General features: G+C 37.6%; 2 protein-coding genes and 1 non-coding gene across 3 annotated transcripts; 1 reads left to right on the plus strand and 2 right to left on the minus strand.

Annotated features, from left to right (window-relative positions):
* Positions 1 to 273: 273 nt before the first annotated feature.
* On the minus strand, positions 274 to 6775 carry LOC132282359 (transmembrane 9 superfamily member 7). Its single transcript, XM_059784011.1, has 7 exons — positions 6563 to 6775; positions 3637 to 3801; positions 3373 to 3482; positions 3038 to 3146; positions 2840 to 2952; positions 1853 to 2003; positions 274 to 1764 (listed from the first exon to the last, which is right to left on the minus strand). The coding sequence occupies exons 1-7, from the start codon at positions 6671 to 6673 to the stop codon at positions 607 to 609; spliced, it is 1917 nt and encodes a 638-aa protein (XP_059639994.1). The 5' UTR covers positions 6674 to 6775; the 3' UTR covers positions 274 to 606.
* On the plus strand, positions 4048 to 4159 carry LOC132287250 (U5 spliceosomal RNA). The gene has a single exon (XR_009472966.1). It is a non-coding gene; the product is annotated as a U5 spliceosomal RNA (small nuclear RNA).
* A 3230-nt stretch (positions 6776 to 10005) lies between the features above and the next one.
* On the minus strand, positions 10006 to 49147 carry LOC132283629 (WD-40 repeat-containing protein MSI4-like). The gene is made up of 15 exons (XM_059785617.1): positions 48864 to 49147; positions 48021 to 48084; positions 47018 to 47104; positions 46830 to 46892; positions 46133 to 46198; positions 45902 to 45976; positions 45504 to 45579; positions 36487 to 36712; positions 25655 to 25736; positions 13228 to 13301; positions 12841 to 12952; positions 12643 to 12717; positions 11434 to 11513; positions 11104 to 11203; positions 10006 to 10488 (listed from the first exon to the last, which is right to left on the minus strand). Exons 1-15 carry the CDS (start codon positions 48992 to 48994, stop codon positions 10393 to 10395), a joined length of 1407 nt encoding a protein of 468 aa, XP_059641600.1. The 5' UTR covers positions 48995 to 49147; the 3' UTR covers positions 10006 to 10392.
* Positions 49148 to 72089: the final 22942 nt, after the last annotated feature.

The following is a 72089-nucleotide window of genomic DNA, read 5'->3' on the forward strand; positions in this document are numbered from 1 at the left end:
ACTTGTGTTGCATTTACAAGCATCGAATTAGCAACTTGACCTAAATGTCTTCTAATTGTAATGTGCCAATTCGATAAACATAATTTAAATAATTTCAAGAAAATCTTTCTACTAGGCTTCCCTAGTCCACTCTCTCCAATCTTTTCTTCTATAATCCCCGCCAAACTATCAACAAAACCAAAAAGTAAACAAATAAGAGGTTAGACAGAGAGAGTGAACAAGTAGATAAAAGATCAACTGATAAGAAAATCAAGCAACTATAAAAAGAACAAATTTTACCAACTAATAATTGCATTGGCAGTGGTGAAGAGTTTATCATAAAGTTCTACAAGAATTACTACCTCTCTAAGACTCCTTGGGCAGAAATTACCAAAGGTACATTTCATAAGTCATAACAACTAAAGCTGGTATAAAGGATGGGAACATACATGCCAAGCCCTACAATACTATCAGCAAAATAACAAAAGTTTAGGTTTTAGGTTAGGAAAACTTTTCGGAGTGTAGCTCTTATCCTGCGCAAAGAGGAAACCTCTTCTTTGGTCCAGGCCTTCATCTACTCACACAAGTCAATTTGTAATCACCCAGCACTCTCTCAAGAACTGCACATCAATCAATCTTCACTGATGAATAGATCTTCCTAACAAACCAGAAGCAAGCATAGAAGCCAATGGTCCCCGTCAATACAAAGAAGGCATACGACATGATTAACATATATCCAAAGTAAAGGATGCCCGAAACCAGCTTTGTAATTTCCAGCTTGGTGAAGAAGTAGAAAATTGAGTAGAGGAAAAGGTACAAAGCAGAGGAGCCAGCAGTCAGGTAAGCCCTCCACCACCAATGGTAGTCTTCACTGCATAACTGGAAATAGCAGAGCACGATGGTTATCTCCGCGCAAGTGATAATAAGGATAATGAAAACTATGAAAAGGAACCCAAAGATATAATAGAACTGGTTCAGCCATATGGATGTGAGGATGAAGAATAGCTCAATGAAAACAGCCCCAAATGGAAGAATGCCACCGATAAGTACAGAGAAGACCGGTGTCATGTACCATGCCTGCTCCGGTATCTGCCTAGGGATTTTGTTCGTCTTTACTGGATCTTCAATGGCAGGTTTTTTGAAACCCAAGTAACTCCCCACAAACACTAAGGGCACTGAGATTCCAAACCATAAGCACACAAGAGCAAACATAGTCCCAAAGGGTATTGCTCCAGAAGATTTCTCCCCCCAGATTAGTGCATTCAGCACAAAAAAGATGGCAAACAAAATACCAGGAAACATAAAAGCTGTTTTCAAGGTATTCCTCTTCCATTCTGTCCCCTTACACATTTTGTATAATCGTGCTGAGGAGTAACCACCAAATAAGCCCATGAAAACCCATAAGAGAACCATGGCAGTCATAAGTCCGCCTCGGTTGGAAGGTGATAAGAAACCCAGCAATGCAAATATCATTGTCACGAGTGTCATTCCAAAGATCTGAACACCAGTCCCAACATAAACACACAGTAATCCGGAATTGACAGGTGCCCTAAAAGCATCTCCATGAACAAGTTTCCATCCTGTTTCTTCCTGAGCTTCATCTTGGGTTTCCAATTGATTATAGTTTGCAATATCTTTGTACAGAGTTCTCATCATGATCATGGCCACCATGCCAGAAAGGAAGAGGACAATCATCAGAGAGTTTATAATGGAGAACCAATGGATCTGATCATCATTCATGAGGAGGTAGGTGTCCCAACGTGATGCCCATTTGATATCACTTTCCTGAAAAGGGGAAAAAAAATAGCAAGTAAATAAAAGGACAGACTAATCAAGATTTGTGTGAGAAAGGTCAAATATATTGAGTGTGTACCTTGAAAGAAACATCATATGTAAACACAACCTCCTTATTTTTCTCAACTTCCTGTGGAACAGTGCTGCCTTGAAGTATATTTTTGGTGTTCTGGTTGCACGTTGTCAACTGAGGGTTCTTCTCATCCCACTCCTTATACTCATGATTAATACTGTTCATGATAGTCAGGCAATAAGACAATAATAAAATAAAGCAGCAACCTTTTGACAAAGCCCAGAAAGGAAGCTGTTTGACATTTTGCTACTTTCTTAGATATATCATGAACACAAACACAATACACAGAGACCAAAAGCATTTTTCTTCCACATTCAAGCAAGTCATCAAGAATAAATGAATACTAATTTAAAGAAATATGCATAATTTTCTATAAAAATAGTTATACAGAATGCTTTGAGCTTGGAAATTTACATCAAATGAAAACATAAAACAAAACAGAGAACACTCAAGACCATGCTGCAAGCAGGAATATGAAGTTTATAAAATTAATTTAAAAGCTGATGACAAGGAAAGATCAACTCATACAACTACAAAGGACTTTCGAAGATAAGGATATTTTACTGTGACCAATTCAAATCATCTCTTACTGGGAAGCCTCTGAAGTTTTTAGGATTCTCCTTTTCTCCCGGGAAAAAAAATAAATAAAATAAAATAAATTTTCCATTGAAATGTTACTTCATTGGCATATGAAATTTTGATTTCTTCACAAAAAATGCTGACACAAGAAATTTAGTCCATATGGAACCATTAGGAGACTCCCTCTCCGTACGCAAAAGACCCACAAGTGTTCGTATACCGAGAATTCCATTCTCTGTAGGTGTTCATAATTTTTCCACATTTAGGGTTGCTACTTACTCACATGCTTCATCATCAGATGATAACCAAATAAACTATATGCTCAATGTCACCCAGGCTCACACTAAAAAAAAAAAAAAATGTAAAACACAAAAAATTTAAAAATAAAAAGATTGCAAGTAGAAAGCACAGAACCTGTTTGGAGTAACCTCGAACCCAACAATTCTAGCAGAATCAGTCTCAGGGTCCTTGTGATACATGACTCTAAAGCTCAAGTGATTATTGATAAAATATTTCTCTTCTTTGCTCTGCAAAAGCAAATAAGTGCGTAAATTGAACATAAATACATGAGCATTCCACAATAGTTACTGCCAGTCTGCCACCACAACTCACCCCTGCATAATTTCCTTTGAAACCAACACGAAAACCATGTTCATAAGTGGTTGACTGGCTTCCATCCCTCCTTTGTCTAAGAACAGCAACTGGAAGGTTATCCAGAATCCTGTATGCCAATTTCAGAGATTTCATTCCAAACACAAAATTATGCAAAGTCATTATGCTTGCACATCCAAATTAGTTTTGCCAACAAAATGATGATATAGAAAATTTTCAGACATTAATAATATATGGGAATAAGAACTTCAGCAAATGAGCCCAACTACATAATATATGTCAAACAAGTCCTGAATAGACAAGGAGTAAGAAAGAGGCATCCATTCAGCACTTACATATTTACTCTATATTCATCATCAATTTTTTCCTTGAAATTATTAGCAGATTCAGCATCAAGCGTTTCTCGACAGACCACTTTGCATGGCTGCTCCTCCCTCATATGAAACTAAATAAGATCCAAAAAAACATGGTGACTCGCCAGGAAAGGATAAAAGGCAAAAAAAAAAAAAGGAAAAAGAAAAGAGTTAAACATTTATATTTAGTTTTTCTCTGGGTACCAACTACCAACTTGATAGTAAATGATAGTAATAGATGCTCACGGTATAAACAGAATTCTCTATACGGTCACCTCGAAGAACCTCCCCCAAATTTTCTGCATTGTTCAGAATTTTGGTAGGCTTGCAGTACTTCAAATAATAATAGTCATATGGAAGTTGAGTCTTTGTTGATGAGAGCTTGTTCACTTTAATTTGAAGTAGATCACCCTGTTAAGAGGGAGAACAACCATAAAACAACAGTTTATTCAAGATAAACAATAAATTGGAAAGGTGTAAAATTAAAAAACCTCTGGCAAATTCCAAAACATACAAAAGGATAATAACCATAAGATAAATTATGTGAGCCAAATTGGCAAACTCACATCTTGCAAACCAATTTTTTCACCTTTACCTAGAGCAATTTCCAAGTAAAGTAAGCATTTTATTTCAAATCAAACCACAACTTGAAGAAATACTTGCGCATTTACACACAGAGCAAACTATTATTTTGCCTTTTACTAAAGAATACTGTGTGCCCACCGCATATAGCAGCACACACAAGTTTTTGGAAGAGCTTCTATTCTCTGACAAGGCCTCAAAATAATAATAATAATAATTTTATTATTATTATTTTTTTTCATAGTTGGTACTCACACACACATGGTACCCCTGGTACCGCTAGGCCACTGGCCTGTTGGTAATAATGTTGTATTTCCAAACCAATAATGGCGAGTACACCAACAAATTACATCCTCACAATATTAATGCAGAAAACACAGGAAACTTGACAGTAGATCCAGGATCTACAGATCAAATGCAGACTTCCACGAAAGGAGATATAGTATTGTGTCAAGGTTCTATTTGGTTCATTATTTAGTGGGAAAGCAAGTAAAAATTCTTTTCATATTTGAACAACGTTGAACGGGTCCTGCTGTAGTGGGATTATTTGTATTGAGTTAATCGGCAACTGATCTAACTCCTGAAATATGTACCACCAGTGAGTTAACAGTTGACCGACCGTTATTCCCAAGGGCCGAGCCAGAAATTCTAAAACACATAACGAAAAGTAAACGATAAATAATATGTAATAAGAGAAGTGGTAAAGAAAGACCATTAGTAAAAAAATATATATTTCTCAAGCAATTGTTTCAATTGTCTAAAAATTCATTTTATGAAAGAAAAAAGAAAGAAAGAAAGAAAGAGTAATTTGTTTCCACTTTAAGAAAAATATATTAATCATTACCTTGATGAAAGATTAACAACAATAAAAATACCATTTTAACTAAAAAAATCCCACAAGCTTTAATAAAACACAATTATTAAAATAAAATAGAGAAATGCATTAATAACTTATACAAGGAGTATGAAAAAAAAAAAAAAAAAATCATTTAACAAGTGACAACTAAAAAAAAATAGCATATATGATATCATTGTTGTTACCGACATTTTTGCTATCTTGGTATCATACCACTTCAATTTTCGCTTCTTCCCGATGCACCAAAGACTCCCAGATGGAAATTAGTATATAATTTAAGATTTTTTCCCTTGGGAACACTATCTAACAAAAATGTATGAGAAAGAAGGTTCATGTATCTTTCTTAAACATGAGGGGACACTAGTGTCTCTTTTTTCTCTCTTTAATTCCTATAATCGATATCATACATGTGCGTATATTATTGAAAATATAAATGAAGTAATGATGTGTTACGGTAAGGCCCACCATAACAATAAACTTACATTTTTGTTTCACAAGATTAGACTTCAAAAGTAAGGCAAAAAAGTTGAAGTAAAATTTTCTATCAATTTCGAAAAATTGAATTGGTCACTCTTTTTAACATATACAGGGACATAATGTTAAGATATCAAGCCCCTCCCCGGCTAGAGATCCACCATGACAAGGAGGCGACGGTTAACCATCCACTCTCAAGATTCATATTGATCAATCAATCAATCACTGCATCCACCCAATTTGCTAAGTACAACATAGGCTGGAAGTATTCCTACCAATCCTAGGAGTTAGCAGGTATGATAGAGTCCCCTCTCTATCTGTCTCTCCAGCTTCATGCTTGCACATGATTAAAAGTTCAAATTTTCAAGGAAAATGAAATGCAAATTACAGATTTCTTCCTTACTAAACCCTCTTATTTCCTCCTCCCCCACCAATGCTTTTCGCTCAAAGGAGATATTTTCCAAGCTCTCTCCTAAAGCATTACTCTATAACACACAATTTTGAAAACATGCCTTCACATTGTCAAATATGAACTATCTTGCTAAATCCTAAGCTACAAATTAAGCAATTATATACTTGTCTAGCTAGTACCAAATGCCAGCATCCCTGTATTACATTCCTCAAATCTCACATAACCATAAAACAAAATTAGCCAACATTTATGCACTGAATAAAAAAAATAAAAAATAAAAAATCAGATACCAACAGAAACAGACGCACAAACAGGCATTGCATGTGCCCCAAACACACATGCCTATTGCTACCTACTCATTGAAAATTAGATTTAGAAATAGGCAATCTCATCAAACTACAAATGTAAACAATATAGATCTGTGGTAACTCATCTCATCAAGAACCAAAAAACGATCATCAGATAGATATATAAACAAGGCCTAAATGGAACACATAATTACATAAATCAAAATCTCATGCCCAATAGAAAGCTTAGAAAAGCTGAAGAAACTGGATCATGGGTTCAATCTCCATCGAAAATAAAAACTTTAGATCCAAACCCATTTCAGTCAGAAAAAAAAAGAGATCTAAAAGGAAGGAAACAAACGGATCGAAACAAAACCTAGAAATTGTATCAAAAAGAAAACTAACGTCACAAATCAATGATATATATTTATATAGATTACATACAATGTGAGCAAGTAGCATTTTTTAATACAAAGATCAAGCAAATAGAAAGATAATGAACGAAAGAGAGATCGATTTAATTGAAGAACGAAAGGGAGAGTGTATAGTATAAGGACGTACCCTTTGAAAATCGCGAGGAGCGACACCTGGGAGATAGAACGAATATCCTGATGAGATTAGGAGGAGCAGAGAGATGAAGATAGTGGCCATCCGTGTTGAGTTACACTCCATTTTCGATTTAGAGAGAGAAAGAGAAAGAGAAAGAAAGAGAGAACTGAAGAAGGAAGAATAGCTGCCCAGTTGGTCAGCCAAGAGGAGAGACGATAGAAATAAAAGAATAAAAAATAAATAAGAGACAGTAAACACTAAAACAGTGCTAATTCCAGTTGCACTTTTTGCTGCTTCCAATATAAATATATATATATATATATATATTTATATATATCTTCTAATTCGTGGACCCCACCCATACCATTTCATGACACGGGTTAGGGAGATTTGAACAAACTCTCAATATTCAGTATCTACCGAAGACCTTTTGGTCCATCTTACATCCAACTTTATTTACTTTATATATTAGATGTGAATTCAAATAAATGTATGTTCAGTATAATTGGAGGGATAAAAAAATGGATGGAAGAAAAGGGATGGATGTGGTATTTTTATATTTATAGGATAGAAGGTGTTTCCTTCACTTTTGTTTAGTTGGATGAAACAAATAATATAAATGATGAATGAGATGGCACATTTTTTTTGTTTGATTGAAAGGAAGATAAATATGTTTTTTACATTATTTTTACTAATATACTTTTAATATTTAAAATTCTAAAAAATATATATCTTTTCAAACTTTTAGAAAGATTAGAAATGAAAAATACATATTTATATTAGTTATTACTTTTTTCTCTTCCTTCTTCCTCTCAATTTTGAGCGTATAGAAAAATACAAAGGAAAGAGGGATGTTTCATTCCTTATTGTGTCCTCCCTCTTTTTCCTTCCCTCCAATCAAACACGGAAAAAAAATCAAATACTAAAAACTTATTTTATCCAAGTTTTCACTCCAACCAAACATAGCATAGTAGGCTTTGTGTACTAAATGCATTTAAATTGACAACTCAACAAATTTAAATTCTTAACATAATAACTTTAAATTTACAACTCAATAAATTTCAATTCTTAATGTACAATTTTAAATTGACAACTCGTCAATTTAGCAGAACAAATTTAAATAAACAAAAAACAGATAATTTTGCCAAATTCTTTATTTGATGGATGTAATATGTTATATAAGTATTTTATATTTAATAAAAATGTATTGCATAAGTATTGTATGTAATTACACCGATGTTATATAGTTACTCCGTATGTGGTACAGTGAGATACAGCGTCTGCTATATTTGATTTAATAGCAGGGATAAAATGGGCACAAAATGACAGGAGATGGTCGTGACCAGATTTGCATTTAAAAACTTATTACACTGATATTCTAAGTAGCTTTATTTATATTTATTTATAGTTAATGATGATAAGTAATTAATTATCATTTGATAAGTGGTTAATGATGACACTGATCTCCTCCTTCCTGTGCGTTATTTTTCTATTTTACATTTAATATTAAATATATTTTATAGGTGACAAGCCAAAGTGCTTGGACAAAATTACCATTTAAAATTTTTTATTTTGTTTTTTTTCTTTAAGAATTAATGCAAATACTCCTTTTTTGTTTTTACAAGATCTTAAAAAATTTCGGTAGGAAAGAAAAAAAATTGGATAGAAATGGAGAAGAAGGAATTGATAAGACATCCTAGGAAAAGATTGTATTTTTCTCTCGTTTTGTTCGATTGAATAGAATAGCATAGAACAGAGGGAAAGAGAAAGTTTTAATTTTTTTTACCATTATATCAAATAATATTTATAATATTGAGGATAGTACAGTAATTTAAATTTTGTATAATTTAGAATAGTATTTAATTTAAAACTTATATAATAGTCCAATTGTCTTCCTTCCTTTTTTTCGCACATTTTTGGACGGATGAAAATTTGTAAAGAATATTCTCTTTTTTTTTCCTCCTATCATTTATACCGAATAAAGGAAGTTCGTTACTTCTTTCTTATTATTTTTTTTTTTCACACCTCTTTTTTCTTTCCTACAAAACACCCCAAAAGCTTTCTATTTTAATAAATAAATAACATTAAAAAAAATAATTTGTAAGTTCATTAATTAAAGTGATTTACTTGACTGTCAAGTCTTAATGGATCATATATGCAATATCGGAGAAATAGAACTTGGACCTTTTTATATTTAATAAAATAATCAATTAAAAATTTATGGTTAAACAATTCACTTTGAGATTGCTGGCCACGTATCACTACTCATAAAATATACAATTTCTTATATTTTGAAATTTTCATATAATGTCTTTGGAGGGGACATGAAACATATGCAAATTTTCTAGCCAAAGTTCCAAACATAGGTTGAATAAGAGTCCAAAATGAAGATGTCAAGCCCCACAAGCAGAACAGAAAACATCTACTGTAAAATTCTACCATAATTGGGTGAGCTATTTAAGGGCATGCTTAGTAATTTTGTATTTTGTGTCACAGGTGGTGTAAAAGTGAAAAAACGCAATGTGTTTGGTAAAATAATACTGTGTTTATTGTTGAAAAGAGGTCTAAATAGGAAACAAAGTATACCTTGATTTTTCACATGGTAAGGTGGGACTGTACCTAAAAAATAATAATAATAATAAAAACACTAAATCATTTTATTTTTCAACATTTTCATGTTTTTCTTCAAAAAATCTTGCAACAAATTTTACATTACCAAACATACTTCCAATCACTATTGAACACACTTTACAACAAAAACGAAAATTTTGTTTCAGCAAGATGAAAACAGTTGCCAACGTGCCCTAAATATACAACACCAAAAACTTAAGGCTGACTTGTATTTTCAGAAATTAAAAAACAAATATTTGAGGGGTTTTAGAGTGACATAATTCCGTTTATTTATTTATTATATTATTATTATTATTTTTGAGTAGATTCCCTCCCATTATTTTTCAGTGTAACTTATCAACAGTTCAATACTCAAGTTTCTTAATAGGACTGGGAAAAGGTTAATTGGAATCATTTGGTCAGAAAGATAGTACCAACCTAGCTTCGCATCGGTTGCACATACCGATCATCCCAGTTACTCACTTTTTTACGTTTGCTAGCTCAAATTCACACCAAGAAATTTACGCATTATTTCGAGAGCCATAATCCCAATAAAGAATGACCTGAAGATATCATTCTTGTCATCACTAAATTGTTTTACCTGCCAAACACAGCACCCTCGATTTTTCATTTTTTTTTTTTTTTTTTCCAATCAAATCTTGAAACTCAACCAAGGAAGCTATCAGTTTTGCCATTATTTTACTTGTCACAACATTTTCACATTTACCACGTTTAAACTTTAAAGTCTATCAACGACCATGGAAAGAAATATGAAGAGAAATATCAACACCCTAGACTCTGAACATTCGCAATTCAACAAGCAATTATAATCAGACCCAACCAAGTTATGTAAAATTGAGACAGATTCATTAGGATCGCATACCTAAGATCCACATATAAGTCATGAGGAGAACATAACTAGTCAGAATACTATCTTCCCATATCAAGCCGCAAAAGCACATTCCAAATGGTGCAGACACTCGAGGACACAGCCTCGAAGACAGCAAAATGAAGTTTGTGACAACCTAAATCTTCAATTCTGGAGGGGCCAATATGTCCGACAATAGCGCCCCAAAATGAAACACTGTTACCAACTCTAAAAGGACCAAACACAAACTAGACCTCTATGAACTAATTTGACGACTATCCTAGTCTTTGCAATACCAAGTACATCAGGATTAAAAGCTGGAGGGTTTTCCTACTTCCATTATCTAGGTTTGCTTTCGTATGCATCAAGAGGTACATGTAAGAATGTGAGATTTAAGCTTATCCAGCTCCGTTAGGACCTCCTCTTCTGGCCTGTAAATCAAGTCAATCATCCGCCATATCTGCAACCAAATAAATACTGCTTTAACCAAGGAAAGATAGAAACTGTACATCGTATGGGCAGGAAAATCAATTATTACATTTACCAAGAGAAAAAGAAAAAGAAGGAAAAAAAAAAAAAGCCAGGTATCAAGTGAGGAAGACTTTCCTTTGTTTCATGAGGCAACATCATAATTGGTTGCCATACAAAACATGAGAAGATCTACCATAATTTCCAACACTGCAAACAAGGCAATGCAACTACTCGTTCCTATTGGGGTTTCGATACTAATCCGTTGAACAAATCAAGAATCTAATTCCATAAGATGATGTTTTCCTCTTCTAGGGACCATTGCTTGTTGCACTTGTAAATGATCATGCTATCAAATGTGAAAACACAGGTCAAATCTTGAGGAGTGATTTTCTACAATAATGTCAAAATGTTCAATCTCTATCTAGTCTACCCCATCCAGCACCCTATGTTAATGGGGACCACACTCAATAATAACCTTTTGATGTGTCTCTCAGTATTGGTATCACAGTTGATAATCTCGGTAAATAAGGGCAGTCTTAAACCTGTAAATACACTGAAAGCCATTCATCAATGTGAAAGAAAAGTGAGAGAATGTCACACCAACCTGCAGTGTACCACCCCCGCCGGTACTTTCACCATCATCAGACACGCTAACAATCGTCCATGGATCACACGCATTCCAATGGAAGTCAATAATCTTATCCCTATCAAAATGAATAAAACTGTGACTTCATACATGAAAAACAGAAACAGCCATTGATTCAAAAAAATTCAATAGTAAATAAATCATTTAATGATCATTAACAACCAGGATCAACTTACATAAGATAAAGCACTAGATCTACAAATTCCAATTACTTAATATTTACTATACAAGGAGGTGCTTTGTCACATATGGCACAGGACACAAATTTGAAGATAGGGAGATTCATACCGGTGCCCAGAATGTCGGAAAAATAAGCCTGGTGGAGAACTCGGCACTCCTGCCCCAATATTGTCTTGCTTGTTACCAATCTGGAACACAATAAACTATGTTAAAATATATTTGAGGAGAATAGTGAAGCAATGTTAAAAAATGTTAGCAAGGCTCGGACTCTTGATAAGAATATACATGAACCAACTGAATTAAATATGGAAATAGGTTGTTCTACTTCATACATGATTCACAAAATCAGATAGTACATTCAAATAAAAGGTAGGAATTTTTTTTTTCTAAGAAACATTTTATAGCTTAAAACAGGTGGGGGGAAAAAAAATCAACGCCGTAAAGAGCAGTAATTCAACAGACAAGGAATAGCTCAAATTGGAGAGATAAATTGAAGAGTAATTGGTGCATATGAACTCTCATTTGATCCAGCATGCCTCCAATACCAACAATGCTTTGATAAACCTTTTGAAGTTCAAGCCTAAAACTAAAAAAACTAATTTATCAAGAAAGCCCAGAAAATTCCATATTCTAATTTATTGATAACTAAATGAAGAATGAAGTGGATGCTCCAGCCTAATTGACATAGAGCAGGAGTGGGAGTGGGAGTGAGAGTATAAGGGCATCCAATTTATTTTTATTTTTTTTATTTAATTTTATTTACCTATTTTTTTTAAAGGCAGGCAACATTGCGGTGGGGAGGGTAAGATATATGCAGCCTTACCTCTCACGTGGGAGAGACTGTTTTCCTTTTCAAACTCGTGACGTCCAGATCACGATGCGGCAACCTTACCTTTGTGCCAAAGCCTACCCTCATCTCATGCAACCCACATGAACTCAAATTGGAATACAAGGAATAACAAATCCTATTAATAAATCTTCAATCATATATTACCATTTCCAACCATTTTGCTCGTGAAAGAACCAATAACAAGCAACTTTACATGATATAAACCTTTTGGTTTCCCTATGATGTCTCCTGAAGGCCTTCAATGTGTTCAACATATTTCTTTAATTCTTTGTCTTTAAAACATCACCATCGTCTCACACTCACATATTCAAAGTAATAGCATACACATTTTATGTTCTTTGTCAATGGGCTGTCCTTGTAGTGTTTTAGGGTTGCAATTTTCTATCTGCAATCTGTATCTTTTACATGGCAGGATGAGAGTAATGATAAGAATGAAGGCCCAGTCAACAATAATTTAAGCCTCACACCTTCTCATGATCCCATATGTTCAGGATGCCATCCTCTGCTGAACTTCCGAAGACAGATGACTTGTCTGGAGACCACTGGTAACAAATGAACAATTTTTGTTACAAAATATCTGAGAAACCAAACAAGCTTTATTTTCTGCAGAAGCATTACTTTAAAAAAGTAACAAGGATAAGCCAACGAATTATTCTTTTTAACACCTGTACGCAGAGGACAGCAGCATTGTGACCCTCGAATATATGGATAGGTGACCCTAATCCTCCAGAAGTGAGGTTTCGGCGGTCAAACATCTTAACAGAATTATCAGCTGACCTGAAGCAACAGCACAAGAGATTCTATCAAAAAACTGGGAAAAAAAAATAGAAAAGAAAACAATGGAATTGACAATTAAAAGTTCCAAGAGCAGAGACTTATCAAAAATAAAATAAAATTTCCAAGTGCAGAGACAAAAATGACAAAAATGGTTGGTGCTAAAATTGTTAAACAAATTGCTCATAGTGTTTAAAATTCTTTAATTGATCTGACCAAAAACAAAGAAGTATTTTATTTGATGGATTGACAAAAGAAGACATCAGAATGTCTATTACCCCGTCAAAATGAAATTTACATCATTAGGATTCCAATCAACACAGTGAAGGTCGGCATCATGAGCTTTCTCAACCTGCAAGAGAGACCAACACCAAAAGCCCTAAAGGTATATCAACACTAAACAAAAGGCAATGAACAAAAAGCAATGAGCGTTTCATATTTGTCAACATGCAAAAGGAAAGAAACTAGAGATAAGAAAAGGAAGTTGATCCAAAACCAGGTTTAAAAAAAAAAAGAATAGAAAACTCGAGAGAGAAATTTATTATAACTTTTTTTTGCATGAGTAATACAACAGTGACTCTCATAAAATCATAATCATTTTTATCTTTTTCCCATTCGTTGGCGCCACATGAATTATTTTTTTCACTTTTTTTTTGTTACTATATAAAATCATCATTTTCTCTATATATATGGTTTTAACTCTAGTTTTCGTATCTCTATGCATATCTTGGATAATTTTAATAACAGTAATATGAATTCATTTTCTTTGTGACGCCCACCAAATTACATCCCTTGTACCGATCATATGCCTTTTCAATATCAATTAAAATCATGTGAACTTTTTTTCTTTTTACTTCTACAATCTTTCATTAATCTTCTTAATGAGTAAATTGCCTTAGTGGTTACTCTCATAAAATAGTGTTGTCAAATGCATGCACCATAACTTGGAGACCAACACCAAGTCAACTATACTAATGGTCAAAACCAATGACGCATATTAGTAAACAAGTGGCAGTCAGAGAAACTTAGCCTAACTTTTTAACATGCACAAGCATAGAGACATTTTTGTAAAAAAAAAAAGACTCCAGCCCCAAAAAAGCTTATTAATCCCACTCCTTGCTTATTGTCAAAGAAATCCCATTCAAATTTTAAATGCTTTTAGTTACCAATTCCAAAAAAAAAAATCCCCCATGTAGAATCTGAAAATCAAAACTCTAATCTGGGCATCTCTCAAATAAGTAATAACAATTTACTATTGACATCAAATGATCAATCTCAAAATGTAACTAACAACAAGCCCTGAGAAGCAAACCTATTGAACTGAATTATCTTTCTTGATTAAGTACAGTGACAAAAACCTTAAATCATTTTGCATTACATAAAAAGGATTTGTATGGGCATATTTCCAACACCACACTATTCCAAGCTCTTCTTCTAAAATAATGGGAAAAAGCAAATCAAAATACCATGGACTTTCTTTTTCTTTTCTTTTCTTCCGTTAACAAAAGGGTGGCATAAGATAAACAAAGTGTCGAGGGGATGCAACCAGTGCACAAAAGAAGTACAAATCACCCCAAAAAAATAGCAAAAGAATGCAAAGTAATTTCTAGGAATCTCACAAAAAACCAAAAATGAAAACGCTAACTTCTAAATCATATGAACAAGCATTTCTATATACTCAGGAACGCCTATTTGCCACCGCGACGGCGCGCGCAATGTATATCATTCATAAAGGTGCAGCTTATCAAACTTTGTGGGATCCTTGACTAACAACCTCCCAAGTAGCGGCCAAAAGTATATCAAGTAGAACGATACATACACCAATATAAATCCAAACAATGAAAATACTAAGCACCACAACTCTCACACACCTCATTGTGAAAAGGTGGTTGATAGCCTTCTTCACAATAAATTGCCTACCAACTTCTCACTCTATGGTCATCACCAACAACATATCCAACGTATTTAGAAAACTCACTCCACCCTTTCTTAATGCCCTTTCAAAGCCTAAGCACATGACCTCCTTAGAAAAAGACACTTGGAACCAAAGAAGGGAGAGCAGATGAACCAACTTGAAAACCGACCTCTCGAGAACACTCAATGAAGTCCTACACCTATTAGTAATGTATATCAGCATGTAAACAATACATTTCAAGTTTCTCATTTCTTAATATTCTATATTTCTATTCCAATTGGAATTGCTAATACATGTAAAATACTTTGGTTACATAACTAATTCGGGTGAACAGCATTAGGGAGACCAAGTGAAATTGCAAATAGGTTATTCAGTTTAAAGCCTGCTGGTGTATCAAACCTAACACGTGGTTCACATAAATAGTCATCACATTACTGCATAATTTTTTAATTAAAGTATCAACACAATTAAGAACACATCATTAATTAGTGATATTATCCACTCAATGAATTTTGTCAAACTAACAATTCTAATGATGTGCGGTCCCCGGCCCAAAATATGAGGAAAAAATCATTCACATTAGACAATATCAAAAAAAAAAAAAAAAAATATCGATATTAAAGTGGGTCAAATGCTACGGACATGCTGATCAGCAGTAACAGCCACCCAAGACTCACATATGCAAAAGAAAACAATACAAGTTAGGCATTAGGAGGTTGGACTTGTTCAACAAGGCTTTGTTGGGCAAGTGCCTTAGGAAATTTGGGGGAGAGAGGTCCAGTCTGTGGCGGAGGGTTATTGCTTGCAGGGATGGGAAGGATGGTGGAGGGTGGTTGTCTAGAGAGGCTAAAACTCCTGTAGGAGTGGGGATCTGGAAGCTTACCTGGAAGGTTTGGGATGAGTTTTCCAGACGCATTTGTTTCAGGGTCAAGGATGGGAGGCATGTCAGGTTTTGGGAGTATCTCTAGTGTGGGGATGTAGCTATGGCCCCTAGGTACCCTAGTCTTTTCAGGATTGCTAGCGGGTTGACTTGGGATGGGCAGTTTTGGAGAAAGTTCCCTGATTGGGAGCTTGCGGAGGTAGTGGAGTTCTTAGCATTGTTGTAAAGCTAGGTGATTGGAGGGAGATGGGATGGATGAGATGGTTTGGTCGGGTTCCCCGGGAAGGGTTTTCGGAATTCACTCTACTATAATTTGTGCAACCAAATATAAGTGTTGCATTTAAACCAACGTTCGCAGTTGCAGATGCGGTGTAACGGAATTGAATCGGTTTTCACAATGGTAAATTTTTCTCAACCTTGCACGTAGCACCAAAGTGCACCAATACACAAATTTTTGACATAATCCGATAAAGATGTAAAGTTAGAGAATTTCTGTAATTTATTGATTTTTTTAAGATTATTCAACACAACTAATGACTTATTAATGAATTTTAAGTCGCTATCATTATTTAAAATGCTTAGTATTGTACTTTTACGAATGAATAAAAATAAACTCAATTATGAAATAAATAAAAACTCATACCATAAAATTTTTTTTTTTTTTTTTTTATAAGAATTTTATAAAAAACGCTCAAAGGGGAGCGAAACCCATGGAAACAAAGATGAAAAGGCCACAAAAAGCCTCAAGCCTTCAAAGAGGCCAAAACAATAAACAATCTCCTCAACAAAACGATAATCTCTCCCTGAGACCGAACAAAAGAGAGTAGAAATAATAGAGAACTTAAGCATAGAAATAAGGTTTCTCCTTGCATCGAAGTATCTCCGTTTCCTCTCGAGCCAAATGCACCACCAAACACAGAGAGGGGTAGCCCTCCAAGCATCCCGGATGAGCGCCCCAACAGAGCAACCTCTTCAAGCCTCAATCAACCTTCTAAAGGAACAGGGCATAACCCAGGGGACCCCAAATAACCCAATCATCATATCCCAACAATCTCTGGCCATACTGCAATGCAACAGAAGGTGATCCACTGTCTCCTCATCGCGACGACATAAGTAACAGCGATTGATAACCACCTGCTTTCTCCTCCTCATCAAATTATCCTGGATTAAAATCCTACCCAAGACAGACGTACAAGCAAAGAAGGCCACCTTAAGGGGAACCTTGGAGTGCCAAATAGCCTTCCAAGGGAAAGTGCCACCCTCCCCAACAGAAAGGCACCTGAAAAAGTATCTCACCTCGAATCGACCCTGAGAGTGTGGACTCCAAAGCCAACAATCAGCCTCCTCATGAGAGATCACCTGACGATATAGTAACTCCAAAAAACGAGTGACCTCCTCAATTCCCAATCCTGAAAATGCCTCCTAAACGGAACGTCCCAAGTTAGTCTTCCGTTATCAAGGTGATAACAGTCAACCACCAAGACCTGCCTGTCAGAAGCAATCCTGTAAAGCCGAGGGAAAGAGAGAGCAAGGGGAAGCTCCCCACACCAAAGGTCCTCCCAAAATCTGATTCTCCTACCATCCCTGATCCTAAAGCGAACATGATTACGAAAAACGTCCCATCCCTTTCGAATGCAAGTCCAAACCCCCACACCCCTAGGACCACGCACCTCAAGAGAACACCACCCACCACTGATTTCCCCAAACTTGCTGGCAATAACTTTCCTCCAAAGCCAAACCTCTCAACCCCAAATCTCCAAAGCCATTTCCCAAGAAGAGCCCTATTGAAAGGCAACAACCTTCGAATCCTTAAACCTCCACTCCGAAAAGGACGGCACACTTGCTCCCATCGTACCAGATGATATTTGAACTCCTCTCCTCTCCTCTCCCTCCCCAAAGAAAATTCCGCTGCAAACTCTTAATTCTCTCTGCCACCGAAGAAGGAATCTGAAAAAGGGAGATAAAATAGGTGGGAAGGCAAGAGAGAGTACTCTTGATCAGAGTGACCCGCCCCCCTTTGGAGAGGTACAGCTTCTTCCAACCCGCCAGCCTCTTCTCAAATCTATCCACCACCGGATCCCAACTCCCCACATATCTCGAAGGAGCACCCAGAGGCAAACCTAAGTAAGAAATAGGAAACGAGCCAGTGCCACATCCGAGGATCTGAGCAAACATTTCAATATCAGGAACATCCCCAACCGGCACTAAAACACTCTTTCCAACATTCACTTTAAGCCCAGAGACAACTTGGAACCAAATCAAATGCATCTCAAATTTCTCAGCTGGGACGCATCAACATCACAAAGAACCAAAGTATCATCTGCAAACATCAAGTGAAAAATCTTCAACTGACTAGCAACATCTTTACCCACCCGAAAGCCTCTCAACAATCCCAAATCAACAGCCTTTTTCAACAACTTGCTAAGAGCCTCCATCACAAAAAGAAAAAAGAAAGGAGAAAGCGAATCCCTTTGTCTCAAGCCCCTCGAACTAGAGAAAAACCCCGTCGAAGCTCCATTCACAAGGACAGAAAAGCACACGCTAAAGATACAAAAAAGAATCCATCTCCTCCATCGCTTCCCGAACCCCATCCTCTCCATCAAGTAGATGAGGAAACTCCAACTCACTTGGTCGTAAGCCTTCTCAATGTCCAGCTTACACAAAACACCCGGAACCCCAATACTCAACTTGGAGTCCACACATTCACTAGCAATTAGAACAGAATCCAAAATCTGATGGCCTCCCACAAAAGCATTCTGAGAATCAGAGATGACGCCATCCAGAACCTTCCTCAGCTTAGAGGCTAAGACTTTGGCAAGCAACTTGTAAAAACAACCCACCAAACTAATAGGTCAAAAATCCCTAACATCCAGCGCACCTCCCTTTTTCGGAATAAGGGCAATGAAAGTGGCATTCAAGCTCTTTTTAAAAAAGCCATGAGCATGGAAAGCGTGAAAAGAGCCTATCACATCATCTCAGACCACTTCCCAACACTCCAAAAGAAAACGCATGGAAAAGCCATCTAGACCTGGGGCTTTATCCCCGTTACAGCTCTTCAAAGCAGACAAAACTTCCTCTTCAGAGAAAGGAACCTCCAGTAAAGAACATTCCTCACCCGAAATAGAGTCAAAATGAAGCCCAGCCAGTAAAGGTCTATACCCAACCGGTTTAGAGAACAAAACTGAAAAGTAATCAGCAAAACCCTTACAAATCTCTTCTTCCTTGCAAAACACCTCCCCATCCACCCTAATCCTCCCAATATGATTGCCTCTTTTGTGAGCATTGGCAAGTCTATGAAAAAATTTCGTGTTGTTGTCACCTTCCTTGAGCCATAAAGCTCTAGACTTTTGCCTCCAAGAAATTTCCTCCATGATCGCAATCTCAGCAAACTCCGCCTGACACTCCACCCTCCTAAGTTTCAAGGAATCTGTCAAAAATCCTTGACCCTCTAATCTATCAATGTCTGCAATCTCAGAGAAAACCCGATTCTTCCTCCACGCAAGATTACCGAAAACCTCTTTGTTCCAGACTTTGAAATCATTCTTCAAAAACCGCAGCTTATCTGCAAGGGAATGACTAAGGGTGCCAGCAACATCGGCCCGAAGCCACATATTCTCAAACCTGAAAGGGGATCTTCTACTGCGCAGCCTACCACAGTCCAACATCAAAAGAACATGGTCAAACAAAGGACGAGCTAAAGTGGTCTGGTTAAATCCGAAAAGTGCTCCTCCCAATCACTTGACACTAGGAATCTGTCAAGTCTAGAGAAGGTAGGAAGAGAAGGACCACTAGACCAAGTGAAGGGCCCACCTACCAAAGGCAGCTCAATCAAACCAAAAACATCAATGAACTCCGAAAAAGACTCCATCTCGACCGTCCACCTACCACTTAACGATCTCTCAAAGGGGAACGAACAACATTAAAATCCCCACCAATACACCAAGGCAAAGACTATCTCCTATGAACCTCTCCCAGCTCCGCCCAAAGCTAATGACGCATACTGTCCTCTGTAGGGCCATAAATGCCAGAAAAAGCCCAACGAAAATCCTCCTCCAACACAGAGAAAATGCAAGAAGCAGAGAAAAGCCCAACCTGAGAGTCCATCATAGAGACCCAACGGTTATCCCACATCACAAGAACACCACCCGCAGAGCCAATAGCATCCAGAGCAAACCACTCCACAAATCTACCTCCCCATGAACAACGCACAAACAAATTCGTCATCGTCTTAATCTTTGTTTCTTGCAAACACACTACATGCCCACCCCCTTTACGAATCACCGCCTTCACCACTTTTCTTCTAGCCAGGTCATTAAGACCCCGGAAATTCCATGAAAGGATTTGTAGCTTCATAAGGAAACAACAGAGCGGATAGACACATCCCTCCCTCCACAACCCTTTTCCCTAGAACCCTTGTTCCTTCTTTCATAAGTGACAAGTGCCGTTGGGCTCAACACTCCCCTCTCCTCCACCTCCAACTCCCCCAGTAGGCTCCCCCTACTCTCTCTACCACTCATTCTGTCCAAATACTGAGAAGACAGAACCTCCAAAAACATATTCGTTGCCACCTCCATTCAACCTTCAAAAGAAACTCCCAGTAAAGAACCAATCTCAATTCCTTTCTCCCTTACCCAATTCCCCTCCATAACAGCCCTTCCTGAATCAAAACTAGCCCCATCCTCAAAGACCTCATCCGGATGAACAACCGCTAAAGGAGCAAAGAAATCAAAATTCGTCTCATTGCCATTCCACTGACCTGACCCCAAATCCTCAAAAAAAGCAGAGCATGATCCACCATCCCCATCCTCAAAGACTGACGAGGGAGGGGAGTGACCAGCCAGCAGGGTCCCATTTTCCTCAATAGCCAAAGACCCACTCGTCCCACACTGAAAACCCTTTAAAGCTAAATGAGTCCGCAACTCACTCAACAACATAGTCGCCAAAGCATCATCCAAACAAATTTTCAAATCATGTCCCGCACAAACTGTGACACTCTCATTCTTCTGAACCACAGACCGAGATGGACCCAATCCATCAACCTGGAAAACCCCAACACCATCCTTTCGCCCGTTCTCCAATCCATCCTTCAAATCAGAGGAAATACTCGACCCACCCTGAGAAGGAGGAGAAGCAGAGGGAGAGAAGAAGCAAGGAGGAGGTGCCCCAGAAACGATAGTGGACTTACCCGGATAAAATTTCGACTGCACAAACGCCACCCATTTCTGCTTATCCTTTTGTGTCCAACGCTTGCGGAGAGCAGGAAGAAGGATCTTTTCTTAGGAAGACGTTTTCGCTGCACCAGATCCCTTGAACACCGATCCTCCTTAACTCTTCCAGAAAGATGCAAGTTTCCACCAACAGAAGAGGAAGTCAATGGCTCAAATCTATTCTTCAAAACAGGCCCAGAGCAAGAAGACCCACCAACCTGCCCAGTTTTCAACCCAGCCGAACTATCAAAAAGCAAATGGGCAACCGGCCCACCAACCGACCCATCTTTAAAAGAATGGGCAACCGGTCCACCATCCAACCTCAAATCACAAACGGGCTTGCTAATAACCGGATGCCTCTGAACAGGCCCACCAGAAGAAGTGCAGCCCTCACAATCAACTAAAGCCCCATTCCCTGGCCCAATGCCAGGCCCATCATCGCGTATGGGCTTCGGATTCTTACCAGCCCACTTAGCAGAATTTGAAAATTTCGTGGAAACAGCTGTATTCCACTGTGAACGGGTAACTCCTGGGAGCCAACCACGTGGTTGGTCAGCAAATCTCCCCTTCCCACTCCCACGCGCTTGTTGTGCGTGAACACCACCACGACGAGACCCTTTTTGATCCCACCGCTGCAAAAATGGCCGATGACCAGTCCCGGCAGAGCCTCCATTCCACTGCATCTGCCGGAGACCATCAGGCCGGCGACGGTTCAACCCAGACGATAGCCCATCCCTACGTTTCTGAACAAAAAGCCTTCTGAAACATTCCTTATTACGGATCCACAACGCATCTCTCCAATTCTTCCATCTCTGGAACTCTGCCATCCCCTTCTTCCCCATGGATTCCCACCTCAACCATTCTTTTTCCTTAAGCAGATGCGAACCATCGCCTGCTTCCAAGCAATCCGTCGTCGGAACAAGCTCGGGCTGCTTCTCCTCCCAAACTGCCACCTTATAATAGTACCGATCGTCATGAATGAACACAAAAGGTGGACAAACCCTTCCATCAGAAACTGTAATACGAACTCTTTCTACATCAATGGCCTTATCGGCCTCCACCCAAATAAACCCGCCGCATAAATTGCCAACTGTCACAAACAGAGCATGGCTCCACAGGTGAAGTGGAAGGCCATAAATCGTCACCTTCTTCAACCCCTTCTCTTTCAAGATCTCCGAACACCCCACCTTGAAGTTCCAAGCATCCACACGAAGAGTTGCTTCCCCCAGTCACATCGACCCTCTTTAAGAACACGAGATGCTTCGACTGCAGAAGGAAGTCGAAACAAAAGAAGCGAGTCAGGCAACGGCGAGACCGACACACCATAGGAGATCTTCCAAGCTCTTGAAGCCCACACCGCAATCTGTGCTCCATCGCCCACTTCTTTATCAAAATAACCCACCAAACACTACCTAAGGTCATCTTTTCTCCTTCCAACCGAGTCGTCATCCAAAAAAATCGATGGTCCCCTATACGGATTTGCAAATCTCGCAACACCACCTTGAAACAATCGAGGCAGTCTAGCAACCTCCAAGAACGAGCGCATGACTAAGATGAAACGAACACAAACAAAAACACTCCAGAAACAACAAATCACTTAAAGAAAAGGAAATAGAAGAAAAGTAGCAGAGGATTTCACCGGAGTTAATGACTCCAGAGACTGGTCGGAGTAGAAGACTCCTACCGCATCCCTACCACCAGCTCACCGAAGAGATTGAAAAGTGACGTGGGGTATTATATGAACCACCATACCATAAAAAATATAAAATTAAAATAAATTAGAAAAGTATATAGTTTTGTCTACGTATAAAATAAATTACATAAAATCATTTTTTACATGAGATTTTATGATCAATTTTTATTATGTGTCCACAAATTTTTATTTTTATTTTTTTAGGTTAATTACAACGATACCCCTTGAGATTTGTCATATTGACAGCCATTTACAACTTTGCCATTTTTTAAACAAAGACACCCCCCAAGTTTGCAAACTTAAACAATGACACCCCAAACATGATGAAAGTACATGTTTACCCTTTGACCATGTAAAATGACCAAATTACCCTCGTCCAAAAAAATCCTTTCTTCTTCCAATTTTTAGATCTTCCCATTCATTCCCTGTGAGCCCTTCTTGCCCGCCATCCATCAAGCCACCACAGGCCCACAGCCGAGCCCATCACCGTCCCGTCGTCGCCCTCATCTGAGCCATCCAAAACCACAATCCATTCCTCCACCGTCTGCTCACTACCATTGCCACCGCCGGGCTGTTCGCCACCACCGCCGAGCCGAACCAGCCCGTAGCCTCTGGCAGCTACGACCAGCCAAACACTCCAATAGACTTTCACGACAATGACACAGGGTCTTCCAACTCTTTCGAAGCTAGCGACGGCAACACTCGAAGAGGTTTTCACGGCAACGACACAAAGTCTATTTGATTATTAGAAACAAATATTTCAGTTAGTGTTAATGTAGATTATTGAGTCACTTTGAAGATAGATGGAGCTAGGGTTTGGTTGAAAAAAAAATTACAGAAAAGATAACAGGGGTGGTGGGTAATGTGTGGAGATGATGGTGGATGGGTAGAGAGAACTCCATCTTTTCCGGCGTATTCCATTCTTGCCGTTGTTTGCTTGGAGCATAAAGAGGTTAGAAAGAGAGAACGGGGTTTGAGAGAGCTCGCCACCATCATCCGCAAGCTCACAGCTGCAGCCGCAACCAACCCATCGCCGTCACGGCCAGCCCATCTCCACCTCAGGGTTCATAAGCCACCGTCACCAAAGCCGGATCCGTCTCGCTGGGCACTATCGCAGTTCATCTACAGCCGCAGCCGCTGCGAGTCATCCACGGCGATTCAGTTCTACCGCCGTTCTGAGCAGAACGGCCCGTCGCCCATGGCCCAGTCTGCCATCCCCATCTCTCCACCGTCCGAGCTGGCTGCCATCAAAACCAAGCTCGCAGCCGCCTCCATCAAAGCTGAGCTTTTTCTTCACGGCCGACTCCTCCACGGCCGTCGCCTTCTCCACAGCCGCAAGCCACCTTCGCCATCATCCACGGCCGAGTCCACCGCTGCTGCCATCACGCCGCGAACCAGACCATCAGGCACCACCTTGCCCGAACCAGTCCGTCTTCACCGGCCGAGCTCTCCACCGTCCGTGCTCTCTGCACCGCCTTGCCGGCCGTTCCTCTTCGCTGTGACTCAAAGAGGGACTGAAAGAGAAACGACAGAGAGAGAGAGAGATGAGATGAGAGGGTAGTTTGGTCATTTTAGGTGAGGATTAAAATATATATTAGGGCATATTAGACATTTCATGTCACTTAAGGCTGTGTTTGGCTCCGTTTTTATAAAATGGGGTGTCATTGTTCAAGTTTGCAAACCTGGGGGGTGTCTTTGTACAAAAAACGGCTAAGTTGTATATGACTGTCAATATGGCAAACCACAGGGGGTGTCGTTGTAATTAACCCTATTTTTTTTATGACAAGAAAGAAATATCATAGATAAATTCAAAAAGTACAATACAACTCAACAACTTGCAAGTTCCAGCAATCGAGAAGGATTTTTTATAGCTATCAGCGAAACAACTTTTTTTGTTCTTTGAAACCACAACTGAATCAAAGAGGCTTACTTTTTAATTGGCTCATGTCTCATTACTCATACTCTCTTTCTTGTGTCTTGTAACGACCCACATGTCTAGAGTGTTTTTTATTAATATTGGTTAATTTAAATCCTTTGCAGAGATTGTATGAACTTGCAGCAAACATTTGCCATGGGTTTATTTAATTCAACACAGTTGCCTAATGTTTGTTAGAAGTCTAGAGAAGTAAACAAGTGTAGAGAAGTAAACAAGTGTGGGAAAGTGTAGGAAATAAGCGTTGCCATCTACTCTCACATACCACATCAAAAAGTGAAGGAAATAAGTGTTTTAAGTAGAAGTTATAAAATCCAACAACATGGAGGTTAGAGAATGCATTGTGTTGCTATTCCCACATCAGAAACCCAAAAGAAATATGTAAAGAATGGGGGGTTATAAAGAAAATATATTTGACCTTTGTGCTCAGAAGCAATGACCCAAATGAATAGAACATATTGAACCAGCCAATCTATGAGAGAACCAGAAAATTATTGGCCGTAATGGCTTTTTTGCATTAAAAATCGGCTGGTTCTTTGAGAACTGGCCGATTCTCTTATGGGTCTCGAGACTCACCCATATATCGGTTTCTCTCGGAATTGGGCCTTCAATCTTCCGTTGCGAACCGGGGTTTCGCCTAACCATGATTTAAACACAGATATGGAATGTTGATGACAGCAATTTCCATAATAAAACAAAAGGACACAACTATACATGCAAATATCCACATGGGTGTGTGTAGGTATAGATGTAACTGAATTTATGTACGAGTTTTCATGTGTAATAGAAACAATATAGTGTAAACTAATTAAGAAATATAATAACCTTTTAAAGGCTCCATTTTGTAAAACAGTCAGAACTGTTTTTCTGCACATTTTATGGATTAAGGTGTTCACTGTAAGTTGCCATCATTTTAACCGTCTAAGAAATGGAAAAAATCAAAGCCATGGGTCACAGGAACAAGTATTTTGAAATAACCATATGTTTGACACACTTAAATGTACTAATGTAGTGTTATTTGCATGAATACAAAGTTAAAGCACTTGAACTGATAGAAACGAAGGAAAGAGATGTAACCTTGACGACTGGAGTAGAGCCAGTCCTTGCATCCCATAATATAAGGCAAGAATCATCACCCACACTACAAAACTCCTGCGCACTACAGCACAAAAACAGTTGGTATAAACAAAGTGCATGACACAGCATGGTTTTATGGTAAAGTACTGCATATGAAAGTAGAAAATATTTTGAGATACAGGAAAGAGCCTCTTTGACTACATATATTAAAAGAGTAGCAAAAGAAGTCCTAGGAGAATCAAAAGGAACGAGACAATTATTTAAAGAAACTTAGTGGTGGAATGAGCCAGTCCGAAAAGTCGTAAAAACAAAACAGGGATGCTATAAAATTTGGCAAAAAAACTAAAAATAGTGAAACATTTGACAAATATAAAAAAGTAAATAAAGATGTTAAGAAAATAGCAAGTGAGGCAAAACATAGGGCATTACGATTTCTATTCTAAACTAGGCACAAAAGATTATATATAAACTCGCTAAGCTAAATGAGAGGAAAACTAGAGATTTTAGCCATGTTAAATGAATTAAGAGTGAAGATTCACAGGTTTTAGTAAAAGACAGTGAAATTAAAGAAAGATGGAAAAGCTATTTTGAGAAATTAATAAATGAAAACCATATAGAAAATCTAGGCTTAGAAGAATACGTTAGAGACAACATATTTTTCCTTAGGGTCAAGGAGTGGAAGGTTAGGAATGCCTCAAGGAAGATGAAATCGGACAGAGCTTTAGGACCCCCATGGCATTCCTATTGAGGCGTGGAAGTGTCTGGGAGAAGTTGACTTGTCTTGAACAAGGAAAAAAAAATTGACTTGTCATGGTTAACAAAATTGTTTAATAAGATAATAACAACTAAGAGGATGCCGGATGAATGGCGCCAAAGTATTCTAGAACCAATATATGAAAATAAAGGGGACGTACAATGTGGTATCATATAAATGAGTCATGCTTTGAAACTTTGGGAGAGACTGAGTAAACCACACCTAAGACGAGAGACGGAAGTGTCAGAAAAATCAATTTGGATTCATGCCAAGTAGGTCAACAATGGAGATTATTGACTTATTGAGAAGACTAATGAAAAGATATAGAAAGAAGAAGGGAGATCTCCATATGATTTTTATTGATTTGGAGAAAGACTATGATAACTGTGATATTGTGGCCCGAATTTGGTGCCGGGTCGCGTTGCGACTTGCTTACAACCCGTTGGATGAGCATTTTGTGGGCCCAAGCCCACCAAAGCTCTAGGGTTTCGGGGCCTTGGCCCCGAGAAAAAAAATTTGACCCGTTTTTGCTCATGGGTCGTAGATCCTAATTAGTCTCTTATAGCCCGATATATAAGGGCGCTTAGATTTGGAGTGATGGAAGAGAGACTTCTAAAATTCGTACAGAAATAGAATGAGGGGCTAAAACCTTGTAATCTCCGATTTTACACATAGTGAAGACTTTCGCCGGATCTCCACCGTGGGCGTAGATTGTTGCCGAACCACATCTAAATTTTTGTATTCTTTGTGTGGTGTGCTTACTTTTTTGTCGTGGTTCTTGGTTTTATCTTGGGTTCGCTGCGTTTGTCATAACAAACTGGTATCAGAGCTTTCGGTTCGAAGCAGGATGGTGTCCAAGTTTCTGGAAATCGAGAAGTCTAACGGCAGAAACGATTTGAACCTGTGGCATGTTAGGATGCAAGCTCTGTTGGTTCAATAAAGGTTATCCAAGACGTTAAATGGGAAGGATGCACTGCCAGAAAAGATTAAGAACAAAGATGAGGTTATGGAGAAAGCACACAGTACAATTTTGTTGTGCTTGAGTAACGAGATTCTGCAAGAAGTTGCTGGAGAGACTACAGCGGATGGACTGTGGCAAAAGTTAGAGTCCCGAGATATGACGAAATCTCTTGCGAACCGCTTGTATATAAAGAAGCGGTTGTTCACTCTTCAGATGCACGAAGGTTCGTCTTTGAAAGACCATCTTGACAAGGTAAACAGTATCATCATAGACTTGAATAATATTGATGTCAAGATAGAGGAGAAAGATCGGACTATTATTCTGTTGTGTTCTCTACCACCCTCATATGAGCACTTTGTTGATACAATGATATATGGCAGAACTACTTTGTCCATGGAAGATGTGAAGGCAGCTCTGATTTCCAAGGAGTTGCAGAAAAAGGCGTTTGAGGGCAATACAGAAAGTTCGGCAGAGGGGCTGTTTGTTAGAGGGAGAACAAATCAGAAAGGAGGGTCTAGCAGCAAAGGTCGTTCTAAGTTTAAGAACAAAACGAAGGTGTTGAGATGCTACATCTGTCACAAGGAAGGGCACCTCAAAAAAGATTGTCCAGAGCGTAAGAAAGGAAAGGAAAATCCTCTGAAGTTGAAAGTGTGGTTGTTGCAGAGGGTAATGATTCAGATGGTGGTAACGTTCTCACAATTTCAATCGGCAGCTCTTGCGATGAGTGGATACTTGATTCGGGTTGCTTGTTTCATGCTTGTCCAAACAGGGACTGGTTTACCTCTTATCGATTGATGGAGGGGAATTTCTGATGGGGAATGATGCGGTGTGTAAGGTTGTAGGTATCGGTACAGTTTAAATCAAGATGTATGATGGGATTGTGAGAACATTGACTGATGTCAAGCATGTACCAGAACTGAGAAAGGAATTGATTTCCGTAGGTACGCTGGATTCCATCAGGTGCACTTACAAGGCTGGAGGTAGAGTCATTCGGGTTTCAAAGGGTGCTCTTATGGTGATGAAGGACTGAAGAAGCAACGAAGGTGTTGAGATGCTACATTTGTCACAAGGAAGGGCACCTCAAAAAAGATTGTCCAGAGCGTAAGAAGGGAAAGGGAGAACCCTCTGAAGTTGGAAGTGTGGTTGTTGCAGAGGGTAGTGATTCAAATGGTGGTAACGTTCTCACAATTTCAGTCGGCAACTCTTGCGATGAGTAGATACTTGATTCGGGTTGCTCGTTTCATGCTTGTCCAAACAGGGACTAGTTTACCTCTTATTGATTGATGGAGGGGAATTTCTAATGGGGAATGATGCGGTGTGTAAGGTTGTAGGTATCGGTACAGTTCAAATCAAGATGTATGATGAGATTGTGAGAACGTTACCACCATCTGTTACTTCACATGGTGGTGGTAGATATATGATGGCACCGATTGATGACTTTTCTCGAAAAGTTTGGATTTATATTCTAAAGCACAAAAATGAGACTTTTGTTACATTCAAGCAGTGGAAGACCTTAATTGAGAAGCAGACTGGAAAACAAGTAAAGCGCTTGAGGACAGACAATGGCTTGGAATTTTGTGATGGAGAATTTAATGAGTTCTGCAAGATTCACGGGATTGTGAGACACCACACAGTGAGGAAAACTCCACAGCAGAATGGAGTTGCAAAACGAATGAACATAACGCTGTTGGAGAGGGCACGGTGTATGATGTCCAATGCAGGGTTAGACAAAGCGTTTTGGGTTAAAGCTGTTTCTACAACTAGTTTGACTGCTATCGATTCTAAGACTCCAAAGAAGGTATGGTCTGGTTAGTAATCTGAGAATATTTAAGGGTCCAGCGTATGCTCATGTGAATGAGGGGAAGCTTGAACCGAGGGCTAAGAAATGCATATTTCTTGGTTATCAGCCCGGGGTCAAGGGATACAAATTATGGTGCCCAGAGGCTTTGGGAAAAAAAATACTTGTTAGCAGGGATGTGACCTTTCATGAGTCTGCAATGCTTACTCCGCAGAAGAAGGTAGTTGATTCAGGGAGAGCTCAGGGTGTCAGTGAGCAAGTGGAGCATGTAGAGGTTCAGTTAGAGGATAGTCCTGTTTGATCAACTCACAAGCAGGTGCAATTTCGAGCTAAGGGAGATGCACAGTTACAGCAGTATAGTGTGGCTAAAGACGGGCATAGGAGAGATATCAGGCCACCTAAGAAGTATGGATTTTCACATGCTAATTCGATTGCTTATGCACTTAGTTGGGCAGAGGATATTGATAAGCCATGTACTTATCATGAGGCCATCACAGGTGGAAAGTCAACACAGTGGTCTGTCGCCATGAGTGAGGAGATTGAGTCTCTTCATAAGAACCAGACTTGGGAGCTAGTTAAGAAGCCTAAGGGCCAGAAGATTGTGGGCTGTAAATGGGTCTTCAAGAAGAAAGAAGGAACTCCAGGGGTGGAAGATGTGAGGTGCAAGGCACACTCGGTGACGAAGGGCTATACACAAAGGGAAAGGGTGGACTTCAATGAAGTGTCTTCTCTTGAAGTAAAACATAGCTCAATTCGGGTGTTACTTGCTAAGGTTGCTTTGTATGACTTGGAGCTTGAGCAGCTTGATGTCAAGACTGCTTTCTTGCATGGTGAGTTGGAAGAGCAGATTTATATGCATCAACCTGAGGGGTTTGAGATTCTAGGAAAGGAATATCATGTTTGCCTACTGAAGAAGTCCTTGTATGGGTTGAAGCAGTCTCCTAGACAGTGGTACAAGCGATTTGACACCTTTATGGTTGGGAATGGCTACTGTAGGAGTAAGTTTGACAGTTTTGTATATCACAAGAAGCTCTCAGATGGTTCGTAGTTGTACTTGTTGTTGTATGTTGATGACACATGTTGATAACTTGCAAGAACATGTCTGAAATCAACATGTTGAAGGCTCAGCTCAGGGCCCGTTTGGAAAGTGTTGTGTTTTGTAGTGTTTTGTTTTAGCCTAGAACATAACAAGTGTTTTGTAATGTGGTGTTCTGAGATGAGAACAAAATATGTTTGGCGACAAAAATTTGCATCGAAAATTTTGGAACAAAAACATGGTAAAATGTGTTTGGCAAGGTATTTCGTTTCAAGAAATATAAGAACAAAACATGTTTGGCAGAGTCAAGCTATAGCAAAAAATTAGTGACAATATTAATTGTGTATAACAATCATTGACAATATGGAAGCATGTAATTCCATTTAAATTGATATCATTCCTATATAAAACCTTTGAATAATGATGAACATGATTCCATTAAAAATCATTCTATAACATTCCATTAAAAATTGAAAGCATTTACAAAACTGATCGTGTGTATAATGAACCATCTACCAATTCAAATTCATTTCATACTTGAATATACAAATTGTCTATAATTAACAATCCAACCAATATTAATATTGCACACAAAGTTGTCCATCTCTCTGTACATAGATCTTGAATTAACTATTTATTACAAGAGGCAAACTGAAAAAAATTCAAAGTTGTCCAATCTCTTCCAAGTCCAGCATTACTGAAGGAAACAAATGTCCACTCATTTCCAATATTTGTCAACAGCATCATCGTTGGCGTTAGAAGACTTCAATATAGAAGCACAAGTGCAATCCACTCCAAACAAGTGCATTCCACTCCAAAGAGCAACAAATATATAGAATAACACACTTGCATTAGTGAACTTACAAAGACAAAAAGAAAAGACCAAAAAACTGAGGAAGACTCTCTCTTTAATAATGTGAACCCAACTGGTCGTCTTTATTTTTCCTTTCTTTTTTTTTTTCTTTTTTAATGATTCTCTTTCTAGTTATAAATTATGATCACATAATTCAACTCATACTATTTGCAGTTCAGGAAATACTTATGATGAAGTGTAGCAAGTTTGAACATTCCACAATTGACTAAGATCAACCATGGGAAATTTGAGCAACTAAACTTACACAAGTACGCATTTGAAGTACTCTCAGAAGGAGTGTAGACATGATCGAAGGCTTCTGTATTTATATGTAATTTCTATAGCATACCTGCATATATATGTGTTTGTGTGTATATATATAAACATTCAATTGTTTGGACATATGATCTGTAATCATATATTTTGGAATTTTTATAAATAAAAAAATAAAAAAAAAAGACCAAATCACACCTTCCGAAAACGAAAACAAAAACAACAACAACAACAACAACAAAAAAAAAAAAGCGAGAGAGAGAGAGACCAAATCACAGCCACAAGCTAACTTTATGTGAGTTCATTGGTGAAAGTAAAAGTCCGTACGTCAACAAGAAATTTCTGCACTGGATTGAAAGACCAGATCACAGCCACAAACGAAAGTAAAGTCAAGTCAAGTCCATATAAAAATGCAGTAAGGTACCAAGAAGAAGGCGATCTCACTTGGCGGCTGATCTGATCTGTTCACCAGCGAAATTGGTACCAAGAACGTTCGAGCTCTATTGAAGGTTACGAGGATCTGAATTAGACGAGAAAATTGAAGTAAACACGGAATTGTTCTTCGGCTTCTTCATTTTCTAGGTCACGTTAGTTGTTAAAGAAGTTGAAGTGTAAACCTAGAGAGAGGGAGAGATGGGGGAGAGAAAGCAGACCTAGAATAAGAAATCGCCTCCGGAATCGCTTTGCTGAGAGCGCAGAACACAAACCCTATCTTATTCCAACTTTCTCTTTATACCTGTGCTAGGTTGGGTCATTTTGTTCCTTCCGCTACAGTGTTTTTTGTAACCCAAAAAAAGTGGGAACAAACAAGAACACCAAAATGGTGTTTCAACTTTGGGCCCAAAAAGTGAAAGTGTTCTACTACTGTTGAAAACAAAACAAGCCGGCCCAAACATGTTTTGTTCTCAAAATGAGCTACTGTAGCGGGCCTGGAGCATTACAAAACACATGGGAACACTTCCCAAACAGGCCCTTAGTGGTGAATTTAAGATGAAGGTTCTTGGTGCTGCAAAGAGGATATTGGGTATGGAAAATTCACAGGGACAGGTGAGCAGGCAGATTGTATTTGTCACAAAAGAAATACATTGAGAAGGTGCTAGAACGCTTCGGTATGCAAGTATCAAAGCCTGTGAATACTCCATTGGCTGCCCACTTTAGACTTCCAGCACGATTGCCACCGCACACCGAGGAGGAGGTGGAGCACGTCTCGTGTTCCTTATGCTAGTGCAGTTGATAGACTTATGTAGGCTATAGTGTGCACTAGGCCAGACATTTCACATGCAGTTAGTGTAGTGATCATATACATGGATAGACCTGGGAAGGTCCATTAGCAGGCTGTGAAGTGGATATTGCAATACTTGCGAGGCACTGCAGATGTTGGGTTAGTCTATGAAATAGGCAACGACAAGTGTGGGAGTGTTGCTGGATATGTTGATTCGGATTATGCTAGAGATCTTGATAGGAGGAGATCCTTGACAAGGTATGTCTTCACTCTTTTGTGGGAGTGTGATCAGTTGGAAGGCGACTTTGCAACCCGTAGTTGCATTGTCTACTACTGAGCCTGAGTACGTGGCAGCTACAGTGGCAATCAAGGAAGCTATATGGTTGAGAGGCTTGGTTGGTGATTCAGGATGATTTGACTATGTTTTGTGACAACCTGAGTGCCATACATCTGATTAAATTTTAGATGTCTCATGAGAGGACCAAGCACATTGATGACAGGTATCACTTCATTAGAGATGTGGTTGCACAGGGTGCTATTGCAGTGAGGAAGATTGGGACAACAGAGAATTCGGCAAATATGATGACTAAGGTCATTCCTACACTGTTTGGAGGACTTGTTTGGTGCTTGCAATTGTTGAGGCCCTTAGGGGCATATGGAGACGGCGAAAGGAGTAGCTGGAGATTGTGGAGTTTGGCGTAATTCGAGCCAAGGTGGAGATTTGTGATGTTGTGGCCCAAATTTGGTGTCGGGTTGGATAAGCATTGTGTGGGCCCAAGCCCACCAAAGCTCTGGGGGTTCGGAGGCTTGCCCCAAGGAAAAAATTTTGACTCGTTTTTGCTTATGGGTCATGGACCCTAATTAGTCTCTTGTAGCCCAATATATAAGGGCGTTTAGGGTTTGGAGTGGTGGAAAGGGGACTCTGAAATTCGTACAAAAATAGAGTGAGGGGCTAAAAACTTGTAATCTTTGGTTTTACACATAGTGAAGACTTTCGCCGGATCTCCACTGTGGACGTAGACTGTTGCCAAACCACGTATAAATCCGAGTTCTTTATGTGATGTGTTTACTTTTCTGTCGTGATTCTTGGTTTTATCTTGGGTTTGCTACGTTTGTCGTAATAATAAGGTACCTAGAAACCTAATATAGAGAGTTTTAGAGAAGAAAAGAGTTACAAAGGGATACATTCACACAATAAAGGACATATATGATGGATATGTGACTATAGTTAGAACCCATGTCGGGGAAACAAGTGAATTCCCAATTATTGTAGGCTTTAAACCAAGGGTCAACATTAAGTCCATTCCCTTTTGCCTTAATTATGGATAAGCTGACAAGACACATCCAAGATGAGATTCTGTGGTGTATGTTATTTGCCGATGATATTGTTTTAGTTGATGAGACTAGAGGAGTTAATGCCGAATTGGAGGTTTGAAGAGAAACTTTAGAACTAAAAAGGTTTAAGATGATTCGAAATAAAACTAAAAATATGGAGTGTAACTTTAGTAAATCTAGAAACATAAATGAGGATGTAGGGAGGATTGAGGAACAAGAGATATAAAAACTGAAAGTTTTCAATAAATAGATTAATTATTAATAATGAGGGAGAAATTGGAGATGTCGTTAATCATAGAATCAAGGCAAGATGGGTTAAATGGACGAGTGCATCTAGTATATTGCGTGATAAGTGTATCCCTTTACAATTGAAAAAGGAGTTATATAGAACAGCTATTGGACCGGCCATACTTTATGGTACCAAATGTTAAGCAGTTAGGAAACAACATTTACATAAACTGAGTGAGGCAGAAATGCAAATGTTGAGATAGATATGCGATAAGACTAGAAAGGATAGAATTAGAAATGATCACATTTGGGAGATGGTTGGAGTAGCACCAATTAGAGATAAAATAAGAGAAAATAGGTTAAGATTGTTTGGTAGGTTGGGGCTTCGTAGATTGGTGCCTTTCAATAAAGCTCTCCTTGGAAAATGGTTGTGGAGGTTTGGAGTGGAAAGGCATCGGCTTTGGAGGAGGGTTGTTGCTAGTAGATTTGGGGATAGCAGAGGAGGGTGGTGCTCTCTTGAGGTGCGTGGTCCGAGGGGTGTGGGGGTCTGGAAGTGCATTCGGAAGGGTTAGTTTGATTTCTCCTTGAATGTCCGTTTTAGATTCAGGGATGGCGGGAGGATCAGTTTCTGGGAGGATGTTTGGTGTGAAGATATTTCTCTTGCTCTCGCTTTTCCACGGCTGTTTAGGATTGCTTCGAATAGGCAGGCCATGGTAGTTGACTGTTATCATCTTGATAGCGGGAGACTGGTGTGGGATGTTCGATTCAGGCGTCTCTTTCAGGATTGGGAGGTTGAGGATGCCATTCGTTTGTTGGAGTTGTTGTATCGGCAGGGAGTCACGGTTGGTGAGTCTGATGGTTGGATTTGGGCTCCCAGTGCTCAGGGTCGTTTTGATGTGCGGTCCTTTTTCAGGTGTCTTTCTGTGGAGCCTGGAAGGCCCTTCCCGTGGAACTAGGGCTGCAACTCAGGCAGGTTTGAAGTATAACTTGAGCCCAACCCACCATACAAAATGCTAAACCCAAGCAATATAAGAAGAAGTTTAAAGACTTTTTATAGATTTTTAATAAATTACAAACAAATTTTTAGAAAATTAAATCCTCTAAATGTTAACATACAATAAGTTAATATTTAATAAAAGAATTGAAAAGAGAAAAAGTAATCATAGTTTAAATATTACTATATATAATGTATTTAAAAGTAAAAATATATATGAAAATAATATTATAATTCGGGTTCGGATTGGCTCGGGTTGCTAGCACTTCAACCTAAGCCCAACCCTAATTAAATTCGGGTTGAGATTTTTCAACCCAAGCCCAACCCTAATTGTAAAAATAATTGTCCAAGCCTGTGAAAAATCGGGCTGGGCTCGGGTTAGTTCGGGTTACCCAACCCAAGTTGCACCCCTACGTGGAAGTTTGTTTGGCGTTGTAACGCTCCTCTCAAAGTGGCCTTCTTTTCTTGGACTTCTGTGTTGGGCAAAATTTTAACTCAGGATAATTTGAAAAGGAAAAATCAGGTGGTGGTCAATCGGTGCTATATGTGTCTTAGGGACGAGGAGACACTGGACCATCTTCTTTTGCATTGCCCCATAGCCAAGGATTGTTGGGATTTGATGCTTGGCTTGTTTGGGTTCCAATGGGTCATGCCTCACTCCGCCAGAGAGTTGATCGAGGCTTGGAGAGGGTGTTTTGTGAGGGGGCCATGTTCGTGATGCTTGGAGGGCTACTCCTCTTTGTGTGTGGTAGTGTATTTGGCTTGAGAGGAATAGGAGATATTTTGAGGGGAAGGAGAGGCCTATTTCTTTTCTTAAATTCTCTATTGTTTCCACTCTTTTTTGTTGGGTCTCAGGTAGAGATTATAGATCTTTAGATGAAATAGTTGATTTTTTGGCCTCTTTAAAAGTGTAATGGCTGTTTTGGTCTGTTTTTGTTCCCTTGGGATGCGCTCCCCTTTTGAGCGCTTTATAAAATTTCTTACTTATCAAAAAAAAAAAGATTGTTTAGACATATGCAAAGAATACCTTTAAGTGTGCCGATTAGGAAAAGTGACATAGTCCACATTGAGGATATTACTAGGGGAAAAGGAAGACCAAAGTTAACGTGGATAAAGTCAATAAAGAAAAATCACATAGCATGTGGATTGACCGGGGCTATGGCCTTAACTACAGCGAAATGGAAACATGGGAATCATGTAGTTGACCCCAAGTAATTGGGAAAATGCTTGGTTGTTAATGTAGCCCATCCAAACATGGAATTCATGTAGCCGATCCAATCAAATTATTTGTTATGTGAGTGAAAACACAATCATGAAGGAAACAAAATGACACATAATATAAACAATGTATTAGAAAGACTCAGACCATGTCACTTACCTTGAAGGGCAGAACTGAACATCCTCCACAGTATCCTCATGGCCTTGGTAGATACCTCGTGGTCCAATTGTAGGGCTGTCTGCAAGTTTATCATTACCCCCGCCAGTCTTGGAGGTGGGTTTAATGTTGGCACCGCCGGATCCTGGAGATTTTGTGGACCCTGCATCTGTTGCCAAGGTGGAGATGTGATCTTGAATACTCCATAAAACCACTGATTTGTCCTTTCCTGCCATGAAAACTCCCTGATTAGAAAAATATCAAAAGGCAAAATTCAACAATAATGAATAATCCTATACAAGGCGAAAGAGAATTGGTCTGATTAGACAGAAAAAATAATGATAGGGTGAACTTATTTAAGTATATACATAAACTGTGTCATAACATTTCAGGCATCAGCATAACACTTCTCGTAAATAAAATAATTTAGTAAAACCATACAAAATCAGTTGCAGTTCACATTCCCAAATATACAAAACTGAAACTAATTCAAGTAACCAGAAATTGTATGAAGAGTTTTAAGAATCAAACAATACCACTTGGCAGAAAAAAATAAGAAAATGCCAGTAAGACCCAGGTGTTTGTTTATCAATCTAGAAACCCTCAACAAGTCTGAAACAACAAAACTATCAGGTGAAATCTGAACATGAAATCCAGTGTCATTAAGTGCCCAATGAGTATGGCTATATCGTGGATAGTTATATCAGACATAAAACAAATAAAATAGTTCTATGTTGTAGAACCACGGATTGTGGATGCAAAACCATGGTTCAAAACTTCTATCATGAGCTACTTATCATAAAAATAAATAAATAAATAAATAAAATCCTTCAATTTTGAGCCAAAATATCCAGCAAACAGCATTTAACACAAATATTTGACAGAGAGAAGACGACAACAATGATGATGCAAAGAAAATGGCTTAAAACTAATATGTGCAAACAAAAAAACGGAGGCCAAAGGCGAAAGGCCATGAGAGATACCGTCTATGATCCATGGATTTCCGATCAGAAAATCGTATCCAAGCTTGTGGAAAAGGAAAAGAAAATGTTAAAAAGATGAAGTCAATGAGTGTTCACCAAATTGTAATGTTATAATACATAGTAGAAATATATAAAAAGAAGAGAAAAGAGAGAATTGCGTAAAGGCTTGAATGAGATGAATTACCCATTCACAGCTCTAGTATTTATAGATAAAATGAGCACATGCTCATATTATAAGAAAGGAAACTAAATCAAATCATTGCATATTTTATGCCTAGACATATGCGTAAATAAAGTCAAATACATGATTTGTGACTATCATATCTCACAGATAATATGGTAAATCACATCCCATGATTTGGGCCTATCATATCTCGGCTATTATGGTAAGTTATACCATAAATCATGGTATCATAAATGCTAACACTCCCCCTCAAGTTGGTGTGTGGATATCCAAAACGCCCAACTTGGACAATGCATTCTCAAACACAATCTTGCTGACGCCCTTTGTAAGAATATCTGCAAGCTGCTGAGAGCTTGTGACAAATGGAGTGCAAATTTGACCAGAGATGATCTTCTCTCGAATGAAGTGACAGTCCACCTCTATATGCTTAGTCCTGTCATGCTGAACGGGATTTGCTGCTATGCTAATGGCAGACTTGTTGTCGCAGTAGAGTAAGAATGGAAGCGACACTGGAAGGCACAAGTCTGTCATCAAGGTTTTCAGCCAAAGCAACTCACCTACCCCAAGAGCCATAGCCCTATACTCTGCCTCTGCACTAGATCGAGAAACAACATCCTACTTCTTACTGCGCCAAGTAACCAAGTTACCACCAATAGTGGTACAATAACCTGAAGTAGACCTCCTATCTGAAATTGATCCTGCATAATCAGCATCTGTCCAAGCCTCAACACGTAAGTGACCATGATTAGCAAACAAAATACCACGGCCTGGACACCCTTTTAAGTAGCGAAGAATCCGAATAGCTGCATCAAGGTGTGGGGCACGAGGAGAGTGCATGAATTGACTCACGACACTCACGGCATAAGCAATGTCAGGTCGAGTCATGGATAAATAGATGAGCTTCCCCACAAGTCGTTGATACTGACCAATATCTGACAACAACTCCCCCTCAGAATCAGCCAACCAATGATTCTGCTCAATCGGAATATCAGCAGGACGAGCGCCAAGCTGACCAGAAGCAGAAAGCAAGTCAAGAACATACTTGCGTTGAGAGATGAAAATGCCAGCCTTGGAACGAGCCACCTCAATGCCCAAGAAGTATCGTAGGGGACCAAGATCCTTAATCTCAAACTGACGGCCAAGATAGCTCTTAACCTCATTAATTCCGGTAGTATCATCGCCGGTAAGAATAATATCATCGACATACACAATGAGAGCAACTGTCTTACCGCCTGAATGACGTAAAAACACTTTGATGGAAACCAAACTTGAGCATAGCAGTGCCAAAGTGATCAGACCAAGCTCGAGGAGACTACTTGAGGCCATATAAAGAACGACAAAGACGACTTACCATACCAGAATGAGCAAGAGAACGAAAGCCCGGAGGAGGAACCATGTAAACCTCCTCCTGCAAATCACCATTAAGAAAGGCATTCTTGACATCTAACTGAAATAGAGGCCAAGATCGAATTGCAGCAACGGAAAATAATACACGGATGGTATTCATCTTGGCAACAGGGGCAAAAGTCTCTTGATAATCTATGCCATAAGTCTGAGCATAACCCTTGGCAACCAATCGGGCTTTGTAACGAGCAACTGACCCATCTGGATTATGCTTGACTGTAAACACCCAACGACAACCCACAGCCTTTCGTCCAATAGGAAACGGAACCATGTCCCAAGTCTGAAATTTCTCAAGTGCTTGTAGTTCTTCTATCATAGCATCACACCATTGAGGTTGTGCTAGCGCATCTGCAACATTGGAAGGAACAAGAACCGAGGCAACAGAAACAAGAAAACTCCGATAGGAGGGTGAGAGAACATAATCAGAAACAAAATTAGAAATAGGGTAAGTACAAGAACGTTTATCCTTTCGAAGAGCAATGGGGCAATCATCAAGCGAAACAATAGCTTAAGAAGGTGGAGCTGGTGCAGAAGGAACAGGGCAGTCGATCGTGGGAGTAGAAGCTTGTACCTGTTGTCTCCGATTATAAACCTGTGAAAAAGGAACAATTCCCCCTACTGGAGGGGTATCACAAGGAGGAATTATAGAAGAAGAAACAGGTAATGGTAAAGGAGTTGAAGACGGAAGAAGGTGATCATCCATTATATTCAATGGGAACTATGCTCAAAAAAAGAAACATCCATGGATATAAACCGCCGACGACTGGGAGGATGGTAACACCTATAACCTTTTTGAGAGTGAGTATAACCCAAAAACACACACTTCAAAGCCTTGGGGTCAAGCTTTGTACGAGTTTGCCCCAACTGCTGAACAAAGCACACACACCCCGAAGACTCGTGGAGGAATCAAAAATAGATATGAATTGGGATGTAAGATTGAGAGTGGGGCTGCAAAGTTAAGAATCCTAGAAGGAGTCCTATTAATGATGTAAACAACGGTAAGAACTGCATCTCCCCAAAATGACTGGGGAACATTCATGCCAATGCAGATTGCTCTGGCTAAGTCAAGGATGTGGCGATTCTTTCTCTCAGAACGACCATTCTGTTGAGGAGTTTTAACATTAGCCAGCTAATGTGCAATCCCAAATTTTGTACATAACCGTTGTACCTCCCCATAAGTGTACTCTGTACCCTGGTCAGATTGGAATTTTTTAATGGTACGACCAATTTGAGTTTGAACCATTGTCATAAAATTTTTTAAAATGGTGTATATCTCATTTTTGGTTTTCATAAGATAAACCCAAGTAACACGACTATGATCATCAATGAACAACACGAAATATCGAAATCCAAGACTAGAAGTAATTGGGCAAGGACCCCACACATCTGAATGAACAAGATCAAAAGGTGTTAAAGCAGATTTATTAGTACTAGCAGGATAATTGGAACGAACATGTTTAGCCATATGACATGTTTCACAGGATAAATCTAACACTGCCACGTTACAAAATAAGGAAGGAAATAAATGTTTCAAATAACCAAAAGAAATATGTCCTAAACGCATGTGCCAACGCAAAAGCTGGGCTTTATTAGATGAAACAATATTAGAAAATGAAGTTGAATGTGCTTGCGGTGACAAAGGAACATCCAACAGGTATAAACCGTCCACTTCATGCCCACTGCCAATCGTCCGTTTCAACACCAGATCCTGAAAAATACAATAAGAGGGAAAGAACGTTACACTACAATTTAATTGTTTGGTAACGCTACTAACAGAAATAAGATTTGTAGTCAACTTTGGAACATGAAGTGTATTTGACAAAGTTAATGAAGGAATAACTAATATGTGACCCTTCCCAACAATGGAAGATGGAGAGCCATCCGCAAGGCGGACCTTGCGTTGGCCAGAGCAAATACTATAAGATTAGAAGAGTGAGGACATACCAATCATATTGTCTAAAGCACCAGAATCAATGATCCATGGTGTTAAAGATGTAGATACGCTATGTGCAGACGCAATAGTACCTGAGTAGGCATAAGTGGAGGTTGGCTGAGATGATGCCTCCATTTGGTTGAAGAATTGCTTGAACTTGTCCAAATCAGCTTGAGTCAAGGTAACTGTGGCAGAAGATGTAGAGGCAGGGTTGTCAAGAGTTGACAACGAGACTGGTTGTGTAACAGAATGTGCAGAGGATCGAAGCTGTTGTTTCTGTTGCGGTGGACGTCCATGTAAAACATAACAACGAGATTTGATGTGACCAATTTTTCCGCAATGATCACACCGTCCACGTTGTCGTCCCAGAGGAGGACCGGTGGTAGTGCTCTGAACTGACTGGGATGGTGAAGTTCCTGAAAGGTTGGGAATCCGAACTGCCATAGCAGAACGATCAACAGAAGCAACACCTAATGGATGAGTCCGGCGGCTCTTATCTGACAACACATAGGAATATGCATCCTCAAGAGTAGGGAATGAAGATAAGCCCAATAAATGAACACGAGCATACTCAAACTCGTCGTTCAACCCGGCAAGAAACTGAAACACTCGATTCTTCTCCACAATTCTTGCATATAAAACTGCATCATCTGGATCCTTCCAAGAGTGGAAGGAATCATAATATGACATCTCCTCCCAAATAGCACGAAGCTTAGCGATGTAACCTGAAACTGTCAAGTCACCCTGAGAAATCCTGGTGATATCTCGCCCCAGCTGGAAAATTCGTGCATTATTCTGCCTCTGAGAATAAGTGTGTTGAACTGAATCCCAAATCTGCTTAGCAGTCTTCATAAACATATAGCCAACAGCTATGTTTAGTTGCATCGAATTGACTAGCCAAGACATAACCATAGCGTTATCTGCAAACCACTGTGGATATGCCTTCTCTGACTCAGCTGGCTCTTTCTCAGAACCAGTAATATAGCCAATCTTGCCTTTGCCACCAATGAACATCTTGGCAGACTGTGCCCAAATCAAATAATTGGAACCATCCAACTTTACTGTGGTGATTTAAAGTTGGTGGGAAAAATGGCACCACCACCCACAGAACGTGAGCCAAGAGAATTAACAATCAAAGACCCTGAATCTGCCATAATCTGTCACACGATAATAAAAAGAACTCCAAAAACACCACAAATTCTGTTAATAAATCAAAGGGTCTCCTCAGACCATAAACAATGTCTCCTCAGACCATTCCCGAAAAATCCAAATACATACCTTTTTCAAGGAGCGCTGCCCGCTTACATATAGCCAGACAGCCTCCTTCTTAATATTCGGAACCTCTTTGTAAACTAATTTTTTTTTTACCCAAGCCCTTCTAGGTGTTGGAAACCAACTATCCCAATTTACCCAATCCTAAAAGAGTGAAAAAGAAATTGTAAAACTTAAAAATACCTGTTTTTGATCACAAAACAGCAACACAGAAAAACATGTGTAGGCAATGTCACACGATGTCACAAATAGCCCAAGGTAGCTGTCGCACAAGTAGCAAGGCTGCTGAAAGGTGTGGAAAGGTGTTGGCTCTGATACCAAGTAGAAATATATAAAAAGAAGAGAAAAGAGAGAATTGCGTAAAGGCTTGAATGAGATGAATTACCCATTCACGGCTCTAGTATTTATAGATAAAATGAGCACATGCTCATATTACAAGAAAGGAAACTAAATCAAATTATTACATATTCTATGCCTAGACATATGCGTAAATAAAGTCAAATACATGATTTGTGGCTATCATATCTCACAGATAATATGATAAATCACATCCCATGATTTGGGCCTATCATATCTCGGCTATTATGGTAAGTTATACCATAAATCGTGGTATCATAAATGCTAACAGACATCAATCTTGATAAATGATTATTGACGCTCTAGGTTTAGGCCGCAAAAAAAAATAATGGAATAATAATTAGAACAAGAGACGACATAAACAGAAATCAAGAACAACAATAATGAAAATCATCAAGAATTATCAACTTTGTTCAAGTTGAAGAAATCAGTAAAATGAAAAAATAAACAATGATCCATGATCCATGATATAAAATACAAGATGGAAAATAGGATTTGTATTCGACCCAAATGAGAAAGCCTTTTCTTAATTTGATTTTGTTGACAATCTTCATATGCATGACATTTTATACACAGGCAGGTTCCTTTCATGCATAACAGCATAAGCCATATGTATTTTCACATATGTAATTGTTCCAATAATTCAGTTTCCATATGCTTTCATGATGCTTTGGGGGTACCTATAGCATTTTTTACAAAATTGTAGCGCTACTAGACTGTTAATGACGAGAACACTAACATATATAAATTTAGCAATATAAAGTGAAGCCTTCCTTCACAAGCCATATGAATTTTCGTATATGTAATTGTTACAATTAATTTCAGTATCCAAATGTTTTGATGATGCTTTGGGGGTATCTATAGCATTTTGTACAAAATTGTAGTGCTGTGACCAAGGCCAAATTGTACTACTGTTAATGATGAGAACAACACCAACATTTATAAACTTAGCAATATGAATTGAAGCCTTCCTTCACCAGAGATGTGAATTAAGTAACGAAGAGGGCTGCTGCTCAATTTGTGTAGTCTGTTATCGTTGTCTGATCAAAAAGGAAAAGAAGAACTATTACCACTTAATCAATTTATTAAACCAGACTTAGTCCCGTGTCAAATAGTATCAGGCCAGTAGACCAATTGCAACCTAGTAAAGCACACAACTATCACTGTTTTTTTTTTTTTTTTTTGATAGGTGTATTAGAAGGCGTTCAAAAGGGGAACGCGTCCCAAGAACTGTACAAAGAAAAAAGAGAAAAAATGAGATCTATGAACCCAACGACCCCAAAAAGTCCATTATCTCAACCAAAGAAATACAATCTCGCCCCATACCCCAACTAAAAAGGGAGCAAAGAATAGTGAACTTCAAAGCCCCAATGGAGGTCCAGAAAGGGGAAGCACCCTCCAGAAATTATGAGCGCGCGCTCCCACCCTTTGACCCCTCCACCATCAATCAGATCCCTTGAGGTCCGGGGCATAACCCATTGGACACCAAAGAGACCCAACAAAAGGCTCCAACAGCCGTGAGCTACGGGACAGTGCAAGAGAAGATGATCCACACTGTTTTGACTTAATTACCTTCAAAAATCCACATTTCGTTTTTTTACCCTTGATTCCTGTATGTTAAAAATACCATTAACCAATATGTACACATTTTCCTGAGGACTGCAAACAAGACCCTGATTTCAGAATCTATTACTGAAGCTCCTCAGTCCATAAAATATTAGAATTTCATTCAGTCATACACAGCACCAAAATTACTGTGTGCATGTTTCCCATGCGAAGGGCAGGTGGTGATAACAAATTTATAATGACATGACTTAATTGAGAAGAAATTCACCCATGTTTAATTAAGCTTTGAGGTGCTGCGGGAAAATAGGGTCAAGTCTCATAATTGCACCATTCCATACAATTTCTGGTCAGTGTAGCTTCATCATATGCGGGTCTTCACTCTTCACAAAAACTAACTATATATATAATAAAGCTCAATTTAAAACCACTGAAGCATGATTACAATGAATGTAGAATCAATGAATGTAAGATGGTATTCAGGGTTCTTTTATAATTAACATGTTATTAAGCATAATCAAACCATAAGCAACAAAAAGAGGTTGACAAAATGATACTCCATTTATACAACCTTGGTAATTTGGGTTCTAGTACTCTTAAATTCTCACCTAATTTATAGTTTTCCTTTGAAATGTTATAAGATTTGGTTGTGATCTGTGAGCTTTTATGAAATTACATCTCCAGTATCACAGTTGCAAGTCATCCATCCAAACGCAAAAGCCTATGATTTATTGGAGAATATCACTCTAAGAATTACTAGCTAAAGCTTAACTGTTTGCAGAGTTTGTTGGTTAAGTTGGTTGAGGTTATAGGAAGCCCTCTCGTCCACAAAAAAAAAAAAAGAACGAAAGAAAAGATCGCAACTAACAATTTTCAGTAAATCCATTAGCTTTAGCACGTGTGTAGATGTAATCATCACATCACTAATTGCATACCTAAACACAATAAGAATTTAGAAGTCAATCAATATTCTTCCGTGCTTCATGCCAACAGTAGAAAAAAGTATTATGTTTATCCAATATCCTATCATTCATATAGTTAAATGAAAATTCATAAAAGTGAGTCCGAAATCCAAACATTACATGGTAAGAGAATATTTCTACTTCCATCAGGAGAGAGAAAGCAAGCACATTGGTAAAGTATTTGTGCAACTCTGGCTTCAACAATACTTTGTGATAGTATATCTAATATAATACGACTGTGTGGCTTCACCCAATGTTGCCTTTACATATTTTAAACATAAGTATAAAGTGAAATGAAGTATTGCAGAACAACAAATAGTATGAAAAAAGCCCATTAAAGGAAGAACAATAGTTAAGTATACCTCCAGAGAGCACAAAAGGCTCAACCGGGCACATTGCAAGAGCAAATTCTGCATTATCTTGATGACCAGTCAACACCTGCAAGATGTGCATAAAGTTATCAGCCACCTCAGCTATAGAAAAGTTAATTAATAACAGAACCATGAATCAATATGTATTAATCTATTGTATTCCCATTGTAACATCTTAAATTTTGAAAGGTCAGAGAAAAGGTTTCAACGTCGAAGCAAATTTAGAATAAACATGAATATTTTTAAATGGAAATTTACTGGTGCATTCTATCACAAGGATGCCAAAAAAAAAAAAAAAATGAGATGATAAAATAAAAAATAACAATTGAACGTTCAAAACAATTATAAATGTGAAAATAATGATAACTTGTTCTTTGCACAAGACACACCAAGTCTGGACGAGAATCTGAAGCTCCCAAGACAGCATGACGATTAGGTTGAGTTTCAACATCCCAAATGAGGACCTGATTTGAAAGTTTGAAGAATTCAAATGATAATCAACTTCAAAGTCTTTGTAAATTTCACAGTAAAAAGAAAAAAGCTTCATCCCAAAAAATTAAAAAAAATACAAATTTGATTTTTAAAAATTTAAGAAAAAATAAATCTAGATGAATGCATACGTCAGGACTGTCGGTGTGTGTGGCCACTATCTTGGTGTTTTGCGGAAGTTCCCTGATTCGGTTCACCTGCATTCATGTTCATCAGTTGCCAATAAAAATTTCAATTCCTTTCTTTAGAGTGAAAGTTCAGAACTTCAAAGATCATCCATGTTGAATGGATGAGCCTGTTCCAAAGAAACATTTTCCACAAAAGTAATTACTCCCAAGGCACCTGATGTAGGAAATTTTCACAGGACCAGAAAATACACCGTAAAGAAAATCATATATTTTCTAGGACCACTCCCACTCAGAATCTGTGCATGCTTATAGCATTATTATAAAATTATATAACCAAACAGGAGCAAAATAATAGACCTGGACGGTGAGAACCATAAAAATCAGTAACCGTGATAGTTTCTTTTGGTATAAATGTTTTGGCAATTTGATAATTTTTTAATTTTGCAATATAGATTTTAAATGAAGAGTAAATTTGCCAAGTGGAAGCAAGGGGATTTCTATAGAGAAAAATACTGTTTACCACAAACCTGTTCTTTACAGTTTTATTGTTACCACTATTAATTTGAAATCAAAGAGACAATTGGTTGAAAATCCCCAAGTTCTGGCTTAATGACCAAATAGGTGCCAAATTTTGGAACGGGCAACTCATTGGGCAACGACCTCAACAACAAAAGGAAGGAATACATTGAGTGAAAGATACCTCTCCAGGATGTATAATGGTCTTAAACTTCTTTACGAAGGGAGAACGTGCCTCTTCATTGAACTGAAAGATCAACCAACCAACCAAAGTTTACAGTAAATACAATGAAAAGGAGATTAGTCCTGTGATATTCAAGTATGGAGTAAAAATTTAAGGGGGGACAAAAAATTGTTAGACTACAATATCACCTGTGATATGTGCTCTGCAGCAGCAACCCTGGGTTTAACAACTTCACAGTTTGCAACGACAAGCGTATTGGGAACACTACCATCAGTCTAGGGGAATGGTAAGAGAAATAGAAAAATATGGCAATTAATATTTAACTTGTACTGGAACAAAAAAGTGCATAACAAGTAAGAAATAAAGTGTATAACAAATTCAGGAAAAAAAAAAAAAAAAAAAAAAAAAAAAAAAAAAAATTGTGTATAACAAGCAACAAATCAACATTGAGAATCAATAGCCGATATGAACATGCAAAAACAAAATTAACCCATTCAGGAAACTAGAACAGTCAGAAGTGTAGTAAAACCAAATAATCTTTAGAGTTGGACTTACACCGTTAAAACAACGTTGGAGTGCATTGTCTAGCTAACTTTCCATTATTACCCCCATAACTCCTAATAAAAATTTAATGCAGAAAATATATTAAAATGATAGCCAACAATGATTGTTGGTAGCGATAATTCCAACTTCACACCATAGAATTCGATTCGTCCAAATCAATTCCCAACATTGGTTGTATTTAGTTATAAAACAATTTAAAATCCAAACCTGTAAAAAAATAATAAAGCATGTTTGGAATTCCCATTAAAATGGAATTACTCCATTTATTCTCGTATATAATTTTTAATAAATACCCGGACATAATAGAAAAAGGCAGCCATTTTCACAACTGGTGGTTAAACCTGAAAAATAACTTTTCATGACATTTTAAATCACATTCTACACTAGTTCAATGCCACCATTCATGCTGCTGATGTTACCTTCCAAAGCTATGTAAAACATTTCAACAGCAAGTCAATACACACCATTGAGAATCAAGTCAAAAGCATTCAATGTTTTTCCATTCAAACTCTACGTGGCCCTTTCAGCTTTTCCCCCCTTAAAAATTATATCCAAATTCTAATAATATGATTCATATATGGTCTAAGTGATAAAAGCAAAGCATTAAGCTGAAGAAGATAATCTTGCCTGTTCCGATAGGTAGAGACGCTGACGGTTCTTGTAAGTTGCTTGCTCGAGCTGAGGACCCCATCTATCATGACAAAAAAAAGGTCAAAAAAGAAGAAAAGGGCAGGTATATGGTAATTTATTCAATACTACAACTACCAACAAATCGCTCCAAAACAAAGTCAGTAGATTTAAACCACCCCAGTGAATCCATTTTTATCTAGCAATGATTAAGATTAAAGAAAATAATAAGTTAACTTTTGCATTAAAACAATTGGGCGCAAAAATGTCCGAAAATAGAAACATGTAGCACTGCATTATAACGTATGGGAGTGTATACAAAGAGAGAGGGAGGAGAAGAGAGAGAACAAAAATGGCTGCTTACATTCTCAAAACAACGCAAATACTAATAATCAGTCCAAACAATGAAAAACACACAAATAAAGTAGAAATAGAGAAGCTCATAACAGCAGGGCTCCTCGTGAATTGCTCCCTGGAGCTTCTCACTGTGGTCCGTTTGATTGCTGAGAAATTTAAACTTAGGGCAAACAAAAGAGTCCAAAATTTCTCAACCTTACATTTCTCATTGTTGTACAAGAGGGGGAAAAAACAAAAGATCCCCACACTCGGCTTTCATCTAAGATACATGATATTCACAACATTCCTTCCCTTCTCTGTTGTTTTCACACATTTTCTCAGCAACCAAACGAGGGTTTTAAAATGTACACTAAGAATTATATCAGTTGAACCAATAAGTAATGAGAGCAAAAAAAAAAACCCTAGAGAACTGAAGATGGGCAAATGCAGTGAGAAATGGAACCCTGGAGAAAGAAAGAGATAGAGACAATGAGAGAGAGGACGTACCGGCAAGAGAGAGATGGCCAGACGAGATTGTGGTTGGCGAGCCAATCGTAGAGGACTGGGATGAGAGACTTCCACTGAGAATACCTCTCGTCCACCGATGGCGGTTCTCCTTTCCCTCCTCTCTCCTTCATCTCTCTCGCTCTCTCACTACTCTCTCTCTCTCACTACTCTCTCTTTCCCGCCTCTTGTATTGTACTATTTGCTCTGATTCTTCTGCTCTGTGTACAGAATATGACTGGAACGATTTTTGACTCGGCGGACTCACGGGTCACTAACTCATACTACACCATTTCTTTGATTTTATCCCTATTTTTGTTTAAACAATAATTTTGAAATTTTGTTTCACACTTTACCCTTGGTATACAAGTACATGTGTCAAGTATCAACTAGTGATTTGTCGGAATCACAATCACCTGGTCTCGACCATTTAAATTTCTCCTGCGTAAAATTTAGAATATGTAGTCACGTATTACAATATAATCATTCCTTTATATACGCATATATATAATAATTATATGAATTCAAGAGAAAAAAATTTATTTCAATATACCCTTATATTTAATAAAAAGATAAATTACACCCTTTGAAGTTTTGCCTTGCAAGGACAAAGAGTGAAATGATCCATCACGTAAAAAAAAAAACAACCTCTAAAGTTTCAATCGGGTACAAATAGATCATTCTGACAAATTTAAACCCTAAGTTGATTAAATTATACTTACTAAACTATTTTATAAAATATAAAAAAATAAATAATTCTATAAAATGACCGAAGATGACACTATTGAAAAACACCCCTCAATAGCAAAAAAAAACACTCTAAATTTTAATTTGGTGCAAATAGATCCCTTGATAAATTTAAACCCTAAGTTGACTAAATTACCCTTCCTAAACAATTTTATAAAGTATATAAAAATAAATAATTTTATAAAATAATCGAAAATGACAATATTGGAGGACATTGGTAATGGACAAGTAAAGATAAAAATATAAAATATAAATAAAAATATAAAAGAAAAATAAAGATAAAAATAAAAAATAAAAAACAAAAATAAAGTACAAATTAAATAAAACAAATCTATTCCAAACTCCGAAAACCAGTGTACACTGATAGTCGGATTTTTTCCTTTTTTTGTTTAACAGTAAATTGTAAACTGAAATATCAAAAAATTCAAATCCTTATTTTACAAATTCTCAAAGTTTTTTTTTTAAAAAAAAAAAAAAAGAAAAGAAAAGAAAAGTTTAGAGATATATATAGGAAAAAAAAAAAGTTACATAACACCCCTATACTATGAGATTAATAGCATATATACCCATTTGGGCATTTTTGACTGAAAAGACAAAATAGATATTACACCACTAATTTATGTCAATTTTTTTATTGAGGGGTATTTTTATACAATGTGAAAAAATTATAGGTATTTTTTGCACAATTTTTTAAATAGGAAGTAAAAGGTATTACGCGGAATATACTCTATGGGTGTTTTCTGCACTTATCTCTCCTAATAGTACATTTGAATCATGAAGATACCAAATTAACAAGGAGCATGAAACTCCTATGTATATAATATATATATATATATATATATATATATATATATATATATCAAACAACAAAAGCTTTACCTGTTATATAATTAAATACAAATAAAATAACTTTGTAAACTTTAATACTTAACTTTTCGCATTAAGAATATGTAATTGAATATTATGCCATTTACAAATTAATAAGTTTCATATTTTTTTTATCCTAAAAATAGAAAGAATAAAAAATAAAATAAAAATAAAAAAGACAATACTTAAGGTCTTCACTAGGAAAGATCTACAACATAGAATCAATAATAAATAGATATGTTATTTTTAATTACCAAATCAAAGTTACTTACTTACCAAATCAGAGATAGTGATTTGATAATTAAAATAAAATATATTAATTTATTATTGATCCACATCAGCAGTCAGTGTTGTAGATCTTCACTAGTGAGGACCTAAGTAAAAATTATTATTACAGAAGCACCCTATTTTTAACAATGTTAATTATATATAATTCCAAAATTTTAACCCTAATTTAAACATATTAGGTAATTTACCCTTATTAAAGAAATTTCCCAAAAATATTAAACATATTAGAGTCCATTAATCGTAATTGAAATTCCCAAAAATTGAACACTAATTTATAAACATTAGGATTAATTACCTTATTTAGAGAAAACCCCAAAAATTTAATACTAGTAATAATTTAAAGAGGATAGGGTTAGTTAACTCTAATTATAGAAAATTCTAAATAAAAATTATCTAGAATTAGTGTTGTGTAAAAAAATAATAATAAATAAAAATTGTACATCAAGAAACAAAATTGGTGATTTTTAAATCTACCATATTTAAACTTAAAGACAATTAACATCATCCAACCAGTGATTCATTTAAAAACATTAAAAGGAAAAACACAAAGGAAAGAAAAAAACGGCAACTTGTATAGCCCAATTTAATTACCGATATGAAAAATTGAAAAATCCCTTCAAATTTTCAATAATACAATTACTGACATGACAAATGAAGAAATCCTTTCAAATTTTCAATAATATGGAATTCAATCACCACGACAAATGAAGAAATCCCTTCAAATTTTCAATAATATGGAATTCAATTGCCACGATTGCCAAACTTATCAACACGGTTGTACCTACAACCCAATCAAGAAACATTAGAACTCAACATTGAAGAGGAAGCATGTGATGTTGGTCATCACTACGAACGCCCGATTCACGTATAACCTTTTTTAAGTATAGGGTTAAATCCCCAATTTGATCCTCCTACTGCACTAACTCTCACTCCTCTTGAAGGCAATTCGCATATAAGATTCAAAATCACGAGGGGAGAGAGTTTGGTATGAGTGATGAAAAGAGAGGACGTTTTAGGGTTTGATGAATAGAAATAAGGAATGTGTTGAGTAAAAAATGTACTAGGAGAGTGAAGTGAGCGTAATCAATATGGGCTTTTTGGTTATTTAGCAACTACCAAAAACAAAAAACAAAAACTCAGCTATGTACAAAATGTGCAATAATCCCCTCCCCCGAGGTCGTTTTCCTAAAACTCTATACATTTTTCAATTTGTCCAAATAAGGACAAATTTCACTTTAATCAAAATGGAATAATGAAATGACTAAAGTATGCTAACCCAAGGCTTCTAACCAAGGGTATATGAGACATTTTGATGATTATAAATCATCAAAGATGTTGAATTTAGTGTTTACTTGATTTATGACAAAAAAAAAAAAAAAAAAAGTAAGGGTCGCATGCACTTTACATTCCTGTGATATCGAGATAGTGCGTATAACCCCCCATTGTTTGTTTACCACTCATATACTTTAAAAATGGTGCAAATTAGTGCATTTTGGGCGTTGACCGCTATTGACCGGTACCGGAGTTACAAAAAGACTAAAATAACCCTCTATTTATGATTTAAAAAAAATTAATAATATACCATAAAATGTGAAAAGACTAAAATAGCCCTCTCAATCTGTAACAAAAGTAAAGCTACAGAGCTATGTGGTTCAATTCTCCTTTCATTCTCTCTCACGATTTTCTTACCATGCCATCTCGTCAGATGTTGTAGTCATCACCACCGTCGATCATCCCCACCACCGTCGATCAGCCCTTACCACCACCACCACCACAACAGCCACCTCATTCCTCCACTCGCTGGCGGCGTTGCCGCTGCCTTCTCCTGCCTCATTCTCCTCACCATCTGCTTCTGCAAAATCTCCCGCAAACGCACCGTCCCCGTTGATTCCAAGCCGCCGCACCGCTTCTCCTACTCTTCCCTCCGCCGCGCCACCAACAATTTCTCCGAATCTCACCGTCTCGGGCAGGGCAGCTTTGGCTCCGTCTACAGCGGAACCCTCACCGACTTGAACCTAGAAGTCGCCGTGAAGGCTATGGATGCCGGTTCTCTCGGGTGAGCGCGAGTTCCAGAACGAGCTCTTATTCGTCGGAAAGAATGAATCGAATTACATCATCTCGCTCATCGGATTCTCCTCTGACCGGAAACGGCGACGTATGTTACTGGAGTATGAGCTCATGAGAAGCGGAAGCTTGCAAGATTACTTGCTTCATCGCAAAAGTTCGAGTTCGCCATTCGCCGTTCGGGATCAGAATAGGGATCAGAAAAGTGAGTCTTTGAATTTGATTATTTTCACTTAGTTTTACAAACCCAATTTTGAGAAATCTGCATATTTTTTAATTTTGAATTGAAATTGTAGAATTGCATAAAGTAAAAATGAAAAGGAGAGAGAGAGATCCAAAGAGATCAGAAAGTATGAACTTGAGAATTGATGGTAGGATTCAAAAAATTCAAGCTGTTTACAACAATAAATTGGATATCCAGAAACAAAATTGTTGTTTTTACATTTAAATTATTTCAACTTTGTTATAAAAAAAAGATCGAATAGGAGTTTTGAGAACAAGAGAAAAATAATGACAAGAAAAAAAAATAGGCACACACACAATCGAGACAAGGATTTATACGTGGTTCGGCTATGCCTACATCTACGGGAAAAAGACAGAACAATATTTTACTATGGAAATAAAGAGATACAAGGCAAAGTGGCTCACACCCAAAACCCAAACTCTCTCACCCACTAATTGATATTGCAAACTCACTCAATTGATTTAGGATGCTTCAACACCATGGAGGGCAATGCTATTTATAGCCAAAATGGGACACTAAAATGAGGCTACTTGGTGACCACTCAAAAGACTTGCTGGACACACATTCTTAGAGGCCAAGAATAAAACTTGATGAACACATATACTTGGAGGTCAAGAAGATGATGTCATGGGTGATGTAAGCCTCAAATTGAGCCACATGTTCAACAAATCTCCACCTTGGCGAAAATTCAAATGAGCCACTGTATCTCTGCAAAACAAACTGTCTTCTCCACAAAACCAATTAATTAAGAATTTAATTTAAGTTTGAGTCATCCTCAAACTTAACCCTCAAGCTCTCATTCTTCAACCCATGCATGTCTTGCGCAGCCACAAGCATACCTCCAGTATTTGTGTCAAGCTCTAAATACTTTCCGAAAGTAATCTAAGAAATTCCAAGTTTGACATCTCCTTCAGCAACCTTCTCCAACCGCCCACAAACCACCGGCTGGTAATAAAAAGTCATCTTCTCACCCTTGTGGAGAACAGGACGTCCTTGACTTTTCCTCGCATCTCTGTTTTAACCAACTACTTGCCTCCCACGCATCTTAATGGTACTCGAATGGACTATCTCATTGCCACCAAGATTATTGCAAATCAATATCACATGTCCTCGTGGGTCTGCCTCCCTATAAGGACTGCTGCAATTTCGGTTGCCATCTGAAAACGGATTTCATTCTCCCACCACGTTGTGTAGTCCCCTCACAACCCTTTTGAGAACTAGGATCGTAACTCCTCTTTCGAACACTTCTTTTGCCAAGACCCGAACACAGATTTCTGCTAACTGTAGAAGACCCTGTAGAAGATCCACCTGTTACTGTATTCCCTAGAAGAAGATATAAAATTTTCACCTGGGTGCCCTGTAGCACCACAATAGAATCCATCACGACCATCATTGCTCCACCTTCTGTTACAACCTTGTAACCTTTGGAGTATAGCACACCTACTGAAATAAGATTTATCTTCAGATCCGATACATATCAGATGTAATACCCCTAATTTTAAAAGGATAGTCTCGGTATTTATTTATTTGTTTTAATTGTATTGTTAATTATTTAATTGATTATTTAACTAATTACTTATGTGTTTAATTGAATTAGGTATTTATTGATTATTTGATTATGTGTTTATGTATTATTTGTATTTGTCTATGTGTTAATTGTTTAACTAGTTTATGTGCTTAAATGGTGTTTTGATTAATTGTAAATTAAATGTTTTCTTTTCTTTTATTATTTTCTTTTATTTTTTATTTTTTATGGTTATGGTTAGTAGTAATGGGTTAATCAATTGGGTCACATGGACTACTTGGATATGAGGTTGGATGTGTATTGATTATTACCCATGGATAGTTGTATATGTATATATATAAATATATATTATATACATATATAAAAAGGAAAGTAATTTATTAATTACTTTTATGGTAACTTGGGTAATAATATTTAATCTGATGTATATGTTTTATATTTAAATAATAAAAATATATATAGATTTGATACGTGTTATGTTTTAAGTTACTTTATAATATTATGGTAAGTTAAGTATTATTGGATAATCCATTAATAAATAATGGAATGTGTATAATTTATTTATTTAATAAACATATACATATATTATATACGTAACATATTTTACTTACCTTTTTAATATATATAAAAGGGAAAGTAATTTATTAATTACTTTTATGGTAACTTGGATAGTAATATTTAATCTGATGTATATGTTTTATATTTAAATAATAAAAATATACGTAAATTTGATACGTGTTATGTTTTAAGTTACTTTATAATATTATGGTAACTTAAGTATTATTAAATAATTCATTAATAAATAATGGGATGTATATAATTTATTTATTTAATAAAGATATACATAAATTATATACGTAACATATTTTACTTACATTTTTAATATTTTAATATTTATTTTTTTTAAGTTGACTTGGATTAGGAAAAATGTTAGGGTTATTTTATTTAGCCTATATATATATAGCCATAGGTTGTAAAAGGGGGTTAGAAATATTCACGTGATATATTCTAAAGAGGGAGAGAGTTAGAGAGGGAAAGAGGAAAATGAAGGAAAAAGGAAAAAAAAAAACCCTGTAAAGAGAGATCAAGGAAGAAGAAGTTTAACTTTCGATCCGAAAGTTTAAGGCGAGTTCTTCTTCTATCTCTTTCCCTTTGATTCGTGTTTCTATGCATGCTTAGGAAATTCCAGGATTTATTAAACACATAAAAATAAATAATTATGCATGTTTAATTGGATTAGAATATAGGTTTTATGAAATTGGTTCATATATGTTCTTGTGTTATGAATTGATAAATGCATGATTTTGATTTGATTTCCGGTGTGAATTTTTATATGTTTACATTATATATTTTTTCATATCTATGAAATGATGGAACGTAGAAACATGCCTAGGATTCCTGAACATTAAATAGGAACTAGGCTTGGGTTTAAATAAATTTAAATAGACTCAATCATAATGATGATTGCTATTTGAATGTTTTAAACAAACGAATGAATTTAATCCTTTAATATGTTTTAGCAATTGGGATTAAATGTGTAGGATGAATTGGATATGGAGAATGCTTATTCGACGGTATAACAAAATATCATCATATGTATAAGATTCAGTTTATGTAGGACATATGATATATGAAGCTTAAATAAATAATAAATCATTCTTATTTTGTGATAACTTGATATCATATTATCATAGTTATTTCTGGATTGTTTGATGTATTTACTTAATCGTTACATTAATTGTTGGATTGTGTGGTTTAATACACCGGTATGGGACGGTGGCATTCTAGGGACGGATTAACTTATCAGTTAAGTCCTACCTATTTTATATAAGGGAATGGATTAACTAAAATGTTAAGCCCTACTTATATTCAAGTCAGGTCAGCTGAACAAGTTGAATGACTTATAGAGGATTAATTTATTAGATAAGGGAATGGATTAACTAAAATGTTAAGTCCTACTTATATTCAAGTCAGGTCAGCTGAACAAGTTGAATGACTTATGGAGGATTAATTTATACTGGATAGGATGGTTACTAGATTATATATATATAAGTATGATGCCATGATATGAGCTCGAGTCTCATGATCAATGGTTAGGGCGCGTATATCGCCAGGGATGTGTAGCTAGATATAGTGTAGTTGTGTACCCTGGTAGATCTAGGTACTCATGCCCACTATATGTGCGTTTTGCATGTTGCCTACTATTCAGGTTGAGACAACCCTATAGTCTAGTGAGGTTCCTTTAGTGTGTGTGTATATATATATACGGACTACTAGTTACTGTTGGATTGACTAGGATGTATACGTGTATCGGATCTCTACTTGGACTGTAGTAGAGTAGAACTTGTTTGTGGGCCTGACCCACTATTATTGTTCAGGTGTTCGTCAAGAGTAGAGGTTGTTCGCACTGAGCGGGGATCAGTCTACTTCATTCTTCCGATGCTACATAGGAGTTTCTTTATGATTTAGTTTCCTAATTTAGATAGTTATTGCTGACATTTGTTTAGTTTGGATTTTCTAGGGATCCACACAGTATGGATTCCCGAGTTGTATTTTGAAGGATCAATTGTACCAGAAGAGTTTATTAATTAATGGAAATATATTCTGAGGTTTATTATTAGATCATCATTTTAGTTTATTGTCAGCATTTTATTGATTATTCTTTATTTTTTTGTACTATGTGTTCGTTTATTATCAATTTGTTTTGATATCCTCGTGTGTTCGGGCGTGGGCCTGACCAACCCGCATTCTGAAATCCGGGGGTATCACATCGGACATCTGACAATGTTCTTACCAACCCATTATGCGTCTTGATCTTGATTGTTCCAATTCCCAAAATTTTAAAAACTTTCCTGTCCGCTGTCAAAATCGAACCACCGTTCACCTCTTTATAAGAAGAGAAAGAATCCCTGTTCGGACAAATATTAACGGAACAACTAGAATCAAGAATCCAACTGTCATTAAATGACATACCTGAACACAAGGTTGTCACGAGAACATAATCGTCACTTTTCGAATCACTCGTTGTAGCAGTTGCCACAGAAGCTGCTTCATGAACCTTCTCTTTACCATTCCCATTATTTGCCTTTAGTTTGGGACAGTGCTTGATGATGTGCCCTATCTCGTGACAGTAGTAACATTCCACCTTTTTATGAGATCTATATTTGCCCCTACTACCAGAACCCTTTGTCTCACTTTTGCCTCTTGCAAATAGACCCTCGGCCTGTTCATCTTCAATATTCCCAGACACATTTTTCTCAACTTCCGAGAGTTCAATGAGGATTTAATATCCTCCATACTAACAGTGTCTTTTCCATAGAGCAATGTGGTAACAAAATGCTCATAGGAAGGAGGCAAAGAACACAACAAAATATGGGCTTGATCCTCGTCATCAATTTTAATATCAGTATTTTTCAAATCCATAATAATAGAATTGAAATTATCAATATGGTCCTTAAGGGGCATACCTTCCTTCATACGAAGGGTGTAGAGTTTCTGTTTTAGGTAAAGTCTGTTGGTGAGAGATTTCGTCATATACAGACTCTCCAATTTCAGCCACAACTTTGCCGCCGTGTCTTCATCAATAACTTAACGCAGCACCTCATCAGCTAAATTGAGAATAATCGCACTATGCGCCTTTTCATCGACCCCATCCTTGTCTTCATCGGACATAGTTATTGGCAACTTGTCCTTCCCGAACAATACCTTCTTTAGACCTTACTGAGTCAGCAGGGCCTGCATCTTAATACGCCAGAGACTAAAACTAATTTTGCCATCAAATTTCTCAATCTCGTATCTGGTCGACATCTCAAAAAACTCCCCCAAAAATTACTCGATGAATAATATCGTATTTGTGAACAGTACCCGAATAGTATCTGTGAACAATTCCGTATGTGTGAACAGTATTTGTACACAATACACGAACCCGAGCTCTGATACCAGTTTGTTATGAAAAAAGGATCGAATAGGAGTTTTGAGAATAAGAGAAAAATAATGACAAGAAAAAAAATAGGCACACATACAATCGAGACAAGGATTTATATGTGGTTCGGCTATGCCTACATCCACAAGGAGAAGACAGAACAATATTTCATTATGGAAATAAAGAGATACAAGGCAAAGTGGCTCACACCCAAAACCCAATTACACCTAAACTGTCTCACCCACTAACTGATATTACAAACTCACTCAATTGATTTGGGATGGTTCAACACCATAGAGGGTAAGGTTATTTATAGCCAAAATGGGACACCAAAATGAGGCTACTTGGTGACCACTCAAAAGACTTGCTGGGCACACATTCTTGGAGGCCAAGAATAAAGCTTGATGAACACATATACTTAGAGGCCAAGAAGATGATGTCATGGGTGATGTAAGCCTCAAATTGAGCCACATGTTCAACAAACTTGAAACACAATTAATATCTCCCAACCAAAGACGCATTAGATAATAAAATAAAATTAAAAAATGGCTACTTTTGTAGCCTAATTCAATTATCCGTATGAAAAATGGGGGAAAATCCTCAAAAAAATAAATAATTATGTGGAAGATAATAAATTTTCATACCAATAGATACATTCTTATACAATAGAGAGCAGTAATAGAGCTCTGAACGCCATTTTTGGCCACTTCAAATCGTATATCCTGGCGAAAACTAGGTGGGGATGACAAATGATTCGGTGGACCATAAGATTCCGGTAAGGGGTAGTAACAAGTATGTATATATATATATATATATATATATATATATATATATATGGTGAGGGGGTAGTAAAGGAATATTAAAAGGGCAATTCCGGAATAAAGGATTTAAAATGGTCATGTGCAGGGCATGTGACCAACTGGCGTCCAATTCTCATCGGAATAGTCACCGGTGTGGTTTAATTGCACATTTTTATATTTGGTAGGGATTTATATAAATAAATCTAACTAAAAGGGTCTAAGTCGCACAAATTTAAAACCACAGGGGTGTTTTTCAGACTTTCCCTAAAAAGTAATACATGTAAGAATTCTAGAGAGCCTGTGGATCCATGACAAAATAAAAAAAGGATCCCAGGCTCAAAGATGAAATCTTGAAGTTCAAAAAATATTAAAGTCAAAGAAAGATAGAGGTATCGACTCAAAGCTTAAAAAAATTGAAGATCACATAATTTGGTAGAATAGTCTTAGGTAAGTGTTAGAATAAATTGTAAAGTGGTGGCATTTGGTGGTGTACACTGGTGATGGCGGTGGCATTTAGTTGGTGGTATGGTGATGGTGGTGGTGTTTGAGTGCGTGGAATTGAACCATATATACATTTGATATAAAACCACATATACATTATATCATCTCTTTTTGATATAAAACCACTCTCCCTATTTTTTGTTTCCAAATTAAATAATACCACTACCACCAATTTTAACAATAAAATGTAATTACTTAAGCAAGATATAGAAACCTCTGGACTCACTTCACCCTTATCTCTCACGTCTCTCTCAAACAAAGAATTACAAGAAAATTTATAGTCACAAGCATGTCATTCGAATGTTGCAGTGTTTTAGCTTTTTGCATAGTTAATTATTCAAACACAGTTTTTTCCCTCCTTAACAATTTCTTGTAGTTTTTATGATTACTAAACAAGGCTATACAGTTCCTAAACCATAAGTAAACTAATTGATAGGGAAAAATAACCCTAGCCTATCTTGACTTGACGAAAAAGGGAATTAAATATTGACCGGCCACCAGATTTCTCCAACTCTCAGACGATAATATCTCATTATTAAGGATAACAATTCTATTAGATAAGAATGATGACAAATCGTATCTAGGATATGATTTGTCATGGGGTAAGTTCAAATCTTATCAAGGATAGGATTTCCACGAGGTAGGCTCCATGGGCTAAGGACGATGAAATTCCCTTATCAAGAATAAGGGAAGTGACTATAAATACAAAGACGACTCGGGAATAAGGTATACACAAAAAAACTCCTACTAAGGGAATTACGATTAAAATTCTCTATCGAGAATCCTTACTAACTTGGTCGTCGAAGGGTCAACGGCCGGCACCACACCGGTGTTTGACCTTGCCATCCTTATTTTGCAGGAAACGGTGTCGTACTAGACCGCGGTGAAATTCAACCTCAACACTAATTAAATTACAATAATTGGATAAGTATGTAAAATGTTGTCGTGATTTAGTTGACTTCCTATAATGTTTTTTATTTTTTCTGCTATCTTGTAGAATGTATATTAAATTAGTCATGGTGTCCTAAATGGCTGTGTAGTTGCCTTTTAATTATATTACTAATGGATAATTGATCATATGCTCAATTAGGCCCAGCTTTTCATTCTCTTTATCCTATTTGTCCTAATTTATACAATAATTTTATTATGGATTTAAGAGTTTCGTATTGTATTGATATCGACAGGTAGGTTGAGAAGAACATTTTTTCCAAATGTGGATAATACTGTAATTTACATGCACAAAATAAAAAGTTGGAACTATAATTGCACGTTTTGTATGTGACAGGCGTGCTTTTTAGACACTGCCTTTTTAAAGCCGTTCTGATGAAAAGGCTGATATGGGTGTGTCCCTACAAGATTATGTTGATGTTATCTGTGCCTACATTATAACGATGAATCGTACAGAAGTTAGAAGGTGATGGAAGTAATAAAATGATCATAACCGAATCCAAGTATATCACAATGAGTGTGTAGGAAATCTCTATTAAGTATTTCCATGTACCCTCCGTCGAGGGATTGAAGACATAAAAGAAGAATAGTTCATGTGATAATATATAATTATCGTATATAATATTACCTTATATTGTAGCTATCTTAACCTATCCTCATTATTGTAATACCCCTAATTTCAAAAGAATAGTTCTGGTATTTAATTTATTGTTTAAATTTCATTTTTTATTTGTTGAAGTGCATATGTGTTAATTTAATTTATTTAATTAGTATTTAAGTTATTGTTTAAATTTCATTTTTTATTTGTTGAAGTGCATATGTGTTAATTTAATTAATTTAATTGGTTTAATTGAATTGTTTTAATTGATACTTAATTATTTTTTTAATTGTGTTATTTTAAATTAATTGTAATTATTTAATTGTTTTACTTTAATTATTTTAAATTGACTTAAACGTGACTGTATTGCACACATATAGTTTTGCATTAGGTTTAAAACTTATATGGTAGCCAACGTTGGTTTTGATACAGGATGGTTTATAGGCCGAGTGGGCTTTGTCTCTAATCTTACAAGGATTAGGGTTTTAGGGATTAAAGTTTATAAATACACCATGATAATATAAGTCTAGGGTTACAATTAGAGCACTGAGTTCATAGACATAACCTAGGTTCTATGAACAAACAAACAAAGGGTTGAGAACAGAGTATTGTAAGGTCTGCCAAGGGAAGGATTTAGGAGGACAATGGTGCAAGGCTAAAGGCAAGTTCTAACCTCATCTCTTTCCCTTTTACTCATGTTCTTTGCATGCCTAAGTAGTTCCAGGAAAACATTAAACGGAATTAATTGACTGAATTAATTAACTATGCATGTTCAGAACTCATTATATCAGTATGTATTGAAACTTGTTGTAAACTGTTATTTTGTGTCCAACTGTGTAATTGTTCTTTTAAATTACTGTTAATCAATGCATGAAGGAGGTAGATGGGTTTTCTCTGGGTAGGTTTGATCACAAATAAAAGTGTTAAAAGCTGTATCAGAGAGGGACGAAGGTAGTGCAGTCAAACGGAGACGACACAAGCATATAGAGAAGAGGGGGGAAGATGAGACGGCTCTATGGAACCATGGAGTCAGCTCTGCATGGTTATGAGCCGGCTCTAGCATAGGTGGAGGCGGCTCCACCTTGTGGGAGCCTACTCTCCTTATGTTTTTTTCCAGTTTTTTTATTTTCTGCGGGGTTTGGACTTGTTTTGACATAGTAGATGTGTTTAGGGGCTATGAATGGGAATTGGGGTTGATGTCTGGGTTTAACTTAGGTCTTCAGAGGGCTCGTTAAAACATATTCAACCAATCAGTATTGTTGTTTGGAACAATATAAAAATTCTAAGCAAACTAGTAAACTGTTTTGGAGACTTAGGATCTAAATCGCACAAACTGAGTCGTATCAGTTTATTTGAGAATGGAGTTAGGTTCTGTTCGTGTTTCTGTGATGGACTATAAGCATGTAGGATTACAGAAATAATTACATGCCTGTAATGGATGGAAGGGGTGCACTTACATTAACTGTGTTGTTCACTCCTGAACAACAATGGAGTAGTATATGATAAGTATGTAAGTTTGTAAAACAAAACTGTCATCCTTACTTGGATTTATTTAAAGGTTATATATATATATATGATATGTATTAACAATCATGGAACTGGGTGGAGTAGTGATAAATAAGCTTGTTAAATAACAAAGGTTTAGCATGCATAATGTGAAGCAGTTGATGTTTACAATTGAACGATTGACTGTTGATTGCTGGATATACTATAGAGTTGATAATTACATTTATTATTTATATGGTCAACTGTGGATGTTGGATTATTGCTGGATAGACTATATAGTTGATAATTGCATTTATTACTTGTATTGTCAACTGTGGATGTTGGATTACATGCACAGTATGGGACGGTGGCATGCCTAGGTTTGGATTAGTTTCAAAATACTAAATCCTACCTACACGGAATAAGGGAATGGATATTAAAATAAATCATACTTATAATTGAGTTAAAGAAGCTGCATAAGCTGAATGACTACTCGGATTACTAGTAAGTTATGTTAAGTCAAAGAAGCTGCACAGGCTGATTGACTAACTGGACTTTGTATGGATAGGACGGACTTTAAATATATATATTATGGTACTGCAATCTGAACTTGAGTCTCAAAGTGGTCGGTTAAGGAGCGTATATGCAATAGGATGCGTAGCTGGATATGAGAGGTTGAGGTATACCCTGTTAGGTCTAGGTACTCATGCCCACATTTGGGTGCGTTTTCGTATGTTGCCTTCTATTCAGGTTGAGACCCCCTCCATAGTCCAGTGAGAGTTCTGTAGTGTGAATATACTTATGTAAAGACTATTAGCTATTGTTGAACTACGTAGAATGTATATGCGTATCGAGTATCTGCTCGGATTGTAGTAGGTTAGAACTTGTTCGTGGGCCTGACCCACTTTTATTTTTCAGGTACACGACAGTTCCAGACTTAGACCTGATCGTGCTGAGCAGAGACTACTACTCACTCTTCCGACGACGTAGGACTCTCTCTGTAGTTTATTTTTGGATGTTTTTTTTTCAGTTATCGTTATTTCATTTTGGATTATTTTTAGGGATCCACTAGAGATGGATTCCCGAGTTGTTAAACTTATGGAGTTTTGGATTGTCAGATTTGAATAATTTTATTTTAAGTATTTTCAATTAGCATTCCTTCAGTTTATTATTTTATTTCTTATTTCTTTTTGTATTCTGTGTTCACTTTAAAATATTAATTGTTTGATATTTCCCTCGAGTTTGGGCCTGGGCCTGATCAACCCGTGTCTCGAATCCGAGGGTATCACAATTATCACATATAGCATTACTTTATATGGTAATTGTAACACCCCCACATTTTCCACGCATAAGTTGATCAGGCTTATACATGAAAAACGAGGGATATCAAAAACAATTAGCAATATACAAGCATGGAATACAAAATGATGATAATAAAAGAATTTAGACAGGAAAGGAACACTAAATAATACAACATCCATCCATCCTTTATTTAAATACAGTACTCCATTACAACTTGGAAATCCTATGTCAAGGATCCCTAAATATAAACCTGAGAGTTCAACGTCAAAAGTAAATAAAAATTGAAACTGAAGTAATACGTAAAACTTCTACCCTGAACTGGATCGTAAGAGTAGATGAGTTCGGATGGTGGTCCCACACTGCTAACCTCAACCTTGGAACGGGTACTGACCGTATCCTGAAATAACAACAATGGTGGGCCAACCCCACGAGCAAGTCCTCTCTACTATGACCCAAATCAGAGAATCAAATAAATTAATCATTATGAATCGGATGAGTACTATATCTATATACATCCTAAGGGAACATCCAATGTATAACATGACCTCAACCAGAACAGACGGTGATCACTTAGACTCACACTAGGTGGTTAAGTGTCGCCTTTCCCTACCCGGGAAATCAGCTATTATACATGGTGCACGGTACTGACAACACAGACTATAACGAACTACACAGTGATAACACCTCTCAAAGTACTGATGAATATACCGAGCATATAAATTAGGCAACACATGCCAATAATATTACTAAATATATTGAGCATGTCAATTAGGCAACACATGCCAATAATATTAAACCACATACCCCGACAGCCACACATCTGTCTATAGGAACGAATGGAAAAGGTATAAATGAGTCTAAACTTATTAGCCAGCTCATATGGTTCTATATGGCAACACATCCATATAATATAAATGCGACATAATTAAACAGTCCATTTATCTCCTGAAATGCACACAGCATAATAATCATGGTTTATATATCATTTAACAGTATAAACATCCCATAAGATATCATGGATAATTTATCTGACTAAAACCATGGCATTATTTAATTTAACAGTAAAGTTTGATACCATTTAATAAGATAATAACACTTTTGATAGTTAACAATGTCGTTAAATAAATCACATTAGTATCCGTACTGTGAACGAGCCAATAAATGCTTAGAAAAGATTAACCGGCTATAAGAATAAGTAACGGGGTATTAAAATAATAATTTCGTGGCCCGTTAAACCTGTAAATACCAACACAGTACCTAAAAATCCAAGTTTAAGGTTCTGGAATTTACAAAACAGGCCCTAGGGGTATTCTGGTAATTTGCAGTAGCTGTAGAGACCCCACACGCGCCCTCACGCGCCTCCCAGAGCCTCCCCACGCGCAGCCCAACCTTCCCCACTCTCCCACGCGCCTCCACGCGCGCACGCGCTCCCACGCGCGCACTAATGCATCCTGATGACGTGGCTCGTCCTAATTCGTTGGCTGCATCATCCTACTATGGGCGCGCTACACTGAGTCATCTCACCCTCTCATCACTCAATCCTATGCTCATAGATCCGGGTGTACCGCGGTAACATGGACCGCGATGCACCGGATCAATCAGCTTCATCTAAGGCCCAGGATGCGCGCGCACACCCTCCTATGGTGCACCGCATCACACCGGATCACTCCGGTCATCTCCCCCATTGCCGGCGACCGGAAAACTCGCCGGAGGGTCGCCGGAAAATACAGAAAAATTCCGAAAAATTGCCCAAAAATTCTAGAAAAAATTCTAAAGCCTTAAATAACAATTTCCTAAGTTTCAAATAATTACCTAGGCTAATAATAAATTATTTAACCCTTAAATAATTAATATCACATTATTTTAATAAATTAAATAATTAATTTCTCATTGTCCTAGCATGGTTTCTAACCTAAAAAAAAATAGCCGAATAAATGTAATGAATAATTTATGGACTCAAAGGGGAAAAGTAGATAATAACTTGTCTTTTTGGATTTAAAATAAATTCGCCGGTTGCGCGTAATCGGGTAAATTCCCTACACCGGTCCAGGCTCCTTTCTTTCTCTCTTTCCCTTTCGGTCTTATACAAGAACTCACTTTTATTATTTCCTTCAACTTATGTGAATCCTCAACTAAAGGGCTAACTTCTATATATACATAACTTATATAATTTAAATATTACAAATATCTATTTTTGCATTTAATTAACCACATTCCCAACCATAAGGTTTTAAGGCTAGCAAGCCAAGTCAAACAAGATGTCCTAAGGTAAATCCTATCCTAAGATTTAATTTCTTCATCATTACATTGATTTAATACTATTATTATTTATTATAAATATTATTTTTATTTTTATTATTAATAAACTATTATAATTATAATTATTATAAATATTATTATTATTAAATACAAATTAAATACTTTAATTAAATAATATTAATTAATCTAAAACATAACCAATAAAATGTCTAAACTAATCATTATAATATATAGAACAAAAAAATCAATATTACATGCACAAATAAATAAAATTAATTAAATAATTTAACATATATAATTAAAAGGTGAATAAATCTACACATTAAAGAATTAACCTAACACAAAATTAATTTAAATAAACTCTTTAAAATTACGGGGTATTACATTCTCCCCCCCTAATAAAGGAATTTCGTCCCTCAAATTCATTACATACCTGTATTAAAAAGCTCTGGATACTTGGCACGGATAATATCTTCCCGTTCCCAAGTAGACTCTGTAGCACTATGATGACTCCACTGTACACGTACTAATGGAATAGTCTTCGTGCGCAGTATCTGATTCCTACGATCGAGAATACAGTAAGGTTGTTCCAAAATGGTTGCATCGGGTTGCAACTCAATTTCACCCACATCAATGTGTTGATATCGATCTTCTTCCCGTAGAAATTTTCGCAGCATAGATACATGAAAAACATTATGTACCCTATGAAGATTATCTGGTAAAGCCAGACGATAAGCTACTGCCCCAATCCGATCTGTAATCATAAAAGGACCCACAAAACGAGGCGATAACTTACCCTTTGACCCAAACCGCATTACTCCCTTCAGGGGAGAAACCTTAAGCAAAACCTGATCTCCAATCTTAAACTCCAAAGCACGAGTTCGACGGTCAGCATAACTTTTCTGTCTGCTTTGAGCTGTACGCATCCGATCCCTAATGATAGCGATCTTTTCTGACGTGTCCTTAATAAATTCAGGACCCAAAAAACTGTTCTCACCAACTCCAAGCCAACAGACAGGAGACCTACACGGTCTACCGTACAAAGCCTCAAATGGTGCCATACCAATAGTTTTCTGATAACTATTGTTATAAGCAAACTCTGACAGCGGCAAATATTCCTCCCAATTGCCCTTAAAATCAAGAACACATGCCCGCAACATGTCTTCTAAAATCTGATTAACTCGCTCAGTCTGTCCATCTGTTTGAGGATGATAAGCAGTGCTAAGATAAAGTTCTGTACCCAAAGCCTGCTGAAAGCTCCTCCAAAATCCTGATACAAACTTCGGATCTCTATCTGATACAATGGATAATGGTACGCCATGAAGTTTCACCATTTTTGCAATATACAGCTTAGCATACGGTTCTGACGTAAAGTTTGAACGAACAGGCAGAAAATGAGCGGACCTGGTCAATCTATCAACAATGACCCAAATAGAGTTGTGATTATGCTGTGAAGTAGGTAATCCCTCTATGAAGTCCATGGAAATACTCTCCCATTTCCACTCTGGTATGGGAAATGGCTGTAACGATCCTGGCGGTCTCTAATGATCAATCTTAATCATCTGACAGGTGCTACATTTAGAGACAAAGATAGCTATGTCTCTCTTCATGCCGGCCCACCAAAACTGGCGTTTCATGTCCTGATACATCTTGTCTCCCCCTGGATGTACAGAGAACTGAGAAGTGTGTGTCTCTCTCATCACAACATTTCTCAAATTGTCAGCTGAAGGCACAATTAAACGTCCCTTGTACCTCAATCCTCCATCAGTCCCTATAGAATAAAAAGGAACATCTCTGGAGGCTAACTCCGAAACTCGATCAATACACTGTTGATCTGAGAGTTGCGCTTGAATGACCTGATGAATGATAGAAGGAGTTACTACCACACATGCCATAAAAGCGTCTGCTAACTCATCAACAGTCTTCAAGGCATCCCACTCTGTTGCAAACAAAGCTGAAAGGCTGACATAGGGTCGGCGGCTGAGTGCGTCTGCTACAACATTCGCTTTCCCTGGATGATACTGAATAGAGAAATGATAGTCTTTCATAAACTCCAACCATCTGCGCTGTCTCATATTCAGTTCCCTCTGTGTGAACAAATACTGTAGACTTTTATGATCGCTAAACAATCGAAAAGTCTCCCCCAAAAGATAATGTCTCCAAATACGCAAGGCAAAAACCACTGCTGCGAGCTCTAGATCGTGAGTCGGGTAATTAAGCTCATGAGGCTTAAGCTTCCTAGACCCATAAGAAACTGGTCGCTCTTCTTGCATCAACACACGACCCAAACCCTTTAGAGAAGTGTCGGTAAATACTAAATACTCGATTCCACTCTGAGGTGTGGCTAAGACAGGTGCAGAAGTTAACTTACTCTTCAATTCAGCAAAAGCAGTCTGACAAGAATCATCCCATACAAATGGTACATTCTTCTTAGTCAGATGAGTAAGTGGACCTGCAATTTTGGAAAATCCCTGGATGAACCTGCGATAATACCCCGCCAATCCCAGAAAACTGCGAATCTCTGTCGGTGAGGTAGGCAGTCCCCACTCCATAACGGCCGCAACCTTGGCTGGATCTACTGCTAACCCTTCTTCTGACACTACATGACCCAGAAATTTGACCTCTTTCTGCCAAAATTCACACTTCTCAAACTTCGCAAACAACTGATGTTCTCGAAGTGTCTGCAATACTGTGCGTAAATGTCTGGCATGGTCCTTCTCCGACTTAGAGTAAACCAGAATATCATCAATGAAAACAATGACAAACTGATCTAAGTACTCTCTGAATACTCTATTCATCAAGTCCATAAAGACAGCTGGAGCGTTCGTTAAACCGAAAGGCATAACACGAAACTCATAAGATCCGTATCTTGTGAGAAATGCTATCTTTGGAACATCTTGTTCTCTGACTCGTAGCTGATGATAGCCAGACCTCATATCGATCTTTGAGAAGTAAGTAGCTCCCTTCAACTGATCAAACAGGTCATCAATTATGGGCAACGGGTACTTGTTGCGAATAGTGACCTTGTTCAGTTCTCTGTAATCAATACAAAGACGAAGAGATCCATCCTTCTTCTTGACAAACAGTACTGGTGCTCCCCATGGTAAAGTACTCCTGCGAATAAATCCCTGGCTGAGCAACTGCTGAATTTGATCTTTCAACTCTCGCATCTCCACTGGTGCCATTCTGTACGGCGCCTTAGCAATAGGCGTAGTGCCTGGAGCTAAATCAATGACAAAGTCTATCTCTCGACTCGGTGGCAAGCCTGGAATTTCCTGGAATACATCCTGGAATTCCTGTACTACCGGAATACTGTCAAGAGATACCGCAGCCGCTTCCTGTGAGTCCTCCTCAAGAACGAATAAATAAGTGCTAGGTCCTCTATCAGGCTGTGGTACAACAAGAAGATACATCTCCTGTCCTGGTATAGAAAATACAATAGACTTTTCGTAACAGTTAACCTGAGCATGGTACTGAGATAACCAGTCCATCCCAAGTATAACATCATACGAATGCATATCTAACACTAACAAATTTGCAAGAAATCGAAGCCGGCCCATATCTATAAGGATATCACCGCTACACTCTCGTAAAGTTGCGCCAACTCCCAATGGTGTATAAATATTAAGAGGTTGGTCACATAACTGAGTCGTCATACCAGATAAGATAACAAAAGATCTAGACACAAAAGAATGTGATGCACCAGTGTCAAACAGTATACGAGCAGTTCTACCATGTATAGAAAACATACCCTCAATAGCCTGAGGAGCCTGCGCATTATGTGGCATGAAGTTATAAACTCTGCCGTGATGCAACTGCTGTGGAGGTTGTCCCGGAGGAAATGGTGGTGCTGGAAGTGCCGGAAAATTCTGAACTTGCCCACGTGGCATCAGTGGGGCCGGTAGAGGTAACGGCTGATTAGGTCTCGGCTGCCCATACTGTCCCTGCTTAGCTTTGGGACACATCTTGGCCGGATGCCCAATCTCTCTACAGTGATAACAACGTCCCGTAAAAGGACCTGCCTGCCTCCTCTGTTGACTTCCCGACCACTGTTCCTGTCCGGTCTGAGGTACCCCACCTTGTCTACCCTGATCAGGGACTCCATCCCTCTGCACATCTGGGTTTCCTTTGTTTTTCTTCCAAGGTTGATGTCCTTGAAATCTGCCCCGATCATTGGACTTTGTACCACTGCTGCTTCCTTTCTCCACTGTCTGGTAGTCTCAGTTAGCCAGCTTATCTCCCTTGGACTTCCGGTAATCACTCCTCATCTGGCAGTGCTGTAAGGCGGCATTAACCACCTGGATATAAGTAGTATATGCAGGACTACCTATGATCACCACTTTAATCGGCCATATCAACCCTTTCACAAAGCGATCTCTCTTCTTTTCTTCCGTATTGACCTCTTCAGGTGCAAATAATGACAAATTAATGAACTTCTGTTCATACTCAGCCACAGTCATATCCTCCTGTTGCAGATCCAGAAATTCAGTCTTCATCGCTGATCTTACTGACATAGGAAAATACTTGTCGTCAAAGCGAGTCTGAAATTCAGCATAAGTCAATCTGGTCCTCTCTTCGACAGTAGTAATAGACTCCCACCACTACAATGCATTGCCTATCAGCATAAACGTAGCTAGCATCTGTTTCTGCACTTCGGTACAGATTACCATCCGAAGATGACGCTCGCTCTCCTGTTTTCACTAATATGCTAACAGGACATCTGTGGACCCTGCAAATGTTGGTGGATTTCCCCGGATGAATGAGTGACGAACTTTGTCCCATGACATTGGCTGTGCCACTGGTTCAGGAACAGGTACTATCGGAGGAGGTTGCTGGTTTCGTAGAGCAGATGCTACTCCTGCTGCTACAGCTCGTGCAATGATATCAGCAACTTGAGGGGAAAATTCCTGATTCTCATTTTGAGTTGGGGAAATACTGCGATGACGGTTCGCATTCCTTGTCCCACGCCGAGACATCCTTCTTTTGAATTCAGAAAAATCTAACGTCAGTACATTATAATGGACCGACTAAAAGAATACAAAGAACCCTAATACTTAGGCTCTAATTATTAGAATACACAACGCGGAAGTATAGTAATCACAGATCCCTAAGACACTCGAACCTGGAATGCTCTGATACCAACTGTAACACCCCCACATTTTCCACGCATAAGTTGATCAGGCTTATACATGAAAAACGAGGGATATCAAAAACAATTGGCAATATACAAGCATGGAATACAAAATAATGATAATAAAAGAATTTAGACAGGAAAGGAACACTAAATAATACAACATCCATCCATCCTTTATTTAAATACAGTACTCCATTACAACTTGGAAATCCTATGTCAAGGATCCCTAAATATAAACCTGAGAGTTCAACGTCAAAAGTAAATAAAAATTGAAACTGAAGTAATACGTAAAACTTCTACCCTGAACTGGATCGTAAGAGTAGATGAGTTCGGATGGTGGTCCCACACTGCTAACCTCAACCTTGGAACGGGTACTGACCGTATCCTGAAATAACAACAATGGTGGGTCAACCCCACGAGCAAGTCTTCTCTACTATGACCCAAATCAGAGAATCAAATAAATTAATCATTATGAATCGGATGAGTACTATATCTGTATACATCATAAGGGAACATCCAATGTATAATATTACCTCAACCAGAAC

This window comes from Cornus florida, unplaced genomic scaffold (assembly GCF_030987335.1).
Source record: "Cornus florida cultivar Cherokee Brave unplaced genomic scaffold, ASM3098733v1 CherokeeBrave_3.0.0_Hap2_Chr11, whole genome shotgun sequence".
In the NCBI taxonomy this organism is placed as follows: domain Eukaryota; kingdom Viridiplantae; phylum Streptophyta; class Magnoliopsida; order Cornales; family Cornaceae; genus Cornus; species Cornus florida.

Coding starts and splice junctions, on each gene's coding strand:
- LOC132282359 (XM_059784011.1), bottom strand. CDS start 6,673: ATGGAGTGTAACTCAACACGGATGGCCACTATCTTCATCTCTCTGCTC. Junction 3,802..6,562: donor CTCCTCGCGATTTTCAAAGG/GTACGTCCTTAT, acceptor CCCTCTTAACAG/GGTGATCTACTTCAAATTAA. Junction 1,765..1,852: donor CATATGATGTTTCTTTCAAG/GTACACACTCAA, acceptor TCCCCTTTTCAG/GAAAGTGATATCAAATGGGC.
- LOC132283629 (XM_059785617.1), bottom strand. CDS start 48,994: ATGAAGGAGAGAGGAGGGAAAGGAGAACCGCCATCGGTGGACGAGAGG. Junction 36,713..45,503: donor GCCTTTTGTGCTCTCTGGAG/GTATACTTAACT, acceptor TTTTCATGGCAG/GAAAGGACAAATCAGTGGTT. Junction 10,489..11,103: donor GCGGGGGTGGTACACTGCAG/GTTGGTGTGACA, acceptor ATTTGGTTGCAG/ATATGGCGGATGATTGACTT.